The sequence below is a fragment of the Gopherus evgoodei genome, chromosome 11 (assembly GCF_007399415.2).
Source record: "Gopherus evgoodei ecotype Sinaloan lineage chromosome 11, rGopEvg1_v1.p, whole genome shotgun sequence".
NCBI lineage: Eukaryota > Metazoa > Chordata > Testudines > Testudinidae > Gopherus > Gopherus evgoodei.
Genome location: NC_044332.1, coordinates 29,149,115 through 29,221,203, shown reverse-complemented (window position 1 = coordinate 29,221,203; position 72,089 = coordinate 29,149,115). Strand labels below are relative to the sequence as shown.

The window sequence follows — 72,089 nt, the reverse complement described above, 5'->3', positions numbered from 1 at the left end:
AGACGCGGTACTGCAGTGCTACACAGCAGCATTCCCTTGCCTTTGCAAGTTAGCAATGACGGTTACCAGCTCTACTGTACGATCTGCTCCTTTGCAAGTTGACAAAGACAGTTACCAGTCATATTGTACCATCTGCTGCTGTAATGGGTGCTCCTGGCTGGCCTTGGTGAGGTCAGTTGGGGGCGCCTGGACATAAATGGGACTGACTCCCCAGGTCATTCCCTTCTTTAAGATTTGTCTAATGAAGAGTCAGTGCTGCATAGAATATCAGGCAAGCCTACTAAAGAACCAGAGAGGCAAACAGCCGCTCTGGGTCAGAGCCCCAGACATCCCACAGAAATGATGAGCTGCATGCCATTCTAGGGGGTGCCCCTGCAACAACCCCACCCGTTGCTTCCCTCCTCCCCCACCCCTCCTGGGCTACCGTGGCAGTTATCCCCCCATTTGTGTGATGAAGTAATAAAGAATACCTGAATAAGAAACAACACTGACTTTATTGCCTCTGCAAGCAGAGATCAAAGGGGGGAGGGGAGGGCAGCTGGCTTATAGCAAAGTAAAGTGAACCACCATTCTGCACTTACTCAGCCTATAGCTGAAAATGGGAATCTGTGACAAGCACTAGGATAGAAGCAGAGGCAGGACTGAATCTCCATTTGTGTGTGGGCCTTTAGTTGACACTGGTAAAATACAAAATGTCCCAGGATATGTATGTTCTAAATGGCAGCTTAATGTTTTTATTTGCAGCAAAATGTAGAGGTCTAAGTATCTGATTGTGAGCCCTGGTAGCAAGGGGTAGGCACGACCGTGCGGTGCTGCTGACTGGGGAGAGCAGCCTGAGGCAGAAGCCTCCAGCTGGTACGATATTCCAGGCAGGACTGAATCTCCATTAGACAAAACTTAAAGTAGAGAATGACCTGGAGTCATTCCCATTTTTGCCCAGGCGCCCCGGCCAACCTCACCGAGGCCAGCCAGGAGCACCCATGGGACGATGATGATGGATGCCAGTCCTACTGTACCGTCTGCCGTCCACAACGCAAGGCAATGGGATGTTGCTGTGTAGCGCTGCAGCACCGCGTCTGCCAGCAGCATCCATCCATACGGTGATATTGAAAAAAGGTAAGAAACAATTTTTTTCCCTTTGCTTTCACAGAGGAAGGGGCTGACAACATATACCCTGAACCACCCGTGACAATGTTTTTGACCCTTCAAGCTTTGGGAGCTCAGCTATGAATTCAAATAGTGAGCGTCCATTTCATTCTTTGGCTTTCTGGTATGCTTGCCTCAGCTCCTTAAGTTTCACGCAGCACTGTGTTGAGTCCCTGTTGTGGCCTCTGTCCATCATAGCCTTGGAGATTTTTTCAAATGTTTTGGAATTTCATCTATTGGAACAGAGCTCTGATAGAACAGATTCATCTCTCCATACAGAGATCAGATTCAGTATCTCCCGTACGGTCCATGCTGGAGCTCTTTTTTGATTCTGGGACTGCATTGTCACCTGTGCCGATCAGCTCTCCACGCTGGGAAACAGGAAATGAAATTCAAAAGTTTGCGGGGATTTTCCTGTCTACCTGGCCAGTGCATCCGAGTTCAGACTGCTGTCCAGAGCAGTCACAATGGTGCACTGTGGGATATAGCGCGGAGGCCAATACTGTTGAATTGCAGCCACACTAACCTTAATCCGAAATGGCAATACCAATTTCAGCACTACTCCCCTCGTTGGGGAGAAGTACAAATATCGATATTAAGAGCCCTTTATATCAAAGTAAAGGGCTTCGTTGTGTGGACGGGTGCAGGGTTAATTCGGTTTAATGCTGCTAAATTCAAAATAAACTCGTAGTGTAGACCAGGCCCTAGATCATATTATGTATAGTTCTGTTATCCTATAGTCACACAATAAGCATAATGAATTTCATTACCACTTATCCCAAAATAATTGGATTTTATTCAAAATGTTTATACTGGGATGGTGGGTAGCAAACATGCAGATGAAGCTGCTCATTCTGTCTCTTCCTCCTGTTCACCAATAGATGGAAGCAGAGAGCTCCTTCCCACTAGAGCCTCTGACCACACAAATTATGGCATCCCCGTTTCCTCTATCCTCTGCCTCCTTTAGCCTAGGTCCACCCAGGGCCAGCTCTCCCATTTTTGCTGCCTGTAAACAGGTGCGTCTCACCCCCATGGCACCTCCTGCTGGTAGTCCTCGGGAATTAGCTCTTCCAGCTCAGAGCGCCCTCTGCAGGCCAGTGATCCGCCTTGTTTCCTGCTACAGGCCCCATGTCCCTTCCTGGACCACGGTGCCCCTTTTACGTGGGGTTCTGCCCCCTGGCAGCAACCCCTTTTCCTTAGGGGTTTCCTTTCCCTAGGAACCCCCCCCTCTCTAGCCCCACTTTGCCTCAGTGTAGGCTACTGCCAGTCATTGTCTAGCCCCACACCCTGGAGCAGACTGCAGTATCAGCCACTCATCATCAGCAAAGGGGTTTGGACCTGCTGCCTTGACCTACCCCTGGGTTGCACCCTACAACCCCAGTACCTCCTGGGGTAATTCTAGGCCACAGCCTGGGGCTTTCCAGGCGGGAGTTCCCCAGCTCCTCTGCCTTTCCCCAGCACTGCTTTACCCTAGGTACCTGCTCTGGTTCTCAGCAGCCAAGCCCTTCTCCCTCTACAGACAGAGGAAGACTGTCTGCCCTTGGCTTCCCTGGCCTTCTTATTAGGTCCTGTCACTCACTTTGGGTGCTGCAGCCACTTCCCCAATCAGCCGAGCCTAAAAGGGCTGCTTTCTCCAGCCCCAGCCCCTTTCCCAGGCTGTTTTTACCCCCTTCAGGGCAGGAGCAGAGATCCACTCTGCTACACTGCCCCAATCAAAAAAAAAAAAAACACGCTCGGACTGCTGCGCCCAAACTGCCAAAGCAGAAAACAAACAAACAAAAACGCTCGGACTGCCGCCGCCCAAACTGCCGAAGCTGAAAAAAAGAAGAAGAAAAAAAAGCCGCCGGGACTGTGTCGCCCCAAGAATGGACGGAATGCCACCCCTTAGCGTGTGCCGCCCCAGACACATGCCTGCTCCGCTGGTGCCTGGAGCCGGCCCTGGGTCCACCTGTCACCAGGAATTTGTGTGAGACCCATTTGAGGACACCGGTGCGATTAGAGGTCAGTCTGCCCCTACCCTTTGCATAAAGCAGTTTCTAAATCTAATTGGCAAAAGGATTAGGCAAAAGAATAACATCCTCTGAGAAAGACATCACCATAAAGTGAATAGAAAGTGACATGGATGGGCTCAGCTGTCAGTCATCTGGTCACTACATATGTTCCTCTTCAGGCACCTCCTCAGGGAAGGAGGTGGTCTATAGGGCTCTGGTCTATCAATGAAGAGATCTCTTAGGATGCCTAACCTCCTATCACATATATAGCAGCAGAGAACCGAGAAGCCCATCATGAGTTATACACTCCATGCAAAACTGTCCTTACAGGGCACTTTGAGACAACAGAGATGCATAGAGTCTGCTTACTGAGGCGTAGTGGGGAAACAGTTATAGTATTACTGTCTGGGATGTTGCTGATACAGACTTGTCTAAAAGAAATAGATTTCTGTGGTGCAGGAAATTCTGAGCATTCTTTGAAGACATGGTTCACGACTCCTGTTCCACATCCCCTTCCTCCATCTGAAGTAAGTCACAGAGCTGCACACCAAGCCACTGAAGTGGGGAGAAAATGAGCTTCCTCTTGCACTGGCAGCCTCACATGGAGTGGTGGTGACAGTGGTGAAAATGCGCACACATGGAAACAAGATAAGTGTGGTGATGAATGAGAGTACAAAGCCTAAGGACATGACGGAAATGGAGATCTCCAGGTCCTCAAAGGCTGGGATGCAGAAAAAAGACAGGCTTTGGACGGTGGAGATGTCTGATGGTCATGTGGACTCAGCTGTCCCCTCACAGCTGCCAAAACCTGGAGCTTCCCCCAACACTGTCTGTGAACCATTTACATGCTGCCATGACAGATTTCAGTGGGACATCTTGTAGAGTCAGGCACTAGTCAATGTGAATAAGGGCAGCAGAAATTTGACCCAAAATAAACGTATTAGTCAAAGAACATTATAGTGATGGAATGAACTGCAGAGGGTGAGCAGTGAGAGGAGAGTGCTTGGGGAAGGATGGGATCCTACAGTGTTTTTTTCAAGGTCCTTACTACATAAATCAGGTCTAATGGTCAGCATAGGACACAGGCCTTGCCTATTGTGAAGGTCAAGGCTGTGATTCCAACTATGTCTCCCACTTGGGTGCACAGAGCACTAACCATTGGATCTTACTGCCTCACTGACACAGGGATGACCTCTACCGACTGGGCCAGAATCATACCCAGGTTTCCTGCAGGGTAGCACAAAGCCAAAACCACCCCACTATATGAAGAACCCACCTGCACAGCCACAGCAGTATCTGCTATGGGCTAGGAAATGAACCCAAATTTCTTTCATGGCTATTCAGAGAAAAGAGCCTGGAACCTCTCAGGTGGAGACTTTCAGTTACAGCTCTAACTGACTTTTGTTTCTCTCAGGCTCTGAAGGAGCAGTTCCTGGAGGCGAAGTCTACACCACTGTAGCCACAGAGTATCACAGCAGAGGATAAGCCACCACCACTGATGGAGAAGTATAAGCATCAGACCACCATGGCAAGAAGAGGAGCAATCATATAGCAGTCTGCATGGAGGCTAAGGGAGGATGGGCTTAGAACATGAGTTGAACCCAGTCCTCCTGCTTGCTCCCTGAAGAGTGCCCTAATCACCAGGCTATGGGCTATTCTGGGGTGGGTCTCTCTCAGTCTTTCCTGGTGATTTGTACAAAATACTTGAATAGTCAGTCATTGAGCCAGAGAGAGAGTGAGAATGAGAATGACTTTGTACCTTGCTAGTTAGGGCACTCACCTGAAAAAGATGGATCTGGAAAGAAAAATTTCAATTTGAACTTTAATGTTATCTCCAGTAATCTGTACTCTTTGGCATCCACAGCTGTGAAGCCACAATCTATGCCAGGGGTCAGCAACCTTTCAGAAGTGGTGTGCCAAGTCTTCATTTATTCACTCTAATTTAAGGTTTTGTGTGCCAGTAATACATGTTAACGTTTTTAGAAGGTCTCTTTCTATAAGTTTATAATATATAACTAAACTATTGTTGTATGTAAACTAAATAAGGTTTTTAAAATGTTTAAGAAGCTTCATTTAAAATTAAATTAAAATGCAGAGCCCCCCAGACCGGTGGCCAGGACCCAGGCAGTGTGAGTGCTACTGAAAATCAGCTCGCATACCGCCTTTGGCATGTGTGCCATAGGTTGCCTACACCTGATCTATGTGTATGCAACCACAGACCTGCTAGACTGGATAGATAAAAGCATACAGTGTAATATGCAGGAATTTTGTTTGGAGACATGACATACCCTGGAAGAATCTAGGTGTACAAATCAGTAAATAGATTATTACAAAACAACTTACTATTCACCTATGACTAGGCAGTTTTTCTGCAGTACTTGTGTTATGTGAAAATACTGGACCCATTTTCCTTTGAGCAGCACTCTGAGATAAGATGCACCTAGCAATGTGAGTAATGACAATTCAATACAACTTGGTGGTTCTCATTTTAAATGCCAGAAGTCTAAGATGAGCAAAATAATATTATTTTCCTTTAATTGGCTTTATAGCGTTGTTTGTGAGTGAACAGAAATTCCCAAAGTAGGCAAAATTTACAGCATTTTGTGGAAAAAGCCAGTAAAGCGAGAAACATTGAACAACTGCATTTTGGCCATGGCACGACATCAGTTATCAGCTGTGCCATATCCTGAGGCCACATGTCTTCCCACAGTTTAAAATCAAGGATAGGACATGCCTCAAAAGTAACTGAAAATTCTACATCATAATCCCTGATTTTCATTTACAATTTATTATATTATAGGGATAAAGGGCAGTGACACAGAAGAATCCTACCTACTGACATTGAAAAGACAAACACTAAAGGTCCTTCTGTTTACTCTGCATCCGTGAAACTCTTATTAATCTAAGTACACAGCGTTTTGTTCTTTCTACTGTTACATTGCTGCAGCAGGCTTACCCATTGCATTTATCATCAAACCATCTTTGTGATTAATGACATTTTTGGTTAGTATTGCTTGGGGTGGTCCATCGTGAAAAGATTTTCCAGAATTTTGTGGTATCCTGATCATTTTGAACAAATACTGTACAAAGGCTCTTCAGAGTAGGCTATTCACAGTTACGCAAACTATGTATTTTCAAGAAAATAAAACATTAATAGGGTAGCCTTTATATGTTGTAAAGTCAGACCCTGAATTAACAAAAAATGCCTGGAGACGAGGCAAGTTATGTACAGAGCACTGACCATGTGTTTTTGAAGGGTGGATTTCAAAACCACCACCACAGCTGTTCAAAATTCACTGCTCTTATAGCTCAGGGCCATAAAAGTTTTCTACTTAAAAAAGCAGATTGTGACTCGAAGTAATTAAAGACAGATCTGACAAGGATTAAAAAATAAGATGATTACACAACCTATTTCACTGCAGTTAGAGCTTTGAGGATCAAAATATGTAACTTCTAAACACATTTTTAAATGAAACTTTGAGGAAAAAAGCTGTTAGTTGATGCCTTTTAATAATAATTGGAGATATACCAATCTTCTAGAACTGGAAGGAACCTTGAAAGGTCATTGAGTCCAGCCCCCTGCCTTCACTAGCAGGACTAAGCACTGATTTTTGCCCCAGATTCCTAAGTAGGGCCCTCAAGGACTGAACTCATAATCCTGGCTTTAGCAGGCCAAAGCTCAAACCACTGAGCTATCCCTCCCCCATGCACTGGGTCTTGACCCTTCACTCCTTTTTAGGATAAATGAGTCCTAACTGTCATGCTTACTCTCAATAAAAATATGAACAGCAACTAGGGCATGAGAAAAGGGTTTGCAGGATCAGATCTTTGACTTGTATTTTTAATGAGGTTTCTTTTATTCCTAGCATGATGTAAAATGTGTAATTTATTGTCTTAAAAAACATGTATGGGGTGAAAAATGAGTCAGTGCAAGGATTAAGGAAAGAGGAGAACAGAACAGAAAAAGAGGAGAGCAGATAAAATGCGGGGAAAGGGCTGGTTACACTACACAAGCTGACATAAAGCAGCTTACGTTGACCTAATTATGTTGCTGTCTACACTACAGCCTTCCTCCTGCAAATGTAAGTGCCCTACTACACCAACATAACAACTCCACCTCCACGAGAGGCGTAAGGCTTATGTCGGTATAGCACAGACACTGCCTTCCATCGCTGTTGGCTATCTTGTCAATTTCATGGCAGGAGCTGTGAAATTGACAAGAAAGCCTGGCAGCTAGAGCCCAGCTCCCCCTGGCTTCTCAGGGGCGAGAAGTCCTGGGCGGTTCCCCCCCCTCCCCGCCCCCTGGGGAGAGAAGCCCTGGGCAGCTTCCCCCCTGCTCCTGCGTGGGAACGGGAGGTGAGAAGCCCCAGGTAGTTTCCCCCCGCTCCCAGCAAGAAACAGGGAGCAGAGGTGGAGGGCAGCCTGCCGGGAGCCTGGGAGCTTGTGAGGCAGCCGGGCTCCCAGCAGGAAGCTGCCAGCAGAGCTGAGAGCTTCTCAGGCTCTCAGCTCCTGCTGAGAGCTTCTCAGCTCCTCGCACCGCCCCTCTTAGGTCAGTGGAAGCTCTCCTGATGATGATGCTCACCACCGACCCAAGGAGGGTAGTGTGGACATGCACCATCGCAGTAATTACTGCAGTAGCTGCAAGTCAACCTAATATAGGTCAACTTACCTTTCTAGTATAGACATACCGAGTCAATAAAAACAATGAAAATTTAGACCTGTACTTCCTCAATATATAGCAGGGATCCAGCCATACATATACAGGGCAAATTGTCATGCTGTATTTGGATCTCCAGAGCATGCTGAATGTATTAGCATTAAATGTGAACTTCAGGACCATCAACATATCTATAAGAGATGGCTGAAATCACACCTATCAGGGTGAAGGGCCTAATGTCTCTCGCGGGGGGACTATGCTTTGGGTTTAAAGAATGAGCAAGGAGTTTGAGGTTTCTTCTCCAGACTGAGCATTCACTGAGATGGAGCTTAACATCTGCCACCCCAAGACATCTCCCAGGAAAAATAAACAGTAGCTTTTATGAAATATTAGTTGTATAAGGAAGTTGGGTGTTACAAATTTTTATAAATAATTTTTACAAGCATAAACACTTGAAATGTGGATAGTAAGACTTTAAAGTAGCAGCATATTTGAGACAAAACACTGCCAGTGCAATTTCATTCCCTGAATTATATTCCAAACCAATCCCAAATTCAATTTTAATTGTTCAAATGTCTGTTAGTTTTTGTATATTGAGGAACAATATAAGATAACACCTTGCCTGGCTAATTTACAGTGTTCAGTGACAAGACAACATGTGTCCTTTCATTGTCCTACTTTATTCTTTAGAGCTATATATTTGAGCCCATTGCTCCTGGGAGTGGAATGACTTAATATCACCCACCCGGTGACTGCTGTAACCACCCAGTGACTGCTGTTATTCTGGCCATACAGGAAGCCACTTAACAGTACAATTAATATGGAGTGACACTACCACGGAATCTACTTTCACTAAACATTAGGAGACGTGCCAATGCAACTGTGTATCTGAACCTGTGAGCTTGGGACTCTTGGGTGTCATCCAGGTGACCTAACAATGAGATGGTGTGTACACAGTGTGATAGCTCTAGGGCAGAGTGGCCTGTGACGGTCAGTTTCTGGGCCATGGAGCACAGCGATCTAGATTCCAGTGGTTCAGTCACACAGAGATTTTTTTTCTGTCCGAGATCTCTACAGAGAGCTATTTCTCTTCTTTTTTTCTTTTTTCTTTCTTTTTTTTGGGGGACGCAGGGGGGAGGAATGTAGCTGTTTGTCTTAGAGAGAAGTGTAGGGTTCTTTGGTTTCTTGAAAAGCATTCCACTAGGGGACCAGCAATTTTCAGACTCCCCCTATTTCTCTTCATTTTTTCTCCGTAATGAACTTAAGCAGACTGTGAGAGGAAGGACAGTCTCGTAGTTAAGTCCCTGGCCTGGGACTCAGACAATCTGGATTCATTGCTGGCTGTGATACAGGTTCAAGATTACACAGTAAATCTCTTTATGCCACAATTCTCTACCCATAAAATAGCGATAATACCTCCCCTTGCTCAGCGTTTGTCTGTCTTGTCTATTTAAACTGAAAGCTCTTCAGAGAAGAGAATGTTTCTTACTATGTAAACTTCAATGCCTCCAGCATTCTGACTTTAGTCACTACAGCCCAGATCCTCAAAGGCAGCAGAGTTCCCAGCTCAGCATGGGGGTCGTCCCCCTCTCACCCTCTCACTGCAGGGCAGGCACTTGGTCCCACTCCACTCTTTGTCCTTTGCTCCTGGGTGCCCACCTGGGGCTGCATGTGCAGTCACCTAGGCAGCATGCAGTGTGAGGGTGGTGAGTGGGAGCCAGCCCCAGTGGCCTCCCGGGAATCTCTTATCACTGCCTCCTGGAGTGCAGCAGGGCAGGGATAAGGGATCCCCACGGAATCCTGGAGCACACTGCACCCTAAGTTCTGGTGGAACGCTTCACCGTTCTGCAGCCAGCAGCAGCCAAGCAGGGGTGCATGTGTGTTTTTCCTTTGAAAACCACATTTTGGGTCAAACTTCAAAACAGGCAAAAATAAATAAAAAACCAACCAATCCAAAACACCTTCACTGAACATCCTATTTTAAACATTAAGAATTGCAAAGTTTCATTTTAATAGTTTGAGAGTGACGTCCTATTTATCCTCAGAACAGGTGCACATGGGCATTTTACTGCTAATATGACTCAGCCCAGAGATGGAGAGCCCAATTCTCAGATTAGATGGCAGTTCAATATAAAGCCTTCTCAAAATGCAGTCATTCTACTGAGACATCTAGCAAAGGAGCTAATTATGCAGTTTGTGTTCTCCTTATGGGCACTTGAGTTTCATCATCAGAGTTAGGAAACGGGGTGGACAGTAGAGTTTTCCCACAGTGCAACACGTTTGTAGGGCTAGAGTGTTGTCGCTCTGAGATAGGGTTACTTTGACTCAGGTCTGTGCCCTGCTGTGTGGATGCCAAAGCCCTGGATTTGAGCACAGGTCAGAAAATCCTTAACCAAGGGTAAAACACAGTGTAGACACTCACGCCCAGGGTTCCCTGATATGGGTCAGCTGACTCGAGTCCTGCTAACCTTAGGCTTACATTACTGTGTAGACATACTCTCAGAGGTCTGCTGCTCCATCAGCTGCTGCAGACTGCCTTCTGCAGTAGCACTTCCAGCTCTCACCGTAATTATTCATTGTCTGAGAGATCATCCACCTTCTCCAGGCTCTTATCAGTCACTGTGGAGGCTATGGAGGAAGGGGTCTCAAATACTGGAGCTGTTAGGGTAGAGTTGTTGAGAGGGCAAGAGAAAGCACAAGCTTTGTGGCCTACAGGAAGATGAACTGAGGCCATGTCTATACGTACAGCGCTGCAGCGGCGCAGCTGTACTGGTACATGAGTGGTGAAGATGTTCTATGCCCAATGGGAGAGAGCTCTCCTGTTGGCAATAAAAAACCCACTTCTGTGAGCAGTGGCTATGAGCTATGTTGGCAGGAGAAGCTCTCCTACCTACAGCGCTGTGCACATGAACACTTATGCTGGTGTAACTTATGTCGCCAGGGAGGTAGAATATTCACACCACTGAGCGACATAAGTTCTGCCAACATAGGCTGTATGTAGACAGCCTGAGCTGAGAGTCCACAGACCATGAGCTTACATTTAAATGGCCATCACTAGGCCTCAGAGTTGATACTCAATTGTGATGAATGGGACAGTTCACATCTCGCTTAGGGCTCTTTGTTTGCATATTCAGGCAGATATCACTTGGTTCATATTTAGGAGGTTTTCTTCATAATCATAGGGGCTGGAGACTTAATATTTTAATAGACAGCTGAGACTGGAGCACAGCTTTTTTTAGACTGCAGTCTAAAAACACTTCACAATTGTGTGGCTGTGCAACAGCATTATACATTGGTTCCCACTTACAGACCCCTTGCCCCCCAGTATGTCTGACCCAGTGGCTGGAGCACTACTGAACACTGAGGAGACATGGTTTTAATTCCCTGCACTATCTGTGATATATCACTTAGTCTAGAAGGGACTGGCCCTCTACCTAGACTTGTTCTATCCACTTCTCCTCCTCCCCATCTGACTCCAGCTGTGTGCTTGGGAGGATTGTTCTGACAGCTTTCCAAGAGCGAGAGGAAAAAAACCAATTTCCCTGTGCCAAAGGAACCAATATTGCCTAATCTGAATGAAGGGAGAGTTCAGCTCTATCAGATATGGAATGGGACAAATTCCTAGAATACTACAGGAAGGCGGGGAAGATGTGGTTTGGGTTTTATTCCTGCCTCTGGATACAATGTGATTTGGAATTAGAACAGGTGCTGAGAAAGGCAACAAAAATTATATGGGGACGGAAAAACTTCCAAATGAGAAGAGATAAAAAAGACTGGGACTGTTCAGTTTAGAAAAGAGGTGACTGAGAAGGCTGTGACAGAGGCTTACAAAATCACAAATGATGTGAAGAAAGTGAATAGGGATGTGTTATTTGTCCCTTCATGTAACACAAGAGCTAGGGGTGACCCAATAAAATTAATAGGCAGGAGGTTTAAAGCAAACAAAAGAAAGTACTTCTTCACAGAACACACAGTCAACCGTGAAATTCACTGCCATGAGATGTTGTGAAGGCCAAAAGTAGAAATGGGTTAAAAAAAGAATGAGATAAGTTCGTGAAGGATAGGTCCATCAATAGTTATTAGCCAAGATGGTAAAGGACACAACCCCATGCTCCAGGTGTCCCTAAACATCTGACTGCCAGAAGCATCTGGCACCAGCCACTGTCAAAGAGAGGATACTGGCTACACAGACCATTGGCCAGCACTTTCTATCAATAAAGTTCCTATTGGGACAGAAGTCTATAACTCAATAAATGCTACTATTAGTTATGTGTGGACTCCTCATTCTCCCCACGCTCTCTCTCACACAGCCCTCAGTGTAATATAAGCCCCATCTTCTTGCTCTTAAACTTTGCTGATAGCATCAGATCCTCCTGCTTTGTTTCTGATCTTCTCTTTCCTCTTCAGCCACAACTGTATGTCATTTAGTGGCATCCTTCCTGCCAGACCCATATGTCTATTACCCTCAGATCTTTGTCCCAGGCTCAGCATGAAGAAACATTGTCTACTGCATGTCCATTCATCTCCTCAGAGGAACCAGAGTCTAGTAGGTTTTAAGTAGCTCTGTGTGAAGTGAGACTTGGGGCCAGAATACCTGGAACCAGGAGGGAATGATGTTTAAGCAAATCAGGGTGCTTACTGCTGACAAGTGATGTAGAAAGGTTTTAGCAACTGATGGGGGAGTTGGAGTGTTGTCATTATTGGGCATCAGAAGAGTTTCTCCAGGTAGAAGGTAGGAGTAGGGAGGGATATAGCAACTGGCTGAGAACTGGGATTCCATAATTCACTGGGAGTTGGGTGTAGTGGATCACTGGGTGAGCAAACTCTTAGGTACTTTCCAAGAGGGGGTAAAAAGCAGAACCTCTAGAAACACAGGCTTCTGTGTAGCTATCCAATTGGCTCATCCCTAAGGTGGCTTGACAGAGTCCCCAGCCTTCTCCCTGACTATGCATTTGCATACCTCCTGCCATTCCACTTGCTCAAGAGATTTCTCAATTACCAAACATTTGTGTTTGTGAAAGTGAATGCCCTTCAGCTGCTGTGGTCAGTGCCCCCACTCCCTGACTACACTGAAATCATGCAGATTGATTTTTAGGCCAAGACACACACAATGACACAGAAGTGAGAGTACAGAAAGAGCCAAAACTACACTACTCCTAGCATCAGCACTCAGGAACTGATGGAGAACCAAGACACTTGGATGCAGAGAGACCCACAGCTGATCTCTTTCAAAAAGAAAATCAGGCAGGAGGAAGCAGGTCAGGGTCCAGGACAATGGCCCAGACTACAGTAACAACCAGGGGACAACAGAGAAGCTCAGCAAGGCTCTACTCCTAGCAAAAGCAATGGCCAGAGTCCTGCCCTAGACACTAGTGATCCCCAGTATCATGGAAGAACCAAGGTATTGTTCCTCCTTTCAAAACTGTTTTCTCAGGTGTCAGGTCACCAGCCCCACAAAATGTTATTTCCCCCACCCCTCACTAATATAGAAACATTCACCAGCAAGACAGTAGCATGATGTAGCAGTTAGATCAGAGGACTTGGAATCAGCCAGGAGTCCCGGGCCCTGGGCCCAAACATAGAAGGGAAATGTAGTTCCGTTGTCAAGGCAGGTGAGATTGGGCGTCAGGATTTCCAGATTCTATTCCAGGCTCTCATTATACTTCCCCCAGACAGACCAGAATCCCCTCCACACCTGATGCTCCCAACCTATGTGTCACCTCTCTCACTACAGTTCCTGCCTACTCATCCTCTGAACAAGCACACAGAGGCAGTAGTCACGGGGAGGACCTACCAGGGTAGGGAGACTGTTGGGTGACTGCAAGCCCCTCTCCAAACTACTCTGTGCAATTGTGTGGATCTCTTTACACATGATTTGCTGCCACCAAATTAACCCTTATTTTAAATGTTTACAAACAAGTCTGTACGGCAATTATAAGCATGTCACAGGACCACTTTGGTAGCATACACAGAATCCTAGCTACATAGCTGAGCTGTGCTAGAACCCTAGCTTTAACAAACAAAGGGGTAGGAATCTAAAATTCAGTCACTGTAAATGATATCCTAATTCCAAGTCACACACTCAATTGTGTGGAGCCCTATCAAATTCACGGCCAGGAAAAATGTATCATGGACCATAGTTTCCCCCATGATATCTGCCAGGGTGGGGCAGGGCTGGGGACGCCCCAGCCAGGGTTCCTACCATGCTCCAGCTCCCAGTCTTGGCAGGGCTGGGGAGGGATGGGACTTCCTCTTCTCTTGCAGGCACTGTTGCAGGGGCTGCTCCTGGAGTCAGGTCAGATCCACCTCTGGAAATCTCCCCACAGCTGCAGGAAGATCCACAGCCTGCCCCGTTTCCTGCCCCCATCGCTCCCCAGACGTATAGGGAGCAGCCGCTGCCAGTAGGAGCCCCCATCTGGGACGTCCCAGCCAATGGCACCAGAACCAGGGAGACCAGCGGGTCATGCCCCACACTTTTTAACATGGGCATTGTTTGGGAGGCAGAGGGTGACACTGCCACCCCAAACTGCAAGCCACTGTTCCCCTGCCATGAAGCGCAGCCCCTGTCAGCACAGCTCTGTGCCTGTCCGAGGTCTGCAGTTTGGGGGGACAATACTGTCTCTGCTCCCCAAAACTACACCCGTTAAAAAGTGGGGGGCATGGCCCCCCTCCCATCAGTTCCAATGTTGGTGGCTCCCCATTTCTACAAAAGTTCCAGCGCTCTTGTCCCAGACTCTCTCCCTGGCTCTAGCCCCGGAACTCAGGGGTTAAAGGGACCTTGGGCTGGCTGTGTTGGGGGGGACCACAGCGCCCCCCTGACCACAGCATCCTGGGCAGTCCCCCACCTGTAAGACCAGCCCTGCCTCCACCAAAAGTGAACCCCCCCATACCATGCAACCCTCAAATCTGTGCTTCACATTGCTCTCCAGTTGCCCAGCTCTGAAGGCAGCACCTCCATCAGCAGCAGCACAGAAGTAAGGGTGGCAATACTGTGACCCCCCCCACAATACCTTCCCCCCTCACACACATACACACACCCTTTTTTGGGTCAGGACCCCATGGTTATAACACTGTGAAATTTCAGATGTAAATATCTGAAACCGTTAACATCCTATGACCATGAAATGGATGAAAATAGACCGTGAATTTGGTAGAGTCCTAATTATAACCCTATGTACACAGCATTGTTTTGCTTCTACTGTTGCACTGCCAGAGCATCTTTTACATTTATTACCATATTTATGATGAATGACAGTTTGGGATAAATACAACATTGGATGGTTTACCATGAAACAAACTCAAGTCAGCTTTTGTACAGTGGCCTTTCTGCACAAACATAAATGACTTTCATAAATGACAATTAGGAAAGACTACGTACTTTCAAGTAAGGCCATGACTTGCGAAGCTATTGGGTGTTTTAAAGCCAGACCTTGAACTAACAAGAGACAGGGTAAGCTACATATAGAATATTGACCATGTGTTTTTGAAGGATGGATTTCCAAACCACTGCTACAGCTGTACACAGTAGGTTAGCTGCCCATGTAATACATGAAAAGCCATACAAATTTTCCACTTAAATATTTTTATTTCTAAAAGGCAGATTCTGGCTCCAAGTAATTAAAGACAGATTAAAAACCCTGTCTACGCAGCATATTTCACTGCAATTATAATTCTGCAGCCAAGACAATGTGAATTTTAGATTAATGTTTAAAATAAAATCTTGCGCAAAAAGCTGACTGTAGATCCCTGCATTCGGCCATGATTCTGCAAAATCTTGCTGCGGTCTCACTGCTGCCATCCCTCCTCATGGTGTAGCAACTCTTTCCACTCTTGCACCCCCTGCCAATGGTCACTCAGATCCTGCAGTGAACTTTCTTCTCGTAACTTGGCCCTCCCATCAGGTCACATTTTAACTCCACCCCTTACAACAAAAAGTCCAGAAACATCTCAACACAAAAGATTTTTTTGCTCCCTCAGCCTGTTCTTTAAGCTCAATCTTCCACCCCACCCTGGCTGTGTACTGAGGAGTTTACACTTGTTACTTCATTGGTGAAATCTAAGTGGAGAACTCACAACTATTTTGGGGTGTGTGCCCTGCTGTTAACAGTTTGCCTTGAAGGTGGTATCCTCGCTCATGAGCCGCTCAAGACAGTGTGACAATCCCTTCCTCAGGGCTGTTAAGGGAACCCAGGCCCACCCTCTGCTCTGGTCCCCAGCCCAGAGACCCTGTATTAAGAAGCTAGGTTTGCTCCTTCATGAACAGCTTTTCCCTGAGCCTCTTCCTACCTCCTAGGCACTTGTAGTCTCACCTCTGTCTTCTCCCGAGGTCCTCCCAGCTCCTTCTTCCTCTTCTGGAATACTGACCCCTCAAGACTGCCTCTCTGTACCTTGCTGCCACTACAGGTGTTAATTCTATCCCTGTGACCTTCTTTAATCTGCCTTCTCCCAAACCCTTCCAAGAGAGAGGGAACTGTCTACCTTCTCTCTTCTGGATCTCTGTTTTAGGTCTAATAACAAATGAAGTCTGATTAGGTGCAGCAAGATGGGCTAATAATGATCTCAGATGCTTGTTAATCCTTTGTTCGCCTATGTAGGATAGACTCACTTACTCAGATTACTGCATGAGTAGGTTTGCAGAATCAGACCTTTATTTGTATTATTATTGGTTTGGTTTGTTAATAAAAGAAAATAATCTCAGAAAATATGGACATGGTGAAATCTGAGTCACTCCCAGGTTTGAGCATTTGAATTGTCCAAAAATAATTGTTCATTTGACCAGTCAAATGATGTCAAAAATGGTCAAATATTTGATAGCATTAATTTATTAGAAGAGTAACAGAAGTAAGACAGCATGGTTTCCAGTAGGCGTAGCCTTAGATACTTATACCTAATTACAAAAAAAAACAAACCACAAGTTACTTGAGTTATTTTACCTCAGAAAAACACAAAATAACAAAATGAATTTCTGAAAAAAATGAAAGAACTATTATCTTGTTTAGCAATATTAGGTTAGTATTTAAATACGATGATTATTCAAGACTGAACCATTACAACAGAAAAAATTAAATAAAACAAACACATAGCAACTATAAAAGAAAAAGGTCATCTTTAAGAGCACTTATGCTAAGTAGGCAGCAGGCCAACTCTTGAAACCGCTTAATGGCTGTGCATCTCTTCTCTGGGTGCTTGGGGAGAAAGTTTAAATGACTGTGAACCCTCTTCTCCCTCCCTCATTCCAGTTTGAGTTAACTTCTGTAGGTTTGTCTTGTCAGTTTATGATGTAAGCTCTTTGGGGTAGGGACTGTATCTTATTTAATGAGCTCTGAAAACCACCATTTACACTGATGGCCTTATACACAAATAAGGATATACATAATGTGATGTCTATTCTAGAAGATTCTGGCTAATCAAAATACTCAACTTTCAATTGGTTCAACCTTTCTTCCATGAGGTGACATTAGCGTGAGTGATCAAAGCATTTAAGCAGATTACCAGATGGCACCACGATGCTATCAAAAAGGTAGCCCACAGGGCATTCTCATATGGGAATGACTCTGGCAAGGGGGAGGCAGCAAAAGCCTCCCCCCAGTCACTGCCTCCCCCGAGTCAGTCTTTCACTGCAGCAGGGAAAGGCTCTAGCCGCTCCCTGTGGCAGGGAAAAGCTACAGCAGTGGAGAGCTACTGGAGTCTTTCCCCATTGCCTCCCACATGCCAGAGCATTCCCCCACTGCTGGAACCTCTCTCTGCACAGGGGAGGCATTACTGGGATATGTAGAGAGCCGTGTATGGTACATAACCTAAGGTTCTATACAAATTCAGGGTATGCCGCATCTTGAATACTGCATGCAGTATTCAAGATGCGGCATACCCTGAATTTGTATAGAACCTTAGGTTATGTACCATACACGGCTCTCTACATATCCCAGTAATGCCCAATCTCAAAAAAGATATTGGAACTGAAAAAGGTTCAGAAAATAAATGATTGGGGTAGGAGTATGGAACGGCTTCCATAAGAGGAGCGATGAATAAGCCTGGGGCTTTCCTGCTTGGAAAAGAAACGACTAAGGGGGAATATGAGACCGGTCTATAAAATCATGACTGGTGTGGAGAAAGTAAATAAAATGTTATTTACTCTTTCTCATAACACAAGAACTAGGGGTCACCAAATGAAATTGATCGGCAGCACGTTTAAAACAAACAAAAAAGTATTTTTTCACACAACACACAACCTGTGGAACTCCTTGCCAGAGGATGTTGTGAAGGCCAAGACTATAACAGGGTTCAAAAAAGAACTAGATAAATTCATGGAAGATAGGTCATAGATTATTTTTTCATAGATTATTAGGGCTGGAAGGAACCTCAGGAGGTCACCTAGCTCAAAACAGGTCCAATTCCCAAATCCCTAAATGGCCCCCTCAAGGATTGAACTCACAACTCTGGGTTTAGCAGGCCAATGCTCAAAATTAATCTCTTTTGATTATAAAAAAAATTGTTCTGCTCCTTGGTTGCCTCATCAAGAATTTATATAGGTTTTTTAACATTATCAACTTAAATTCTACATTTTTCAGATACTAAACCACACAGTAACACTTTTTTAAGGCTTGAGTAGAAACTGTAAAGGAAACAGATTACTTAGCAACAGCTGAGATTTATTTTAACATTATAATACCAATATAATTTGGAACTGATTACTCAAAGTCATATTGTGATCAGTCATCAAGACCGCTCAAAACATGCACTGGAACCACATCAGGTGTCACCTCTCTTTGAAATTTAACTGCTTGGGAAGTGTTAAGACGTACACTTCATAGTACATTACTCTTCTCTTTAAAGAGGAGATTGCTTAAAACTGAACTGAGAGCTTTTTCCAGTGCTCCTAATTCTGTTTACTAATCAAAACACAGAAGCTTGCTGTGCTGAAGAAGAGCTTCAAAGGAGAAGGGGAGTGGGCATAAAAGGCAATGCTCTTTAAATCAATGCCTTCCTAGTGTAAGCAGAGTCAGGATAAGCTCTACCCTGACATCTGGTGGAAAGAATGTCAGACAGTGTATTTGCATAGGCACGCCTACCCTATCCCAGACTGCTGAGCGGTGGGACTGCTTGGTGACAAATGACTTACCCTCAGTTGGGTGGTACTTGCTAGACAAGGGACATGGGTTCCAAAACCCAGTGAATGGAGAGAGGCTGGGGATAGGTATCTGTGCCTGGTGGTGCAGGCTCCTTGTGGAGCCAGAAGCACCAGTTGCATCCCTTCCTCTCTCCACTGTGGAATGTCAGAGTTGATTTTTTTTTATTCCCTCAAGAATCTAAATGCAGGTTACTGAGCTGAACGCACTCTGGGCTAATGGTGCACTAGCACTGGGGCTCCTCCACTAAGACCTGAGATCACTAAGAGTTGAAATCACGAAAGAGCTGAAATGACTGAGCTGAGAGCACTGAGTACTGTGCTAACTAGTGGGGGAGCCTGAAGATATACTGTGGAACAGAGCAGCTGGTGGAGTGGAGCAGTTGTGGGGACGGCTGGCGCGGATCATGGGACAGCTGGTGGCAGCAGAGCGGCTGGCAGAGCGGAGTAGCTGTGGGACGAGTGGAGCGGCCCACAGAGCGAGCGGAGCTGAGCAGTTTTGCAGAGTGGCTCATGGAGCAGAGCAGCTGGTGGAGTGGAGCAGTTCCTGAGGACGGCTGGAGGAGCAGAGTGGAGCAGCTGGTAAAGCGGAGCAGTTCGTGGAGAAGGCGGAAGCAGAACCCACGGAGAGGCAGGGCAGTTGGCCCCGGACCACGTAAGGTGCCCCTTTCTACCCAGGCTGGGGGGAGGGACCTCTACAGATAACCCTTGAACTCTGGGGTGGCACTGACCAGAGACTTTTGGGTTGTTGGACTTTGGGGTGATTGGACTTAAAACCCTAAGGGGAAAAAGGACAGTGCCAAACGTACTTGGAGGTGGGTTTTTGTTTATGGTTTGTTATAACCCTGTTTGTGGTGTTTCTCCAATGGGATGCCGCATTGATTCCTTTCTTTATTAAAAAGATTTTGCTACACTCAGACTCCGAGCTTGCGAGAGGGGAAGTATTGCCTCCTAGAGGCGCCCAGGGGGGTGTGGTATGTGAGTGTCCCAGGTCACTGGGTGGGGGCTCGAGCCGGTTATGCATTGTGTTACTGAAACGGAACCCCTGGATACTGAACCCGGCCCTTGTTGCTGCCAACTCAGAGGGGCAGAAGGTTTACACTAGCTATGTTTTTTTCAATGACTTTTTTTTGTATTTCATGATAAAAGGTACATTGGAAATTGATTAAGGCCTGCATCCTAACAATCATGTGCTGCAATCATGTTAAGATTCATAAGCACTGTCAAGATAGGTCAATACTGGAAACATAGAAAGATTGTTCAAGTGCCACTAATTCAATAGGTGACACTTCTCTCCAAGCCAATATTTAACAAGTGTCCCAGAAAAACATAGGGGCTGTGCTGCTGGAAGTGCTGTCTTTTGAATGAGAAAGCATAATCCTTGATCTTTTATGTTTATTCATAGAATCATAGGACAGGAAGGGACCTTGAGAGGTCATCTAGTCCAGTCCCCTGCACTCATGGCAGGACTAAATATTATCCACACCATGTTCCTGACAGGTGTTCGTCTAATCTGCTCTTAAAAATCTCCAGTGACGGAGATTCCACAACCACCCTAGGCAATCTATTCCAATGCTTAACCACCCTGACAATTAGGAAGTTTTTCTTAATGTTCAGTTTAAACTGCCCTTGCTGCAATTTAAGCCCATTGCTTCTTGTCCTATTCTAAGAGGTTAAAGAGAACAACATGTTTCCCTCCTCCTTGTAACAACCTTTTATGTAATTGAAACTTTATGTTCCCTCTTGGTCTTCTTTTCTCCAGACTAAACAAACCAAATGTTTTCAACCTTTCCTCATAGGTCATCTTTTCTAGACCTTTAATCATTTTTGTTGCTCTTCTCTTGACTTTCTCCAGTTTATCCACATCTTTCCTGAAAGGTGATGCCCAGAAGTGGACACAAAACTGCAGTTGAGGCCTAATCAGCGCGGAGTAGAGCGTACGAATTACTTCTCATGTCTTGCTTACATCACTCCTGCTATTACATCTCAGAATTATTTCCTGCAAACACTTGTACAGATGCTTAATTTTAGTACTGTAGGTGGTGCCATTGATTTCAGTAGGACAATTTGTGGTAATAAAGTTATGCATATGCTTAAATGTTTGTGGCTTAGGGTCAGTCTGGGTTTGGATGCTGCTTTAGAAGCTTCCCCCTTATACTACTGCCGCCCACGCCCTCCCACTAATTCCCGCACCCCAAAATTTCAAGTGTAAAAAATACTTCATGCTGAAACAGCACCTTTCATCTAAAATTGATCCCAAAGCACTTCACTGGCTAAACACAGCTAGCAGTGACACTTGTCACACTATATAAAAAATAATAGTATTTAATTAATTGTTTTTAGCTGTAATTAAGGAGCATGTTAACAAATTCACAGATGAAACTAAACTGTGTACTGTTGCAAACAGAAACAAATACTTATTTATCTCTAGTCTTTAGTTAACATATTGCCATTCTTCTAAGTCTGAGCTAATGCAATATCTCTGCTAGCTAAAGTCACTCACTGGGACTGAAAATAGCCAACATTTGTGATGACCCGCCAACCAAGAAGGCCATTGTTTGAGGAGCAGCAGAGTCTTTGTGGCACCTTATAGACTAACAGACATTTTGGAGCACATCAGCACTGCATCGCTGGAAGGTAAATCCCTTTTGGTGTGATTCTCTGGTGCCTGCAGTTGGAAGACTGCCTTGCCCTCTGAGCACCGTTATCAGAAACATCTCAGCAAAGGACAGGCAATGCAGACATAGGAGACCTGCATAAGGGTTTGGCTATACTTATAGTGCTGGAGCTGCGCCACTACAGCACCAGTGGAGATGCTACCTACGCTGGGACAGCTTCTCCCGTGGCACAGGGAGGTGCAGCACCTCCCCAAGGGGGGTAGCGATGGCCACCAGGAGCCCTTTGACCTCGTGCTGTCTACACCGGGATTAGGTCAGTATAAGGAGGTGGCTAAGGGGTGCCACACAGTTACCACAGGAACAACAGGGGCGCCAGAGCAGCAGCCAACGTTCTCATTGCCCGCCCTGACAGCGTCGCGACGAGACCTGCGTGCTCACTCCACTTCACCAGGCCCCGCCCCTTGCTCACCTCCCCAGGCGCCGGCCTCTGCAGCCTGACTCTGGCGCGCATTAGTGACGTCACCAGAAACAGCCGACTCCAGCCTAGGACGACACAGGAGGGCGGCAAGAAAGGCTCTGCGCATGCGCTTACTACAGTTTCCAGTTTCTCCTGCATTCTTCCTCCAGTAAGGGGCGGAGCGAAGCGTGGTGCTCTCCAGCTGACGGCGCTCCCCTGTGACCTCACGGAGGTCACGTAGAGTTTTCTGTCCCCATGTAAACTAAGGGCGGAAGTGCCCTAACCGCTACGCGATGAGGGTGAGAGGTCGAAGGTCTCGCAGCGGGAAGATGGTGGCGCCGCAGCCGCTCCGCGTGGTGCGCTGCGGCGGTAGCAAGTTGAGCGGCGCCAGAGCGGCGTTCTCCGCCGATGCCAAGTGAGGGGGGCGAATCGGAGGGGGGGCGGGCGTGGCGGGAACTGCTGAGCTCCTCGGTCACTGAGCCCGCTCGGCGGGGCGCGACGCGGCCCAGGACCCGCCGGTGAGCCCCGCTGGCCCTGCGAGCCGGCGCGTGTAACGCCCGCGGGCGGGGCGGGGGGCTCACCAGGGGCTACCAGCGCTGTGCACTGCTGCTGTGTCAGCCCAGCGCTGCCCAGGCCTTACACCGACCGGCCCCTAGCGCAACCCGGACAGCCCACGAGTCGGGTTCGAGGAGCCGCCACCAAACCCTAGAGGGGACCTCCCCTGCCGGTGCCTCGGGCGTGGGAGTCCTTAGTTTCGGGCAGCCCCGCCGTGCTAGGGCTTTTCGGGCCAAGTTCTTAGTCATGAGAAATTTCCAATGCGTGTGATTCAGGGCTAGTTGGGAATAAAGCCACATTTTGAAATGCTGAAATTTCTCAGATGGCAACTCAACCTCCGGCTGGTCACTTTCTCCATCCTCAGCGCATGTGGTGGGAAGGGAAAGATGAGCCCGAACTAGGAAGGGTGCAGCTGGCTTGGTTACCTAAGAGATGTGGGAGTGATACAGGGGGACCTGGGAAGGGATAGTAGTACCTTGGACTTGCGGTCAGAGACTTTTAAAGCACTTGTAAAAGTTAGTGGGGAAAGATACTCCAAAATAGCACGTCAAGGTAAAGCATTAGACTGAAGGGGGTAGAAAGTAATTAAATTCTCTCATTACTGGTGGAAAACTGGAGGTGGCCTGTTGGGGCATGGCTTGACCTAACTCAGGATGAGTGGTGCATAAAGAGTGTGTGGGTAACTTTGAAAATACAGTTTTCAAAGTGGTAGGCATGTTAGTCTGTATCAGCAAAAACAACAAGGAGTCCTTGTGACACCTTAAGACTAACATGTATTTGGGCATAAGCTTTCATGGGCTAAAACCCTCTTCATCAGATGCATCGAGTGAAAAATACAGAAAGCAGGTATATATATTACAACACATTAAAAGATGGGAGTTGCCTTACCAAGTGGTGGGGTCACTGCTAATGAGGCAAATTCAATTAAAGTGGAAGTGGCCTATTCTCAAAAGTTAAGAAAGGGTGACTATCAAAGGAGGAAATTACTTTTGTAGTGCTAACAAGGCCAGCGGACACTACAATGCAAATAAGCAATGGTCACATAAACACCCCCTTGCCCTGCACAGCAAGCAGGAGGCTTCCAGGTGCAGCTCCAAGGCAGAGGACAGAAGCAGCACACAGCAGTAGGGGGAGGAACAGCTGAACTGCCCAGCAGGGCTGAGCTGCCACACAGCAAACTTAGGGGGGCTGCCGGTCTACCCTGGTTCCAAGCCCCCACCAGCTAGCTCCAACGGGCTGCTCTTCCTGCAATCAGTGGACAAAGCAGGAGGCTGTATAACATAGCTTATTGTTGCCTGGGCATTTAAGAAAATTATTGCCATATTGAGATCAATTGCACAATTAAAAGTGAGTATTTTCTAACATAACTTTTGTTTATGGTGTGGCCAGGACAATGTTTTTGACTCACAATAGAGAATTGTGTTGCAACCTTAATTCTATATCAATGTTGGCCCATCCACACTACAAAAAAGTTATACATTGAACACTTCCCTAGCCAGTAGTGTTGCTGGCCTAGTTAGTTGTAGGTCTTATCTGCACGGAAGAATTTTGGTATGCTAAATAATGCAGTTAGCCCCTACCATGCCACACATCATTGCAGGTATGCTTTATGCCGTTTCTTAGCCATGCTGTGAACAGCTTTAAATAATAAATATTGGTTCTTAGCCCGTGCTAGATTGCCCTATCATGGAACCCCTCTTGAGGGTTAGAAGGGGTGTACATCTTTTTTTTAAAGTTTTTTGGCCTGCATTTTGCTAGTATTTTTCAGTCATTTTAAGCAAACTCAGCTGAGCTAACAAAAGGATGTGTTTTTCCATTTTTGCCTTTTGAGACTTGGCTGCAGTGCTGTATAGGTAAGAGGCAGTACAAATCTGGATGTGGGGATAACTGCAAGTGAAATAGGAGTGACTGTGGGGACACTGACATTCATTGCTTGCATTCAATATTGATGTTTGAATTACCTAAAGGTTAATTCTCCAAAGTAGAGGAACCCTGGTATAGATGAGGCTTTAACTTAGGTGTTGAAATTATTATTATTTATGCAGGATGTTGTCATGACACTAATTTAACTATTAATTTCTTTATTAAATCCAAAGGCTGAGTTATATTTATACAGTAGCTCTAAACGTGCCTCAGAAGCCTTAATAAGAAGCAATTTACTACATCCAATCAGTAATAAAACCTTTTACTACATCCAATCAGTAACAAAACCTTTAGAAGCATTTGATCAAGATACTGACAAACAGATTAAACCCAGGGTTGCTTAGACCCATATTAGCTCCAACGTGGTCAAGCAGGTATGAGCAATGAACCCTTTAAAAGTTTACTTTTTACACCCTTTAACAAACAAGTGATGTCATTGCCAATTACTGACTTCAGCTGAATACCAGTTTGAGACACTTCACCCTTATTTCAAGTCTTAATCCAGATAAGATTTACAACTTCCTTTTATCCCCAAGGCCTATCCTTCCTATCTCTCCCCTCCTTCTTGCTGACCAACCAGTTTTTCATTGCACCTCGGTTCACTTAGGCTTTACATTTAAGATAACATTAGTATGTGGGATGGGGAGGTCCATATTGCCTCTTCAGATAAATTCAAAACCATTTGCTGTCACCGCTGTTGATCAGGAGCCTTTTTTTAGAAACTTTCTCTTATCTCATTAATTTAGTCTTTGAACCAGACATCCTCCCTACTCCGTTCCTTCTGCCCTACTTGCTAGTCAGGGTCTTGCTTTACAACATGCACATTTCTTTAATCAGATTAAAAGATAACTTTATTTTCATATTTATTCTACAGTAGGGGATATACTGGGGGGGGTAGTATTAAAGCAGGGTTCTCTAGCCTGTCTTTTGTGTGTGTCCACAGACATGAATAAATCATGTTAAATATGGTTATATACAAAACCTTTTATAAGTAGAGTTATTTTGCTGTGTAGTTGTGGGACTGTCCATTCCAGAACCATTCTTCTCTCCACCCTCCTTAGCTGAGTATGCTGCCTTTGGCAGCCCATAATCAAGGGCTGGAGATCAAAACATTATGTTAAACATGTAGACACGTTGTTTTAAACTTGTCTGGCTAATTTTCCTATTTTTAGTGTGACGTGACACTTAATTGTTAGTATTCTAAGCTGCAAAAAATACAAAAAGGGTGATGGGGGCTAAGGAGAGATTTAAAATAGACTTGTTTCAGAAGCCAGGGATGGAATAGCATAAGTGAAATAGTGTCTTCTGCAGCTATGAAGAGTGGCATGAAGGTGTGCAGACAGTAGATAAACAGAAGAGTGGCATGCATGGCTTTGAACATCAGTAGGCCAATTTTGAATTGGAGTTAGAGATAACTAAGGAACCAGTGAAGCTGTCAAAGGAAAATTCAGAACCATTAGAGAGTAGGTTAGCTCCAGCATGCAGAAGTTTCATAGGGAACCTAAGAATGCCCTCCCTCTGATACTTATCTGAAATTCTGTATAGAAATCCCTCATTTTTGTTTTGGTATGTTGTTTTTTTAAAACCTGTAAAATAGGAGTGCTGAAAAGGTGCTTGAGTCTTAGGGCAGGTCTACATTACAGCCCGAATTGACGCTCTGAGATCGAGCCGCTGGTGGTCGGTTTAGCGGGTCTAGTGAAGACCCGCCAAATCGACAGCAGGTTGCTCTCCAGTCGATCCTTGTACTCTACCCCCATTGAGAAGAGTAAGGTAAGTTGACAGGAGAGTTTTTCTCTCTCTCTTTCTGTCTCACACGACTTGCTGCAATAGTGTAGACATAACCTTAGGAACTTGAGGTTTGGGGAAAAAATTAGCTGATCTTTATTGTGGCCAAAAGTGAGAGCAAGCATTTCCAGGCAGAGTCCTATAAATGTAGCAGATACTGATGTTATCAAAGGGGGATATAGATATTTTATATGTAATATGGAGAGGTGTAAGTAGCATCATGAATGTTTTATTTGTTATGCTGATCAATATAGGCCTTTATTTTTCAAGGTGATCAAGCCAGCAGCACCTTAGCAAGAACTAAAATACATAAGAGTAACTTTCCTGCCTTTACAACTGAATGTTCAAATCTGATATACTTGTTTGTTCTTCCATTACGTTTGAGGGTGAAGTAAGTAAATGTGTACAGACAGTGGAAAACAAAAGTTCTAAATATGGAGTCATCTCTTTGATGCTGGCCTAAATTTTTCATGTTTAGTACTTTATGTTTGTCAAGAGTAACTACTTTGAATCTATAAAGTGTAATATCTTTATCTAGAATTCTTAGTTGCCCTGTGATATTAACCTTTTGTTTCATCATCTTTTCAGATACCTTTTATGTGCCTCAGGAGACTATGTGAAAGTGTATAGCACGGCTACAGAAAAATGTGTACACATTCTGCAGGGTCACACAAACCTGGTGACAGGAATTCAACTTAACCCCCAAAACCACATGCAGGTTGTTAAATCTTTGTAATTGTGAGTCCAGTCCAGCTAGGCATTTGATTCTTTCCTGATTTAGTTAAGGAAACTGTACTTGACTTTGGCAGTACAGGACACACAGTCATGTGTGTTTTGGGGTGGCTGGAAAGTGAGAGATGGCTGGAAATAATTATTTCTTATGATAATTGCTGAAATAGCTTCTGTTTACTTAGACTGAAATTGCAATTACCCATATTAGTGTATGCTTTTTTTGCTGTAAATCATCAGATTACTCTACTCTACTGAGTGGGAAGCTTTTTCTAGAAGCAGAGGTGGACAGATTTTGTCTCAGGTCACTTCAAAAAATGCTATATTGGAACAACCTAACAATGGTTCCTTTAATCTAGTATTTGTCTGTCTTTGACTATTGCCAATACTAGGCTCTTCAGCAGTAGGACATGTAGGACCTGATTCATCAGTGCCTTGTGGCCCACTCTGTGCCAGCTATATGGGGAAAAGACTCATAAAACAGCTATAAGGCATACCCAGGTGCAGGAGACATGCCAGGTTTATGGCTGGAATAGGAGCAGGCATGGCTAAATCCCGGTTATTTCCCAGGGGGTGTGGTAATCAGTACATGGCTTTAAGGATTTCCTAAAGAGCCTTCTAAGTGTCAGACTCTGTATTTGCATAGGAATGAGTGGCCCATGGCACTTACAGTGAACGCAAATGTGCAACTATACTGTGGAGAAACGTATTTCTGATCTCAGCTGGTGTTTGTGTTATGCCCTTATTCATAAATATTGGCAACTCTTATAATTTTTGTCCTCATTACACATGCCTCTCCCCAATATGTACACATCTACCTACTGTAACTGTAGAGTGTGTGTGATCTCTTTCAAAACATGGCAGATGGGGAATATATTAGCATTATCAACAGCACCTTAAATATTTGAGTTAATTCTGACCTTCCCTTCCTACTACGCTATCTGCAGCAATCAAATGAGAAATTTGAGGGTACACAGTAATTCAGCTGATGACATCAACTTAAGTTTTGCCTGTGCATCCTCTAAATATGAGATTTTTATCTTGTGGGGGTTGGGAGAAACGAGTGGGAAATACTTAAATTTTCAGCTTTAACTTTGAGTTAGAATATGTATCTGAAGAAGAAAAATTGAGTTGGTTCTGTTTGGCTTTTTCTGTTGCTGTGCATAAAGACTGGGCTCACTTGTAGAACTGAATCTATTTCCCGAAGTTCTGTGCATCTGTCATCCTTGCATATGCATTGTAAATGTATATAAACATTCTCGGTAACTTTAATATGATGTTCAGATACAAAATAGGAACACATATGGTCTCAAACTGCGTACCTCAAAAGTGTGTACATCAAAGTAGAATAGCAGCATGTGTGTTTTATTAGACGTGAACCAGAACTTGGTGATTAGCACTTTTTAAAAATCCAGTCACTTAGGTGACGAGATATGGATTTAAGAGCCTAACTTGAGGATCTAATTTTGTGTAAAATCTTGGCCCTAGTGTTTTGCTTTGCTATTTGTGTTCTTTTCATAACTTGTTTTATTTTTCCTTTCCAGCTGTATTCTTGCTCTCTAGATGGCACCATTAAACTCTGGGACTTCACAGATGGAATTCTCATTAAAGTGTGTAAATATTTTGTTCTGTCACAGCTTTTCATGGATTCCAGAGTTGTTCACTGTTGACCATCAATTAAATGAATACTAGGACTGAACAAAACACATAGGGCCAAATGCAGGCTCTCTGAAGCTTTTTAGTGGAGATGAGCATAAACCCTGGCTTCAAAAGCAGTGTTTGTTAATGTGGTTTGTATTTTGTCCCTGAGCGGGCCTCTAACTTAGGGCAAGAGAAATTTGCTGACCCCTAGCTGGGGCCTGCAGTGACATGTTTGATGACCCTTTGCTAATTAAGTATGTAGTCCCTTCTTAAATATTTTGTACATATAAAACCATGGTTATCAGAAGGTCCCCAAGAAGTTGCTTGAGACTTACTGCACAATTGTGTGAAGATGAAGCGTAGGAGAGAGGTTATCCAGACTTTTTCCCAAGATTGGTAGGCTTTAAGAAAGGAGGGAGGCAGAGTTATATGCACAAAGTTATCTATGATTTTTGTGCTCAGGGTAGCTCTTCTGTTCTCCCTTCCTTATTTTAGCTAGTTGATTGGCTCAGGCAGCTCCTCTCTCTGTCTTTGACTATCTGACTTCTCAGAGAGATTGCATATCTTTTTCCTGTCTCACTGGCGGTGAGGATAACTTTCAGATAATTGATTTTTTCATTTTACAGACCACTTCGTATGGGATGGCTTCTCGTATGAGCCGCCTCTCCTCACAATATTCCAGTTCCCCCACTGCTTGCTTCTCAATGTTTATTTCTGAGGTTAGCCAAGAAGGGCTTTACAAGCTACCTCTGGTCCAAGGACGACAGTTTGAGGGCTGCTGTTCCACTGCATATAAACTGCCTTGGGACCAAAGCTTGACTAAGGGCAGCTGTAAAAAGATGCAGACAGATGTGTATGGTGGGATGGGTGCTGAGATGTACTTGGCCACTCATCTGAGCAGGAACAATGAGTGTTTAAGGTAGCATTTAGCACCCATGTTGTAGTTATTGATGTCAGACTAGGTGCTGAATATGTCCCCTTGGAGATGTAGTCTGCGGGCTGCTTTGATGGCCAACTCTATCCTACTGCTCCTGAACTGAGGATATCTCCTGCCTTGGAGGGTGGAAGAAGAATAGACATCTTACACATTTCTTCCATCCCACCACATAGCAGAGGGTAGGATGTTACCTTAGCCTTCTCAGTAAATTTGGCATTTCACACTATACAAATAATGCTGAACAAGACTGACATAAGTCTTTTGTTCTGTAATAGGGTTACCAACCAAAATAATGCTTTTTTTTCTTTTGATTTCAAATGGAGAATGATCAACTATAAGCTTTTAGCAAACATTTTTTAAAAAACAACAAGGCCCGTGATAAAAAGAATCTCTGACTAGATTGTAAACTGTTCTCTATCTGACTGTACGAGAATTTCAGAATAATTGACAACTGTCCAGCAAATTTGAAGTTCTTATTTCATAACTACTTTGTTGATTTTTTCTTCAGACTTTTGTTGTTGGATACAAACTTTTTGCATTCTATATGCTTGCTGGTTCTGAGGATTCAGTGTTCATTATAATTCCGAAGAATGATGAAGATTTCTTAGGTACGATATAATTAACTTCAATTTGTACTTTGTTGCAGTGTGATATTAAGTATTCTGGAATGTTTAATGGGACTCTGATAACTTAGTTTAGGCCCCAAAATTGTGGTGGTGTTTTTGTTCCGGGGAGAGGGGGACAAAAGAGAGATTTACGAAGTCTGATTAATCCTGTGGAAATGCAAAGTTTTATTTAATCCTTCCATTGGTATAATGTAGACCCCAAACACAACAATACTGTGTTAGGTTCTGGTCAGTGCACCATCTGGTTTGGTTTCACTGTCCATGCTGAATGAAATGTAAAAAGTGTACCAACAGCACAGGAGGTGGAGAGTGAATTAATCTGGATACATTTTCACTCTTAATAATCTACAGCCTTATTAGCAAACTACATGTTGTAGGAAAAGTGTTTTTTAAACGTTATCTTGAAAGTGTCCTTTAAATAGGCAAAATAAGTAACTATTGCTGTACACCTAGTGTTTTGTTGTTGAAACTATGGTCATTTTTAATGTGCAATTTGGTATTTTCATTTTTGGACTTTTGGTTGTATCAAAGCTTAATCTTAAACTTCCAGACTCTTGTGCTATACATACCTAATATTATGGCAGATGTAATTATTTGAGTGTCTTGACCTAATTATTTGAGTCTCTTGACCTGTATTTAAACTTCTAAGTGTATCCTGAGGTCATGTTACCATATTAAAAGCTACATCTCTACAATAACCAGTATCAATTAAGGCTGGCAAGAAAACAAGAACTTTGTTTTGTGGAAAACTTAGAGGTTTCCATTTTCATTTTGCATCAGAACAAAATTTAAACTCTTCAAAAAATTTTCATGCCCGCATAGCCAGTAGCAACTCACCTGGGATATGGAAGATCCTTGCTCTGCTCTGTTTCTGCAGAAAGTTTTAGTTTCAGTAGATGGGCATTTTCAAATTGAAAAAACACGATGATGGGGAAAAAATTTGACTAGTTCTAGTATCTGCATAAATTCAGCTATTCAGAGCCTGAAAAAACAGATATGATATATATGACTTCACTTGTATGATACTCCTATGAATGCCACTTCAGAGGAAGAACAAATCTGTGTGATTTGGTTTGGTTTCTGCTTTGTTACACAGGAAACCACTATGGAAAAATCTAGAGCTCCTCTGTCTGTTTTAAAGTTTGGCACAGAAACATCTGAGACAAAAATATAAAGGTGTCAGGACTTCATCCTTAAGTATGCATCTTTAAGTATGCATTCAGAAATACAGTGAAAGGAGCTAGTGTGGATTTTATATTGAGGATAACAGGTGCACCCACATTCTCGCCTTTTGCACACATCATCCACAAAATTATTTTATTAACTAAAGTCTTTATTTGACTAGATTGGTTCCAGCTTGTTTCTGTGAAACTGCCAAAAACACCAGACCAGGAAGTGGAAGCCAAGGAGCTCTCTTTGATTTTGGATGATATAGGCCAGTGGCCCAAATGTACTGCGTTTGGAAGAGAAGTATATTTACCTTTTTAGATGTTTTTCTTTTATATAAAATGTATTAACCACATTCTGTTTAGTCTGGTATATAAAAAAAATATGATTAACCAAGTAATCTTATCGCTCAAAGAAGTAATGATTGTATGGATGTGTCCACGCTATGCAAACCTAGTGTGAATCCTGACCTTTCCCCTTAACATCAAACCACTGATCTTAGAAAGCTCACCTCAACAAATTTGACATCCAGCACCATCTATTCTTTATAATTTCATAAAAATATAATAAGACTAGGACTGCTGATGAGTTGCAAAAATATGTCCTACAACACAACTTCATTGCATTCGGGAAAAAATAAAGGAAAATTGCAGAATTTCAAGCTCTTAATCCAGTAAAATGACCTTTTCTTTAGAAAGAAGAGAATTGCCATTCTTATACTAGATATACAATACACTTTGGCCTTGAAGGCTTTTTTGTGTGGTAAATGTTAATTGAAAATTGTGTTCAACATGTTGGACCTAGAATATTATCGCTTTATTTTTCTTGTCTGTTTGCAAAATTTTGGCTCTTTCACACTTGGTGTTAAAGAAAAAGTAAGATGTTAAAGATCAAAAGACTCTGATTAGATAACCAACTTTATTTGTCTCAGAGCACTAGCAAAAGTGAGGTAACAAAATAACTCTGAATTCATTAAGCTACATCCCTTCCCTCTTAAAATTTAAAATATATACCAAAAAGAGCACTTGTCCTCTGGGGAAAATGGGAACACACAAATCAAAAGAATTAATGTTGGTTTCTGCCCTAGTATTTTTAGCTCTGATGCACAAAAAGATGAGCTAACAGTGCATTTGTACTCTTTTAAAGACTAAAAATAACATTGTGGAGTTCCATGTTTGTTACTCTCAGCTCAGATATAAATTTACATTTTAAAAAACTGTTTTGTTTAGGTTTTTTGTGGGGTGTGGGAGGAAGGTTCCCAAACAGCTAGCTTACAAGGTGAGCTTGAAATATAAAAGAGAAGCTATTTGAGGACACGGATATTCCCTTAGGTTATGCATTGCCACCGGTAGTATATATTAAGCAGTTAGAACTTAGCTGATTTTTTTGTATGTGAAATAAAAAAAAGAATTCTCTCTTCAGTGCCAACATGAGTATTTAACTAGTGACAGAAATAAGTTTTTACTGTACTCCCTAGTCACCCAGACCAGATGTATCGTGTAAGAAGATGCTGTTCTTAGTCATGTTTCAAAATCTGTGTACCCTAATGGATCCTTTGCTTTTCTAGAGCAGGACAGGCACTACAGAAGCTTAGGAGTATTTTTTATATTATACCTAAAGATAGAAGGGAGTGAGACTGGAAATTCAATATTTGTGTTTTCATCTGTTTGTTCTGGGACAAAATTAAGTAAGAGCTTCTCGTTCTGATATAAAATTCATGGAATTTTTGGATTTTTAACAAATCACTAAACTATTTTTCTATATTAAAAAAGAAATTGTGCCAGTATCCCCAACAGCTATTTATATGCAACCCTGCAATGTGCACGTGACAAGAGATTCCACATGTTACTTTACCTGTGCATACTTCTCTGGGATTGCATGGCTATAACTTAGTGCAAAGCTTGTCCCAGTGGGTGTGGGAAATATTTAGTAGTTTTTTGGAGGCTGTTATAGAGAAAGCAAGTTTTAAAAAATCTGAAAAAATCTTTTAGGTTGTATGAGTTTATATTAGCTTTATTAAAATATGCAACAGTAATATCTCATTGCAAGCAAGCAACTGTCATTGATTAGGGTAATGGCATCTTGTGTCTTTGTCTTGGTACCATGTATTCATGGTACAGACCTGTTTAAGAAACATGATCAAAGGCCCATTTGTTGTGCTCAAATTTCAATGTGAATCTATATCAAATACAAAGTCCTAACTTGTTGTATTGCTGTAACAGGGTGAATATGTGGCATCAGTGCGTGGCCTTCATCTCCTTGTTTATTTTTTCAAAAAGAAAAAGATTAACAGGTAAGACTAATGGCAGTAGATGTTGTCAGCTATGAAACCTCATAAATATGTATTGTAACAGGTCAGCTGTATGTAGATTATTTTAGCTCCATCAGCATCCTTTGATACCACTGATTCACCTGCATATCATTGCATGGGTAGATGGGATTCCTCATGAATGACTTGTTTTTATTTCTGAAATCCTAGCAAGTGATGTTGAGTAACTGCTTATCCATCTGTCAGATTCTTCCTTTAGAGATTCTCCAAAATTCTGTTCTGGCAGCCCCTCTTGTTCAATGTGTCTCAGGCTACTGGTGGGAAACAGAGGCAGTTTGGGCTGCAGTGCCATCACTGATTTGTGGGACGCCAAGCAACTCTTAGTCTAGGCCCAGACTATAGTGTCATCACTTTTCTATTGCTGGATTGAAACAGGGACTTAAATTAGGATGTTTTTTGTAAGGTCCTGATGAGATGTAGATGCTGCTGTTTCTGTTGGGGGTGGGGAGAAGAATCTAGGAAGCTAAGTGGGAATGGTGTCCGTCCTTTTCTTGGGAGGGGTGTGCCTAACTTTTCTCAACTTTCTTGTAGTTCAGGAGTACTCGCAACCAGTTGCTCACTCCTTGGAATCCCATATGCATTCAGAAGTATCTTTTAATTTTCATTTGTGCAGTGATTGTGCTGATCTTTTTTGACGTAGCCCCAGCTGCAGCTAGACTACATACGAAGACCATTGAGAAGCTTCATCTAACATTGAACTCTAATTAAAATGACTCTTTAATTTTTGAAGGTTTTCTTTAAGTGCAACAAGTAAAAAAGGTGCAAACAACTATTTTACTTGTGTAGCCTGTCACCCTAAGGAAGACTGTATAGCAAGTGGACATAAAGATGGCAAGATTCGTCTCTGGTATGTTAAACTTGACAGCTAGCCAGCTAGCATTGATTTGACATTCTCATAATAGAACTTGAACATAGTGAGTCATGAGTAGGCACAGGACTTCCTGCTTGACAGTGGTGATGAGGCATTGACATAATTCTCTAACTGGATCTATCATCCTCCCTTGCCATAGTCAGAAGTGGCTCCTGTAGAAATGCGGAGGAACTATTGAGGATAGCCATCCTGTGTCTCGAAGCTCTAAATTATGACAGATCTCAAGGTTGTCTAATTTGCATATGATCACAGATTGAAAATATCTCCGTGGCTGCACCCTGCAACTTTAAAACTGAAGTGTTTGAATTGGGCCTGCTGCTGTGGGTGGAGATAAGAGACTTTTTACCAGGTTTTGGGAACCCCAGTGAAAGCACGATGGGAGTTCTTATTCAGACAGAGTCAGTCAGTGACTAGTGGAGAAGCTAGCTCTTCTCCCTTACACAGCTGCCTGGGAGAGAGGGAAAAGAGAATTTGAGAACTAGCAGCCAGTAACAGCTCTGCTTCAGTGCTCCAGATCAGGGATTGGTCTTACTTGCCCCAGCTGGCAGTAATTCCCTAGGGATCTTATGCCAGCTGCGGACACCTAGTGTGCAGTCTGTGCCGCTCCCTTTCCGTCACCTGAACATACAAGAAACCCACATTGGAAGGGTTACAGTAGATGTTAGTATTCTTATTTTACATTTTATTCCATTTGACATGCCCGTTTTTGTTTGCTTACAGATTATTCTCTCCAGCACGTATTCTGCTACTAAATTAAATATTTTCTTCTTAACAGGAGAAATTTTAACCACAAAAGAGAATACACTTTCTCCACACTGCACTGGCACCATGATGTAGTAATGGATCTAGCTTTCTCTGTAGAGGGTGAGTGCCAAAGTCTTAAAGTGCAGGAAGAAAAAAGAAACTGCTGAAGTTTGGGGTCATCCACCTACAAACAAATACATAAATTCTAGGAATGGATTTATGTCTTCAGGAAAGGTTTTTTGAGGACTTTTTGGGTGGAGTAATGGAAAGATGGAAGCAGTTGAGGCTTTTTTGTGTGCACAGCTGTATACTTGTTACAAAAAAGCAAGGAAATCAGATGTGTAAGCGTGTTTCATGCCACTATTTTGGCTGGCAGACACGACTTCAAAGATTTTCCTTCTCTGGCAATGTAAATCCTGAACCAGCTGTCACCTTCATTGTGCGACAGTCATCTTCTGAGGAGATGGGGAAACCTAAGTTCTTGTTGGAGCCAAATCCAAATTAAAAAAAACAAGCCAAAGAAATTTTCTCTGGGCCCACGCTTTACTTCCTTTGAATTTAGTGGAAAAACTCTTGTTAACTTTAGTGGGAAAATGACCCACAGTATTGATCTTGATTCGAGCCTTTTCTCCCATGCTGGAAGCATTTTGCAGTATTTAATATTAGAGAGTTTCTGCTGTGTTGTAACACACAATATAGTTGACTTCCCCAAGAAATGAATGAAATTAGCTGTTCCTGAGATAATATTTATTAAGTGACATTTTGATGCTTGCAGTAGCAGTGTTTCTTACTGAGTCTGTGAGATCGGACGGGCATTTTAAGAGATTTGACCAGTCTGTGTAGCGGTGATGTATAATTTTTTTGCTTGGGACATAATTTAAAGAATTTTTAAATATAAAATTGGTGTCTAGGTACCATAGTGACTAGCACACTAGAAATATATAGATACGTCAGTTTGGAATAGTTCCTCTACCTACTTTGGGTTTTTTATTACATGTGAAGGCACCAGCCTGCTGAGTGGTGGGGTTGAGTCTGTACTGGTTCAGTGGCGTGATGGATCAGATTATAAGAAGGAATTCCTGCCCCGTTTGGGATCTACTATTGAACACATCTCAGCCTCACCGGATGGAACTTTCTATTGTACCTCTCACACAGAAAACAGTAAGCCTAAACCTATTGTAATAGTATTCATTCCATAAGGAATTCATGATCCATAGATTTATTAGAATATATGAATTTAAGATTCACTGTTTTGGTATTGTACACAAGTTCAAATCTCATCTGAAAGTGTAGATGTTTGATCTTTTATTTCCGATGCTAGCAACAGTTGGCTTTTGTTTACAGATTGTGGAAGCTTGTAACTTAGTCCCAAAGATTCTGATAAGCTGATACTTTTTCTCTCTTGTTTCAAATGTTCTTGTGCTGCTGACTTTCCATGTGATTTTCAATCTAATGTTTAGTGCACATATATATGTTGCATTTGTAGTTCATCAAGTAGTAGAATGACTTCTGAAAATTGAATTTTGGGTGGGTGCATATCCTGATTTTTCCAGTTGTAGAATATTGCTAACTGTTGCTTTTTACTTTACATAAGCCTTTGCCTTGCCTTGCTAATTTGTATGTATTTGTACATTTAGAAATAATAATCATACATAGCAGCCTGAGTGTTTCTGCCGTAATTCAAGGATTAGTCAAAGGTATGTGCAGTTAAACAACTTTTCTTCTGCTTAGATAGCTAAAGACATCACTTTCTAACTTAGATCGTTGCTGTTGCTCTTCACTGCAGGCAGTGATGTCAAGACTGGTTTGGTGGTTGATCCTAGAACTAAAGCTTTGGTTCTGAATGGAAAACCTGGTCATCTGCAGTTCTATTGTCTCCAAACTGACAAACAGTTGTACAATGTAAGTTGGATAGACTGGTGCTGTAAGTTATACACGTGTGTGACAGAATTACACTTGCAGTATGATGTAGGTAAGGGAGAGTAGTTCAATAGTTATAGCATAAGATTGGAATCCGTAGAGCTGTGTCAGACTTCCTCTGTGACCATAGTAAAATTGCTTATCTATGCCTTGACTTGCAGAGCTGTAATGTGGCAAGGATATTACAGAAGTGCAAATTGTTGTAATATATAAACATTGTATGATTTGAAGATTTTGAATTGATTCCTTAGTTATGCCTTGGAATACTAATCACAATTCTTATGGTGATGGACATCTTGGAAGTGAATGTAAGAAGAATAAGATTCAGAATCTACAGAAAATGCCCTATACAATGGTCATTGGTGCCTTTTTATAAGCTAAATACTGAAATCAAAGTATATTTTGGTATGTTACCACATCTTCTGTATTGTGGAATCTACATGGCTTTGCAGGCATTTCTCATGTATTAAGGCCCATGTATTGGCAATCTGTTCCACTGTTCAGTATTTCATCTAGTTTTCAATGGTCCTGATAATTTCCAGAACGTATTCCCTTCCGTGGTGTCCTTTTTCCATGACTGACTTTTCCAAACTCTCTCACTTGACCTTTAAAATTAGTTTTTGCTCTTGTGACTCTCCAGCTCGATATTGTGCAGCAGGAATACATCCATCAAATAGGTTTAAACCAGGTTGACTTGGTGAAGGCTGCATTTAGTGCTCAAGGCAACTGGTTAGCAACAGTGGAACAGCGAGAAGAAAAAGAAGTCGAACTTGAATTACAGATGAAACTGTGGAACTATGATGAGCAAACACAAAGGTACTGATACTTTTATAGTCAGCCCCTGGGTACAAAATATTTGACTTCTTGCTAAATATTGTGCAAATGACTATAGTGTCTACATTTAAATAGCACTCTCACGTATGAATTGTCAGTCACACTTACTCGAATTGTAGTTCTTGAAATTAACAGTTTAAATAAGATTTTATATTCCAGTAGCAGTTGGGTTTGTTTCCATGTTAATACCACCTTCTTGAATCTGTTTTGTCATTCTAATCTACTATACTATCTAACCAGATACACTGTACTGATGAATATGTAAAACCTTGAAACAATACCCCAGTGCTAATACTCACCTGGTTTTCCAGGGCCTGGATTTGTTAATCTTTTGGACACCCATAAAGTTCACTTTTTTTCTTACTTATTTAGGAGAAGACTGGATAGATGTTACACAAAGTTGTTTGGCACGATAGTTATGGGATTGGAGTTTAAAAGTGAAATTTAAATGTCTCTATGTAACAATCATTTTCCATGTTGATCAAGTGCTAGCTATTAGAAGGGGTACTCAGAGCTTAGGAAGGAGCACTACTAGTAGGTGTGTCTTAAAAATCTAAATCAGAATTCTGTTCTCCAAATTACATAATTTTGTGAGGGACAACAGACCTGGTAAACTAAATGTGAGATTGCTGGTAACAAAATTCTCTTCAAACCACTTCTCCCTTTTCCAAACCGCCATCCTCTTCTGTCCCTTCCTCCACCCCCCTCCTACCCCCCACAAAAGAAACAGAACACAAACCTGTTGCAAATTCAAAATGACATAAAACAGTGAATTTAGGTTTTCTTCCCTATAGCTTTACTTTGAACACCAGAATAAACATGCCACATGAGGATCATGTAACAGCTCTGTGTTTCCGTGACACAGATGAATTGGAAGATGGAACTCCTACCTTGGTAACAGCTGGCAATGATGGTCGATTTAAAGTCTGGGTGTTGGTGAATGACTCTGACTCAGAGAGTGAGTATGGCCAAAACATAATTTTCTCTTATTCACCACCTGTTGAACATGTGGAAATTGTAACTCTGCTCTTCTCCATCCATACGCAAGTGCACAGGATCAGAAGCAACAGAAGTAATGCATTCTCTTCTGTGCACCCTAGTACAGAGTTCCATCATCCTTTTGCATCATTTCCCATAGTTAGGAATGTAGGCAAGTTGGGGGTGTGATAGGGACATGAATGCATAGATCCCTCTAGCCTAAACCCTACATTAGTTGTTCAATGCATAGGTCTTCCAGGGGGTACATCAACTCATCTAGATATTTGCCTGATTTTACAACAAGCTAAATAAAAAGCACTATCCAAGTCAGTAAAAACTAAAATTTCATACAGACAAAATGAGTGTGTAATTTTTCAGTAATAGTGTGCTGTAACACTTTTTGTATTTTTGTCTGATTTTGTAAGCAAGTAGTTCTTAAGTGAAATGAAACTTGGGGGTACACAAGACAGATCAGACTCCTGAAAGGGGTACAGTAATCTGGAAAGGGAACAGTGACCTCCATCCACTGCTCATGAGCGACTACAGCCCAACCTTTACTTTGCTGTTGAAAAGGAGGGTTTTTTTAGTGTTTTCTTTGGGCAAAGTCCTCTCATTCAGAGCTTTGCTCGTGAAAGCAAAACTTGGAAAGGTGGTATCCTTTGTTTAATTGACTTGATCTGTTGCCACATAATGGAAAATACTGTCTTAGAGCACATTACCTTGTAGTTAAATTCTCGTCCACTCTTGCATGCAGATATTAAACTGCATTCTAAAATGCAGACAAAACATAATTCTGTGGATTGCATAGATGAAAAATGAAAATTGAAGACCCTTCACCCACCAAAAATCATGTTGCGACTCATTGTGAAGTCCTTAGTTTTTATTATTTTGTGTTACAAGGGTATGTAACATGCCATAGCCCTTCTAACCCACGGTTATGAGGGGCTCCTCATTAATGCACTTCCTGGCACGTTTCATTTTGACGAACTTTCCTAACGTTGGTGAGTCAGTCTTCACAGGTTCTCAAATATGGTTTTTTGACAGCAGCCTTTCAGTGATCTGCTTGCAGTTTGGTTGTGTTCATTTTGTTTTAATTGTCATAGATAAAGATATTTCCTCTGATACCGTTAGACTACATAGGTTACTTTTTTTCTTTTGCTAGTTTTCTGTTTGCCATAGTGAATTTCTCTGAGTCATTGGATTTAGCTCTTGTACAATGCCTACAAATGCTGAGGTGGAGATAAACAAAGTGTTTTCTAGAGTTAAATAACCTTAATACTAAACTAAATCCCAGTTCCATGAGTAAACACTCTTTGCTCGTAGAAACTGTGTTGGAGGGAATAGGTTCCTACTGCCCTGACTTGTCTCCATTCCTGACTAACTGCACAGCCAGGCTGCAGCCAGTGCTAATGGTATGAAGTGGAGAGGTGTGGATGGGGTTTAATGGTTCTTCCTGCTCTCACCATGGAAGTGTTTTGAATCCACTGAATAAGTCCCTCTTGCTTTTTGCATCCTACTTACATACAAGGGCTGTATAGAGTTCAGTGTCATGGAATGCATGGACATATACAGCTGATCTATCTTTATGTATCTGCATTGTGTAGTTGGTCTTGTATACCTGGGGACTGAAGAGGAAAGAGCTGCCGCGCAACAGTATATCAAAAAACAGTGCAGTGATTTATTTATTGCATATGTAGAACATCCCACTGGCTTATTTTTGTTTTTAGTAAAACCGATTTTTGTATCTTGCCCCTTTATATCTTTGCACTTTGCCTTCTAAAGAAACAGTGTAAAAGCAAAAGAGAAATAAGAACATGTAATGAATATCTTTCTGCATCTTGTTAGCATAGTATAAAGTATCATTCAAAATAATGTTGGGTAGATTCTGTTTTATTATCTTCTTCCTGTCTTTTCCCACACTGGCCATTTATTTCAAAATCAGTTGAGAGAATATATTGTTACTATGGAACCAACTGGGGAAATTCCAAACTAGTTACTTGTTTGTTGTTGAATAAATCAGCTTGAAAGGAGAAAGATCCTGTTTGTTTTTATGGTAATTGATAATGATGGGAAAGAGATCCAGAAGAAGTTAACAGGAAAGTTTGCTGACAGGTTACTGTATTGTGCATGAAGCTTAACATTTACCTGTGTGTTAATCTGGTTCAGTGAAAATCAAATATAGAAAAGGACATTTACATTTTTAAAAATAACCTCAAGTGCTTTGAAATGTCCAATACTTTTTAAGGCTGTAAATTTTCACTGATAATATTGACCTTCTTTCAATATAGTGACAGGAATTAAAATTAAATCTCTCTAGCAAATCTTTTTTTTAAAGTTGCATTTAATGTAGTTTGCATATTGAACAAAAATATTACAGTGTGCGAATTCCATGATATGTCAAATTAGTGTTTCAAGTGGTGAACCTAAAGAATGCAATACTTGCTGGGCATTTTCTGTACTGGCATTGAATAGTATCTTAACAGAAGCGCTGCTCAGTTTCATTTAGAAGTCTTAATATGGAAAGAATTAATAAACAAATATATTAATTAATCGTTCAATCTAACAGAACCAAGTATGGGATGGAGCTGTGATTTTGTGGGCAGCTATCACAACTATCCAGCTACTAACTGCTGTTTCTCAGAAGATGGCTCTTTGCTTGCTGTTAGCTTTGAAGAAACAGTGACTGTGTGGAACTCGGATACCTGGGATCTTATATGCACTTTTTGTCATCCTCCTGGAAGAATACAGTATGTAACGTTGTTTATTATTTGGCTTTTCACTTTCAAGTTAAGACTACTTAAAAAGGTAATTTCATCTATAGCATTCAAAGAGCACTGGTATGTATTCATACAGAGATGAAATATTTAACATTTGTATAGATCTACTCTGCTTATGAGCTCTTAGAGATTCACTTGAAGCATTCACTCCATTGAATAAACTTTTAAGATACACACTTTATTCTCCCTTCTCCTTATAATACTGTCTTTGAGAGTTGAGTATTTGCAAAAGTGGTTGGTTGTGGTGGTTTGGTTTGGTTTTGTTTGTTTTACCAAGCAGATCAGGTTTGGAAAAGCGCTTGTAGCTTTTGCTTTCATGGCACAGTAATGGGTATGACCCATTACTATTCTCCGAGCTTTGACCCTTTTATCCGTTATCCTCCTGTCATGTGGGAACTTATATTTCTGTGAAGATTAGCTAATGCTGTGAAATTTTTTTCTTGGAAGTACTGCCTGTCAAAGATGGTGCTCCTGAGAATGGTGACACCGTACTGCTATCAAGTACGTAGCCTGCTGAGGTGTAACTATTTGCAGCAAATGACTGAAAACAAATACTGAGTTATGGCTATCTTAAAGGGACACTGTCAACTTAAAAATGCAAAACTCAATATTTTTGACCTGTTGGTGTTCATGGAACACTTCAGGACTATAACATTGGTTCTGTGAATTTGTCAGCCTTTTTTAGTTGCTCGGTTTCACTTTTTCCTCTGAATAGTCAATTTCTTATGGGTCTCTCACAATAGGGGAAAGAAACTGAGCAATATGTGACTGTAAAAGGATAGAATCTGGCAGGAAAATTCAGGGACAGGTGTATTAACCACAGCTATGTTAAACTTGCTTTTTAAAAAATTGACCAGATTTTAGATTAATGATAAATCTGTAATCTATTGACCCAGAGAATTTTTTTTCTTGTTAGCTATGGTCTACGTGTGATACAATGATAAATTTTCTGAAGGCTGGTCAATCATTTGGATGGCCTTATTGGACAGCTATGCTGTAATTAAAGGGCCTTATTGGACAGCTATGCTGTAATTAAAGGACAACTGTCATTTACGTTAGACCTAGAGTAACTAACCCTTTTGAAATGCATAAACTTACTTTCTGAAATTAATATTAGAAATGTCATCACACACAGGCTTTTTAAAGACAAAAATATTTTCTCTTGAAGTACTGGAAATCAAGATGCTACTTAATTGTACTAGCACAGGAGAGCCAGAAGTTAAAATTGATTAGAAACAGACCAGCCTAATTTTACTCTCCAGTCTGAGGAGATGTAATAAGAAAATCATATTAATGGTGAAAAGTAAATTAGACTAGTAAAACTGAAAAGGAGAGAGAAAATCTGTTGTACTGTTTAGTAACACAGGTGGGAATGCTTTAAATATAGGATTTTTTACTACACTGTGACTTCTTTAGCACCGATGATTGTTTAACAGTTTATTGTGACCAGTGTGGAATCAGGCTTATAATGGCGTTGTAAGTGTCCGTAGACACAGTTGCTTTTTGCTGAGATTTTTTAAGATTATAGTGCTTTCTAAAGGTTTGCTTATATTTTTTACTGAGCCACTAAAGATGGATCTAGAGGACTAAATTCTGCTGTTACAGTAGATAACTGAGTAGAATTTGGCTTAATTTAAAAGGATTTAAGATTTAACTGAAAGCGTGCTTGTGATTGTAATTGTAATTTACAAAGATAAACAGAAGGCTCATTAACTTTTGTTCTGGCTTTTATTCACCTAGGAACTTGTGTTTTGGGAGACTAAGTTGTTCCAAATACCTTCTTGGCACCACCGATTGTGGATTTCTGTGTTGCTGGAACCTGCTCAGTTGTGCATGTAAGATTGATTTTGTTAAATCAGTGAATGTTATCTGCCAGGGCAGTACTCCTAATAGTTAGCAATTACATTTTCAGTGTGACCCCGAATACTTTGAGCTTTGATTCTAAACTAACCTGCCACTTTACCGCCTGTGGACGCATAATAGAGGTACTTTACATACTTCAGTTCTATATAATATTGTAGTCCAGGGGTCCCCAACACAGTGCCTGTGGGCGCATCTAAATGCACCCATGTCCTGGCCAGTTGTCAAGCATCCACCGAATGCCTCTGGATGATGCCGCTTGCCGCCGACAAGCGATGTCATCCAGAGACGTCGCTGCTGAAATGCTGCCGAATTTCGGCAGCATTTCGGCGGATGCTCGACCGCTGCCACGCCCGCCAGACGAAAAGGTTGGGGACCACTGCTGTAGTCCCTCTTTGCTCCACTAACTGACACTACCACATTGTAAGCCTGCAGCAATCTTGGCTGAAATGTTTATACTTACATTTTGACTATTGAGGATTTTTTTGAGCTGGAATGTGATTAAGCTTGGAAACTTTAATTTTTATTGGTAAATGTCAGTAAACACTGATTTCATCGTACATGCAAACCAACAAAGTTCTCATCAGTAATAGAAATTCAGATAGGCAAAATGAGAAATACTCTTGAACTTCTTAGTTTGTTTTAAGGAGAGTTACTTTGTATATTTTGCAATGTGATGTTGACAACGGTTAAAAAGCTAACTTTTTGAATCTTGATGTCTGCTATCACCAGATAATTGTCTTACTCTCCCATAATTCCCCACAGCTGTGAACATATAAATCAATAATTTTTTAAAAAGCTTAAAACCTGCAATTTTGTGCATGTTCACAGGCTGAGTACAACATAGGAGAATGAGGTTAACAGCGTTCTACTATTTAGAGAACTATCCTGTCAATATGCAAGGGTTATTTTCCATCTCCTTTTCAGAGCCTACAAACTAAATCAGGTTGTACTAAGTAAAAAACATTCAGGTCTAGAGTGTGTGCACAGCAAACTCAACTGACTAGATAATCAAACCCTTTTTCTATACTGGTACAGCAGGACTCGTATTTATATCTGTTTTGACTCATCTGTGAATATTAAAGTTTGAGTCTTCCAGGCAGAGGTATAGCTATATGTGTCTTTCCACATTTGACCTTCTTATTTAGTAAAACATCTGACTTCCTTTCATGTCTTCTGGTTTATTTTTTAGTGGAGTGGAGTGCCCAGCTCAACGTCATGGTGCTGCAACCTGACCCCCTTTCAGAAAACATTGCTGCAGTCTCACGGCTCTTGGAAGGTTCAGACTGTAAGTACAAGGGTTTCCTTCGCTGGCAAAAGATGGTGAAAGTGCAACACTGAAAACATAGCTTCTAGAAGATGGTATTTTTATTGTTGAAGACCTTTTTTTTTTTTTTTTTTAAATGCACAAAATAGACTGTAGTTCCTTAAATTTTGTCTGTGTAAGAAACTGGGCCATGTCTTGACACCAGCAGTTAAGTAGGGCTCCCCTGCCACCCACCCTTCCCAGAACACAGTTGGCTGCTGTTTTGGCAATGAAAATATTGGTCAGTCACTTTTTCTGCATGGAGTGTTCTTAGTAGAGATGTAAAATGTTAACCAGATAACCAGTAAGACTAATGCTTACCAGTTAACCCGCCTCAACCGTTAACTTCTGCTGGCCCTTTAATTGGCTAATATTTTAAAATTATTTTAAGTTAATTTTTTAAACTGTATTTACATCCCTAGTTCTTAATCCTTTCCACACTACCTAAATTTAGGGGGAGTGGAGCATTTGTTTCACTGTGTATAATGTCTCATGTAGATCTTTTGCAGAGGGGTTTAGTTTCTGTTTTTGCTCTCTGGCTGGGAATACCATGAAGGTAGCATGTACATTCTTGGGCATGGGAGTGCTTCCTATCATTCAGTAACATCTTATCCATCCAGTTTAGGATAACTGCACACTGAAGTTAAGGGGAGTCACATCTTTGACTTTGACATGTGGGGCCTTGTCTAGCCCAGGAAAAGTGGGAAGAAAGTGCTTTTGTTTGTTAAAAATAAAAAATATTTGTTTTGCCAGTGTTTGTATTTAAGCCAAATGAGCCAAGGCCATTCTGTATCCAGAGAAATGTCTGTAGAGAGAGAGTCCAGTGCGCTGTCTTCATTCCAAGAGATGTGCCTGATTCAATTGGCTCAGAAAAACATCAGTGGTTAAGCAGATCTCAACTTTACTTCCTGACTGAAACACAGGTAAGAACTGACAGGCGGGGAAGGGGAAATAAGAGAACTGTCACTTTAACATATTCACACTAGCTGCTGATCAAGCAATAAAAATCCAAGCCTTTGGTAGTCAGTGTAATGGGCTGCTCTGATGATGATGATTTATAATGATGATGATTCTTTTAACCTGCATAAGGTATGATGTGATCATTAGTTTTCAGTTTCCAAAACAGTCCAGCTTCTTAATTGATTACTGTTGATTCCACTTCAGTTATTCTTAGTTGTTACTGCATCAACCAGATGAAAGAGCAACACTACATAATCTGGGGATCTATAAAGATAATTGCCATTATTGCCTAACACTTATCAGATTACCTTATGAGCTATTTATTGCTCTTTATGCAAATATTTTTAAAAAATCATTAAATTATTAAATCCAAAACCTACTAGCTTCCCCCAGAGCTTTGCCTTTCTTTCCCCCTCTTTCTCTCCCTCCTCCCCCCACCCATCTACATTAACTTTAATTTACCTCTTGGTCTCTGATTTTTTTTCCCCTTCATTGCTTTGTTGTGGTTTCTGTTTGAAATATGCAGTGGGGAATGTGTCTGCTTTTATTTCACTCAAATAACTTTTCAGATTGTGAAACTATTTTGTAAATAATACACTGAAGTGTATAGAACACCTTGTTCCACTCCATAATCTGACTGCATCATTCTGCGTGTTCTAGGATCTACTGACATTTAGCACAAAGTCCGCAGAAGAAAGGCTTACACCATCAAGCAGACAGGTACTTTTTATAGATGTTCTGATAGTTGGGCTGTGCAGAGGAGTTCAAAATCATTCAGTTGGACACTTATTTGTCAGATCTAAATTCTCTTTTATCATAAGTGTTCAGACCTTGACATGGAGCAAGAGGGGCTAATTTAAAGGTGCAGTCATGTTTAGTTTAATTTTTGCTTATTTTTCAGCAGTATTGCTCCTTTTATAGACTTATTAAAAGCTGAAGTAACAAATCGCTGTCCTTTCTCTTGGCAAAAAAGTGTTACATCTGTACTAAAAGCACATATCTTAAAAGCGATATCTTAGTATTTTAAAGTGCTATTACTTCTCAATTGGTATTTCACTGCAGCTGTTTAAAATCTTTAGTTTTCAGTGTTAACTATTTTCTTGTGTACTTAATCATGGAGATGCTGGATTTTGTAACTTCTGAAAATGCTTTTTAATGTAGAGCTGGAAAAATGCAAAAAATTGACTTTGTGTAGAAGTCAATTCATATTTTATAAATTATACATACAGACCCTTAAAGGTATGAACACCAGAGTTATGAACTAACTGATCAGTCACACACCTCATTTGCATACTTCTGGTTCCAGCCAGGCAGCAGCAGAGACAAAAACAAAACAAACCCCAAAACAAGTACAGTACAGTATTGTGTTAAATGTAAACAACTAAAAAAGAAAGGAAAGTTTAAAAAAAATTGACATGGTAAGGAAACTGTTTATTTTTGTGCTTATTTCATTTAAATTATGATGGTTAAAAACAGCATTTTTCTTCAAAGCTGTATTTAATGTATCAATGTTCAGTTGTAAATTTTTGAAAGAACAACCATAACATTTTGCTCAGTTACGAACAGCCTCCATTCCTGAGGTGTTCGTAACTGTGAGGTTCTACTGTAGTCATATTGTTAATGGCCTTTTGTTTGAGTTTCATAGAAAGTGGAAATTTGATTTATCTTCATGATCACTAGTGTTAATAAGTGAATTTCAAAATTCTAAGAGCAAGTATTGAGTGAATTTAAAATTCATATACCGAAAACATTCATACTAGGGCAGATCTATACTAGAAGCGCTACACTGGCGCAGCTGCATCGGAGAGCATCTCCCACCGACATAGCGCCAGCATGGACAACGCTTAGGTCACTGTAACTTTCACATCCCTGAGCAACATAAGTTAGATTGACTTAAGCAGCAATGTGGAGTACTTCCATATTCATTGAATCAGAACAAAAACAGTACCACTTAATTAATTTGATTACTCCCAATTAAGTAATGAAGATCAAAGTTCAAATAGCTAGTATTCACAGTCACAATCTAAAATCAGTAAGACTTAAAATAGACTTTTTAAAACCATATTCATCTGTTGTTTGAGGAAAATAGTAACTATTCATCATTTATTCCTTACTCAGCTGTACTCTGTAGTTCAGTGGTAGTGATACTAGTCTGAGAAGTGACTGTGTAAAACCACTGCCCTGGGTGTCTGACTCCAGATCCAGGCTGCTCATTTGACAGTGTTGAGGAGGTAATTCTAATTTCTAGGCTTATGTATACACCCAGAATCTGAAAGTCAAGATGGGTTCTTTCTAGTTCATGCATCAGCATGTGTATTAAAGGATACGTTGTTCGAAGTTAATTGATGCATGTACCAGTATGGAGTCTAACTGACTTTGCCTTGGAGCTGTACCTCTGCTCCCATGTAGGGACAGGGAAGATGTGATTTGGATTTTGGGGGGTTCCACTGGATTTGTGTGGCCTTTCTTCCTCAACTACCCCTCTCACGTTCCTTGTTAACATGGCTTTTACAGGAGCCATGCAACTGGCTCCACTCAGCCCATGCCCCCAGACCTACTCCTCCCTAGACGATGGGATCCAAATTGCAGACGAAATATTGGTGAGTTATAATGTTAGCTGCATTAGCTGTAACCCCCTTTCTCCCTGGGATCCTCGATTCATGAGCTTGGGTTAAGGGAGAAGGAAGTCACAGAAGTGACACTTCTGAGCCATTAGCAATTATCTTTGAAAAGTCATGGAAGATCGGAGACATTCTAGAAGACTGGAAAAGAGCAAATATAGTGCCCATCTATAATAAGGGAAACCAGGGGAATTACAGACCAGTCAGCTTAACTTCTGTACCCGGAAAGATAATGGAGCAAATAATTAAGCAATCAGTTTGCAAACACCTAGAAGATAATAAGTTGACAAATAACAGTCAGTCAGCATGGATTTGTCAAGACCAAATTGTGTCAACCAAACCTGAAAACTTTCTTGGACAGGGTAACAAGCCTTGTGGATAGGGAGAAAGTGCCAGATGTGGTATATCTTGACTTTAGTACGGCTTTTGATACTGTCTTGCATGACCTCATAAACAAACTAGGGAAATAAAACCTAGATGGAGCTACTATAAGGTGAGTGCATAACTGATTGGAAAATCATTCCCAGAGAGTAGTGATCTGTGGTTCACAGTCATGTTGAAATGGCATAACGAGTGGGGTCCTGCAGGGATCGATTCTGGATCCAGTTCTGTTCAGTATCTTCATCAATGATTTAGATAATGGCATAGAGAGTACACTGATAAAGTTTGCGGATGATACTAAGCTGGGATGGGTTGCAAGTGCTTTGGAGGATAGGATTAAAATTGAAAATTATCTTGATGAACTGGAAAAATGATCTGAAGTAAATAGGATGTAATTCAATAAGGAGAAATGCAAAGTACCCCACTTAGGAAGGAACAATCAGTTGCACACATACAAAATGGGAAATGACTGCCTAGGAAGGAGTACTGCAGAAAGGGATCTGGGAGTCACAGTGGATCACAAGCTAAATATGAGTCAATAGTGTAATGCTGTTGCAAAAAAAGCAAACCATTCTGGGATGTATTAGCAGGAGTATTGTAAGCAAGACACGAGAAGTAATTCTTCTGCTCTACTCCATGCTGATTAGGCCTCAGCTGGCGTATTGTGTCCAGTTCTGGGCACCACATTTCAGGAAAGATGTGGACAAATTGGAGACAGTCCAGAGAAGAGCAACAAAAATGATTAAAGGTCTAGAAAACATGACCTCTGAGGGAAGAATGAAAAAATTGGATTTGTTTAGCCTGGAGAAGAGAAGACTGAGAGGCGACATAACAGTTTTCAAGTACAAATAAGGTTGTTACAAGGAGAAGGGAGAAAAATTGTTGTTCTTAACCTCTGAGGATAGGACGAGAGCAATGGGCTTAAATTGCAGCAAGGGTGGTTTAGGCTGGACATTAGGTAAAACTTCCTAAGTGTCAGTGGTTAAGCACTGGAATAAATTGCCTAAGGAGGTTGTGGAATCTCCATCCCTGGGGATTTTTAAGAGCAGTGTTAGGATATAGATATTCAGGCCTGTCTGCAAAGGCCTACACTTTAAGAATTTAGGTGTATTCTTATCACTTAGCTAATTATAGAGGTATAAAAGAATGAATCAGAAATCACTGTCTGTCTCTGTAATGGCCTTCTCTTACTGTGACAGGCTAAAGCCGTCAGCTAAGAAGTAGTTAGGCAGCCATAAGCTGGGAAGTGTATGGTCACATCCTCACATTCCAAACTAGTCACATTGAAATAAAGTGCTATTGGGCTATTAGAAATACAATCCTGTCCTGATATTCCTATCACCTCCAGAGAAAGAGTAGAGCCTAGAAGATGTAAAAGAAAACTTAGTTTAATAGCATCCTGTCTGGCAAGAACTCGCTTATCAATAGACACAGCTGGAAAACCCTTATGTCTGTATAGATGTAGTTGTGAAATCCTCACTTCTGTATTGTTTTGTGTGTTTATTTGTATGGTCTCTGTCTGGTTCTGTGATTGTTTGTTTCTGTCTGCTGTATAATTAATTCTGTTGGGTGTAAACCAATTAAGGTGGTGGGGTATAATTGGTTAAATAACCATGTTACAGTATGTTAGGATTGGTTAGTTAAATTTCAGTAAAGTGATTGGTTAAGGTATAGCTAAGCAGAATTCAAGTTTTACTATATAGTCTGCAGTCAATCAGGAAGTAAGGGGATGGGAGGGAAATGGGAACTGGGAATGGGGGAATTGGGATCATGTTTTGCTAAAGGGGGAAATGGGAACAGGGGATGGGAACAGAAACAGGGACACAGGCAAGGCTCTGTGGTGTCAGAGCTGGGAAGGGGGGACACTAAGGCCTTGGCTACACTGGCGCTTTACAGCACTGCAACTTTCTCGCTCAGGGGTGTGAAAAAAACAACCCCCTGAGCGCTGCAAGATACAGCACTGTAAAGCGGCAGTGTAAACAGTGTGCTCCCAGCGCTGCAAGTTAATCCCCATGAGGAGGTGGAGTACGTGCAGCGCAGGGAGAGCTCTCTCCCAGCGCGGGCGCTGCGACCACACTCGAAACTTCAAAGCGCTGCTGTGGCAGCGCTCCCACGGCAGCGCTTTGAAGTTTCGAGTGTAGTCAAGCCCTCAGGAAGGAAACTGGAATCATGCTTGCTGGAAGTTCACCCCAATAAACATCGAATTGTTTGTGCCTTTGGACTTCGGGTATTGTTGCTCTCTGTTCATGCGAGAAGGACCAGGGAAGTAAGAGGGTGAAGGAAATAAGCCCCCTAACAAGCAGGTTGGACAAATACCTGTCAGGGATGATCTAGATAATACTTAGTCCTGCCTTGAGTGCAGGAGACTGGACTAAATGACCTCTCGGGGTTCCTTCCACTTCTATGATTCTGTCTGCTGGGCCCAAGAGCCATTGGATGCCAGTCCCCTGGCCAGTCTATCACGCAGATAGAGTGAATTGAGATAAATCACTGGTTTTAATCATTATTTAAATCAGCAAGCAGCAAACCTTGATTTAAATCATTGATTTTAGTTATGGTTTGCATTTGTACTTTTTAGTTATTTTCCAAAAGAAAAGTTTTCTCATGGGTTGGTAACCATTAAAGCAGGTTGAATTGAAACTAAATGTAGCCTTTATACTATATGTGGTGCTTCTTTTTGCTAACCAGGAAAATACATTAAATCTATACACGCTGATTTAAGCAATTATATAGCTTAATTTACATTTATTTAGATTATTAATAAAAAATATAGGAGTTATGTTAGAAAATGGTGAATGATTCATTTCTTCTTTACTAGATTAATTTTTTTACTTGATTTGTGCCAAGCGCTATTTGGGTGGAAATTCAAACTCCAATTAAAAATGTACAAAAACAGAAGTTTAATTTTTTTTTAAATAAAAGTACCTTAAATGTGCTGGATACTAAACTTTTTTTCTTATAAAGTTGAGCAAAATATTTTTCATATTTAAAACTTGATTTATTAAATAAAGGTAATATCTGCAGTTAGTGAATTAAACTGATTTTCTGGTCATCGTGTCCTTCAAGATTTTAAAACTAATAGATCTCACCCTCTCACACCTAGATTTTATTCATAGATTGGAAGAGGAAAACAAAGTATTCCTGCCATTTCAACTCCCAGTTAGTTTCTTAACTTTGAATGAGCAATTTAACTGAACTAGGGGAATAAACTGAAATAAAGAAAATATTCTTCCTGTACCTGCAGAAGAGGCTATTGTTGTCAAAAACTGGTTTAGCACTACAAAACATTCTGGTTCCAGGTGCATAACCAGTGAGTGACTTCCACCAGTCCAGTGTAATATATATTTGGCAGCAAACGTATTGCTTAATATTTTTCTATTTAATTTAAAAGACCTTAATAGATTATAATCTAAATTTGGACCTTATCAGTTTTTATCCACCCTGCATGCAGAGGCAGCGGGGATAATATTCCACTGAGTAATTGAAGTAATCTGATCTTACTTAGAATGTGCACAGAAATCAGATCATCTGAGTAGAAAGGTGCTTTTTTTTTGTTGTTACAAAGTCACTTTTCTGATTATAACTGAATTAAAGTTTAATGTGGAGTATTAAATGTAAAATTTAAAGCAGAATATTCACAATATCCAAGTGAATTAGATTGTATCTGAACTTCCTTGCATATTTTTATCTGACTATAATTAGACTATATCTGAAATGTGCCTTAGTAAATTTGAAACACATTGCTGAACATTAGCATTTTGTTAGCTGTTGGCATTAGTATGAGAGGAGGAATTCAGATTCTTGGCACTTAAAAATTGTCCTTTTCTTCTTAGAAAGGAAGGCCTCCTTCCCCTTTTAAACTACCTATTCTGTTTTTTACTTTGCTCTTTTTAGCTGGCAGTAGAGGAGAGTCTCCCTATGACCCCCTTTTCTTTGCTATTGGGAAAGCACAGGCATCAACAACAATCCAAAGAGAATGCAGATCTTGACACAGCAGTTGTCCAGAGTCACTTAGCCCAAGGTTCACCTGCAGTCAAAGAGGTGAGAGAGAGAGAATGAATGTGCGTGATAAACATGCATATATAAAAGTATGAAAAATGGAACTTTAATAAAACCTGTTTTCTTGTCTCCTCAGCTCCTACACACTTCTGCACATGTGTTGCCATCTGCTTCTTTCCTGTGTTCCATTTTTATTAATTCAGTGCTGATATCCAAGGAGAATAAAAGGTAAAAACAGTTAAGGCTGGTGGCTTCCAACTAACACATGAAACTTATTTAAAATATCAGCTAGATCTTCCTAAGTGTTGTGGCAATTTTCCTGTTTTTATTAAGAATGATTATAATTAAGGTGCCATTTCTGCAACCACTTAAATATCTTCTGAAGCTACTTTTTAAATTTATAACCTTTCCCCCTAAGCTGTAAGATCTTGTTAGATTGTTATTAGAATCAATATATGCCAATTTATTGATTTTTGGGGCAGGAGGGTAAACTTTCTGGCCTCCATGTAAACATAAGCAAAATTGCCTTTTAAGTTTATAAATTTCTCATTTCCTATTAAACTGTTTTCAACCTTCATTCAAGGACCAAATCTTTTTTTAAATATTTTTTACATAAATGTCTGTTAGACATTCACAGACCTTTCCTTTTGTTTGTATTAGTGAATTGGACTTTGAATCCATGTTCATTTCTACATACTCCCCATTTTAGAAGTCTCAAGAATTGAATACTCTATCTCTAAAGGAGATCATGAAGTCAAAATTTAAATAGTTAAAATTGGGGGAGAGAAGCCCCCACAGGAGTTCCTAGGTTTTTTTTTTAATTGGGACTTAATTTATTGATAGCATGCATAGCAAGCTTACGGGATTAACTGGTTTAGCAGCAATATGCACACTTTGGTATGTCTGAGATGTCTTCATTTATGAAGCTTACTCTTTTGTGAAATGTATGTTCTTGTTTAAAAAAATAAATCCATATAGGTTGGTGGCCTGTGATAGTAATTTTGAGGTAGATTTATTAGCATGCTAAGTACACTGAAGCCAATAAAATACTTAGCATGCTAAGATTAACCTTTAGACCGCCTATTCTTGAAAACCTTTCATACATAAGTGTGTACCAAACAATGAATTAGATCTCCAGAGAAACACAGGTTATGGTTGGGTTGGGTTTTTTGTTTGGTTTTTAAAAATTATTATTCATATTTGGTAGTGCCCACCAGCTCAAACCAGGATTGGGTACCCTATGCATTAGGCATTTCATAAACACTTGCAAAGACATACACCAGCACTAGAAACCTTTGCTGGTACAGGGAGGGGGTGTTTTCGATCTTGTTTTTGCAACATTTCTATACCAGCAAAAGCTGTCATGTAGATGAAGTTATATCAGTATAAAAGTGCTTTTGCCAGTAGAACTTGCTTCGCTCCCTAAACGAGCTTAAGCTGTATGGGCAATAGCACTTTTTAGCTGGTATAAGCTGTATCGACATTAAGAGGGTTTGTCAGTAGTCCTGGCTAGAATTTCTGCACATACAGTCTAACAGCTTATCCTATAAATACTTACACACGTGTAACATTACTTATTTGGATAGACTCAGTAATTACAATAGGATTTCAGATGAGTAAAGTTACACATGAGCATAAGAATTTGTAGGATGGGGCTCTAAAAAGACAGTGATATTCAAATATGTAAAAATTGTATAAACACATGTACATGCAAACATTTATGCACTTTATCTTGATATAGTATCCATATCTGCCTGTCAATGGTATATAACTTGCATATGCATGAAGTGTATGTACAATTTATACACACACACACACACTAAATAAATTGCGAAGTGTATGTACAATTTTTATTTATTTTGTGTGTGTATGTATAAATTGTACATACACTTCATGCATATGCAAGTTATATACCATTGACAGGCAGATATGGATACTATATCAAGATAAAGGCAGGCAGAGATATATAGGATGTGTGGTACAGTATTTCTTAATTCAGTGATGAGTATAAGGCACCCATGTTACTCGCAGGCAGAGAGTTATACAGATCATCTCAGACAAGACCAATTAAACTTTCAGACAACATGCAGCTGCATGTATTCTGTAGGTAACTATTTTAAACATTTGTATTGGGACTCTTTTGAAACCCATTCTACCTTAAAATCATTTGGTCGTCTGCACAAGATTGAGGGAGTGTGAGTGGGGGAGAGGACACTATAAGCAATAACTTTTTAACTTTTCAAAGAAACTTTAACTGTAATGCTTTTTCTGTACTTATAAATGTCAACACTTTAAGGTCTGATATCTCTCTGCATTCTCCAGGCCTTAAAGATGATATTGTGGCCTATAGGGAGGGTGGAAAACTCACTCTTCCAATGGTATAAAACACCTATTTCTAATCATGTTAAAATCATGAGATTATAGCTATTACTGATGCAGGACTGAATATAGTCTATACAGTACCTTATGCAAATACAATATGGAGAAAAAAATTATCAGATGTTTCATTTCAAATAAAATGTCAGGTATTTGGAAGTGTTCAAGGGTTTGGATTGTTATAATAAATCCAGGAGAAATGGATTAGTGGGTAGAAAGTGGGTGAGGTCAGGTAAGGGCAGGCTCAGATGGGCAAAGGTGTGTGATATATGCAGTTGAACATATAGCTGTTCAGTTTAAGGGATTGTTCTAATGCCCATTTAAGCCAATGGGAATTTTTCCATAGACTTCAGAGGACATTGGATCAGACCCAACTATTAGGTCTTATTATAGATATTTGTAGTGTGTTTGTGTATATATGTGCTACATATGATGAGAGTAATCTGTTTAAATTGCAAATTCTTTGGGGAATATCTTTTCCTTGTAAGTAAAGTACCTAGTGCTCTTGCAGTACTACATAAATAAGTCATATAACATGTATAAAATTCACCTGCACAGACAATTTAACTTGGTATCATGATTTAGTATCAAAACTATATTCTCATTCCTTTCTGTGGTAGAATATGCTGATAGTCTCTCTCTTTTTGTCTGTCCCCCTACTTTAAAGTGCCGGAGAAGTGGTTGATGTTGTTGAAATGGACAGTGAAAAAGCAGAGGATGAATCAGATGAGGATTTAGAGCTTACTGAGATGGAACAAGATATAAATCCTACAGAGTTTTTGGGTGAAATTACCGAAATTAAACTGTCCAAATCTCAGGAAAAACAACTGCGAAAGATAAGAAGAATGGACTACAGTTGGGTAGCTGCTCTCTAGAAACATAAATACATGTTGCATTTTATATTTTCTTATGAACTTAAATATTTTAATGGATTAAATACTGTGTTCTACCAAAAAGCTCTCTTTCAGTCCTTTGTCATAAGTTTCTTATTGGATTCTAATATTTGATATAAAAGCTCTTATTTCAAAGCAAGTATTTTTGAAGTTTTAATATATTTTAGTTAAGAAAGGAAGCCTGGTCTTGGGACTAAAGCACAGGATCTGGGTTTTGTCCCTGCTCTATCTCAGACACACTGTTACATCAAACAACTGCTAACCTCTGTCGTTTATTTTCCACCGGTAAAATGTAGATGATGGGCTTGATTCAGTTCTCTATTATATTGGCTGGTGCCCTCAAATATCTAAGGCACAAGAAAGTCTCTGAAAGGGTCCCAGAACCACTGCTCTGTCAGAGATGGCCTACAGAGGGCCCAAAAGTGGGCGGTATTGATCACGAAGGGACAGGCAGTTTTCCAACCAGGATTTCTATAGACTTTGAACCTCACTGCATAGCAGCTATTGTTATTTATCTTGTAGCTCCTGAAAACCCCAACTGAGGATCAGGGTCCCATTGTGATAGGCGCTATACAGGCAAGTAACATAGAAGACAATCCCAGCTGCAGAGAACATACAATCTGGGTGGTGGACAGGATGTGGCAGATGGACAAAACACAAAGGGTGGGAGAAGGAGGTAAATAACAGTTTAGCAGAAAAGCAGAAGTCTCAGCCAGCCACTACACAGGCAGAATCCCTGGGAGTTCAGCAGGGCAAACCCTGACTGTCCTAATCCCCCGGAAATAGCAGCTTACCTACCCCATCGCCACCACTTTTCTTTGACAGCATGGATGAATGCAGCCTAATACTTCACAGGTTTGACATACAATTGTTGAGCACTCAGAGATCTTTGGATGTAAGGTGCTTCAGATGTTGAAAGTATTTGTGATCACTACTTTCTAATGAAACATTTCAAAAATTCCAGTTGACTGAACTTCACCACTTAAAAAGAAACAGCATCTGTTCTGCAAGGACAATGAACCCTTTAATGGGCTTCTGGTACATAAATGGAGCAAAAAATAATAGTCAAAGAATAATATAACCGTTAACTGTACAGGCAGATCTTTTTAAACACTTAATAATGGGCATTTTGTTGCTCAGCCCCCAACTATCACTGTTTTATCACCAGTGTTTAAATCAGTGTTAGCTTCCTCATCCCCCATCCCCCGCCAATATAAACATGCCCCTTATTTATTTCAATGTAGAGTGTAGAAAGGTTTTTTGGAAAGCTTCCTTTCTTGAGCTCTAAACAAAGGTATCCAGAACCATTTGGCTGGGCGTGTCACTTCCACCATTTCACTAAAACACTGCTGTTCTTGTTTTACAGTCAATTTATAGTGTTGACTTTTGAATTTTATTAGCAATTTATCCATCACTCACATCAGTTAATTAGACTTGAGCAGTTCAAAGCAGGAACCACAAATGCTCAAAGATTATCTAGAGTATGGTGCTTAAGTAGCTTTATCAGCGTAAATCTAGCAATGACATGACTTTGTATTCTGAAATCATCAGTGGAAAAAATTGCTCAGCACTTTTTGCTGATCTGCCCAATGTATAAAAATGTCAAGGACAAATTTTCTACGTGGAGCTCTAATGGAATTCCAGACGGTTCCAGAAGTATCCAGAGAATCACACAAAGTGACAGTGACCAAGGCAGCATTCAACCCTCTTCCACACAGATGGGCAGACAGAGCCAGCATGTTGGAGACTTCCTCTTTTCTGCCATCTGTGTATAAGAAAATAAAGGAAGAGAACGCACAATACTTCAGTATGGCTTTTTTAGGGTATCATTTATTCTGCTCTGTTGTTACAAATAGTGTGGATGTTCTTGTGTATTGAAGTTTTGCACACATCATAATAGAAAATGTATGTACTGTAATGCTACAGAAGGAATACAGGTAAACAGTAACAGGAAACTTCATTATTACTGTGTTTGAGAAACTGATAGGTTGCCCAAGAGTTGAAGGAAGGAACAATTGTTGGGAAATGTAATACAGTCTGTCTGCTTTAACTGCCCATCAAGCTTATTTACAAAAAATAGTTTGATACCAGCAGAATCGCAGTGTCATCATTGTTTAACAGCTCTGTAACTAAAACAGCATATGATGGTATATATTGCAAGTATTCGCTGAATGGCTATTATGGGGGAGAGGAGTGTCCACCATATGCTATTCAGTAGCCCAAAGAACTCTGGCTTCTTTCTGTTCAAAGGACAACATTTTATCAGAGGAATACAGGCTGAGTAGCTGTTCAAGGGTAGGGTTGCCAGACATCGAGTCTAAAAGGAATACTGGACACCAGAAGTCTGATTGCCACCTATAGGAGCTAGCAGGGCATGTGGGGTCATGTGCTCCACCCCACCCCCGGATTGACCTGCCAGGGCAGGGAGAGGGGCTCTGTCCTCCCACAGCCAGGCTCACGCTGTCTCTCGCAGGCAGCCACCACAGTGGTTGGGAGGCTGGTGTGAGAAGGGGTGATCCCATCCCTTCTACTCCCCAGCTGCCAGGGTCAGTCTCACCCAGAAATGGGTCAGGGAGTTGCTAGGCTGCTTGAGAGAGAGTCTGGTGGTCAGAAGCGGTGGCAGTAGGCTATCTCCTACCCAGGCCCAGCTGCTGGGGAGAGGCTGAACATGTCGCCGGGGAGGGGGGAGCAGGTGCAGTGGAAGGAGACTTCCACCTGCAGGTAACTGGCGGGGTGGGGAGAGTGCAGTGGTCCCTGGCCTGGACGTGGAGGGAAGGGGAGGAGTGAATGGAGGGTTGGGTACTTGTGGGAGGGCATGGAGCAGGGGTGTCCAGAAATTGGAAAGTTGACAACCCTATTCAAGGGCTAACATCACACTATTCATGGTAAAGCATTACCCGGTTTCCTGCATTCCTGTTGTGTCTCTCTAAACATGACCGAGTTTCAGGAAGAGATCAGTGTTTATTCCCTCACCTAGGGTCTAACTCCACACTGCTGCATTTAAGCTATGAGCCTGCCCTTACCTGATCCATGAAGGCCGTAGTGAGCCTGATACATTATCATTAGGTTCCTCCTCTTACATTCTTCCCAACTTTATAATTCTCATGTAGCACAAGTTTCAAAACCGAACTGTTATGTGCACTTGTAGGATGTCTGGACAAAATAGCACCAAATATAAGCAACTATTTAACCCCCTCAAATCTAATACATGAAGTGACTGCAGTGAAGTTGGCACACAGTGTCACATAATATGCTAAATGTGTGGGCAAACTATATACCACCAATGCAAAAATAAAGTATGTTGCTAGAAGGTAAAATATGTCCATTCTTGCTTTAATGTATTTTTGCCAATATTGGCAGGCATTCATTGCAATGGAAAAACTAACTCTAGTATCTTAGATCAATCCCAACACTGCTACATGGATAATATGACCTCCTACCAGCAGATGGAGACAGAAAATAAGCTACTTTCTTTTCATTCACCTGTGTACCCAAGAAGCAAAAAAAAATATAGTGAATTTTACATAGTCACCCTTTTTGAAGTAACGACTTTGAGTCCATAGGTTTTTAGTAAATTCATCTGGTGTTAGTATGAAATGTCCACAGACGCTGACTGAGATCCAAGTTCTCTGTCAGTCACCTGGTAGAGCTCTTAAGTACTAATCTGCTCTCTATAGGACAATAAGTGATTCTAGATACTATTATTAAAGAAAGACAGCAGCACTATTTCTAAAATATTTTCTATTCTGTAAACTTAGGGCAGTGGGTATTCACATGTTTAGAGAGGGTACATCAGCCTTGAAAACATGGTCTGTGAGGAGAATTTAACCTTGGTTTATGTAATTTATTCAAACTGACAGTGAATGCCTGAATCGAAATACATGATGGACAAGATGATTCCAATTTCAAAGGAATTCATATTTCTTTAAGCATACTTTGAAATGAAAGGTGCTATTTACAATAGTTTATTTTTAACTATTCAGAAAACTTGGGATGGGTTGACCATAGTCGGCAGCAAGGAAATTATGCAGCTCCTCTTAAATAGGTGGCAATAAGAGCCATACGTTATGCTATCTTGGATTTTATGTATCCCATATATTTTTTATTATTTTGTTTGGTTATTTAGGAAGCTTGTTTGGCTCTGCAGTGCTGTTTTGTTTGGGTTTTTTCTTCCCCCACTTGAGGTAATCTTCTTACTATGGAAATAATATATAGCTACAGATGAAGTTTAGTGATAGCTGCAAAGACAGAAGAATGGGCTTTGATTATACCACATTTTAAAAAGTTATTTTAGGCACTTTTTAGAGTTTTTATGTTTGTTTATTTATACATGTTTTATGTGCTGTATTCCTATAGCCTTGGCTGTACACAGGGTGACAGGGGAAAAAAGAACACTTTTAAAACCTCCAGAAGTTATATAAACTAGATTGTCTATATAATACGGTATGGTAATTTTAAGTCCTGCTAGTTACAAACTCCCAGGGACAGAATAACAAACTTTATAACATTAGAAGAGGGGAAATCTCAACTCTCCAAAGACTATGTGACTTGTTCTTCTAACCCTAGTGGCTCATAAGATAGCTGATCTTAAAATAATCCTTGATCTAGGACTGAATATTGCGTGTCCTGAACCTTAAACCAGTTTAGGTTTGGGGGGGGAAGTCTACATTTCAAGTAAAAAGAAAAAAAAATGGTAGATTTTAAGTAGAAAAAAATGGCTGTTTGAAAGCTGCTCAGGGGCTTGGAATGTGAACAATTCCACTAAAAAAGGATTAGTGGACAGAGTGTAGGTGATAAGAGGGTGCCTGTTTTGGAAAGTCCTTGTTTTTACAATAAAATAATTACAATTGTTTTACTCTGTTACACAGAACTTGGGAGAGATTTTTAGAGCATTTCAATGGACATTAAAAAGTATGGCAAGTATGTGACACACCAGGTTAAGTTAAAGACATAATGTCTGCCTTAATTTTGTTTCCTGAATTCTGGTTCTTTTTTCTAAAGAATGTGGAACTGTTATATTTTTCTTTTTGTATTTGTAATACGAGTGCCACAGAAGAACACAGATGGGAGACTGATTTTTATCTCCTGGCCCCAGGCACGTGGTATGGTACAAGGTAATACTCCTATCACTTGATAGGAATCAATGTTCATCTGTTACAGGAGTTACTGTTACAGTATTGTAGGATAAAGGCAAGACTGAATTATAAACAAACTGGATTAGCTAGATATAAGCAACACTACTCTTGAGATGCAGATGGAAATGAAAGTACATAAATCAAGTCTTGAAACTACTAGGTATGGGACAAAGAAATAATTGAAAGCAAGGAGGAAGGCATTTGTGACAGGTCTAGTTAAATACTCCCTCTTGGCCATTCACCAGACTTGCTGTGAGGGAATCAATTGTTGGATCCCATGTTCTTTAACCCTCCTGTGTCTGAACCAACTCTGAACTGAGTCCAGGCACTGCCCCTGTCTTGGGGTCTAGGCACATTTTTTGGGTGCAGTTCCTCTACTTGGTACCCCCTTCTGAGCGTTGTGACCCCACAGTCCAGCTGGCTGGCCCCTGTTATCAGTGCTTACCCCTGAAACTCCCCAAAAGCTTAAACACACCTTCTCCCAGAAATCCAGTCATATAGGCATTCTGGATCCACTGGTTTACTCTTCAAGGGCACATGATAGGTGCAACATATAACACACAGAGAGACATTGCACAGGATTCTAAAACACCGTTGCTGTTTATGTAATTGCATGAGAAATACACAGATCTATCCAAAAATAATAAAACCTACATGCATTTCCTTGCCTCAATTTCCTCACCAGTCCCAAGCATTCTCTGAGCTGGGATCAAAGTCCTCTGGGGGAGTCTAGGGTCCTTCTCCTGCTGCTCACAGCTTGATTTCCCAATCATGGAGCCTTTCTAGTTCTTTCTGTCTTCTCCCAGGTAAGCTTGTTTTGCCTTTGGTTGGTCCTCAGCTAAACCAGGTACCATTGCTTTGAAAGCATGCAATCTGTTTCCCTCTCCTGCCCCAAACTTCCTGTGTGCCTCTCAGTCTTCCCACTAACCCATCCAGCTGCTGACTTTTAAAGGCTAGCATCTACACCTTGATTTCTTTGACCTGCATTTGGGGATTTTCCATCCCCCAAACATGAGCTTCTCCCCTCCTCTTGAGGAGCTGGAGAAAAGTGATTATCCTAGTTTTAGCCAACCTCTTTACCATATCAGTTGGGTGGTCAGAATACAAATGTTAAGGTTAACTACTCTCCATTTTCCCTAGTCTGGTGGTTACTTCTACAAGCCCTGTCAGCCCTTGGCGGATTTCACATTTACATAAAGGCATTTGGTGATCTAAAAGAAATTAAGATAATCACACACCACAAGGTTTAAATAGATGAACCATGTTTGCTTCTAAATGTAAACCAGGGATAGTTTCTCTCCAGGGACAACACATCAAGTTTTATGGAACATGGATTTCTGAGAGAGACTTTCTCAATCTTGAGGCCTCACTGAATCAGTGTTCACTCCAGAGAACCAGAACTATCCAGCACTAACTGCATAATAAATGACTGACAAATATCAAACACATTCCATGTCTGACAAGCATTCCATGCCTGCCATAGACTGAAGTTCTGATTCTACAGCCAGCTCTGTGCAGGTGGACCCTGTGCCTCTGCAGACCCCCACTGAGAATTTCCCTACATTCAGCTTAACTGCAACATCAGGGTCTAATGTACATTTTTTTTCCAATAGAATCTTGTACTTCATGATTACTAACCCTTACGACCAAAGACTTAGCTATTTCTGTTTACCTTTCAAAGAGGGTAAATTATAGCTATTATTAAGTAGCAGTGATTATATTGTAATAGCTTTTTTTCTTTCATTTTTTCCCCCAATGTGTTTTAGTTATTTTTGAATGGGAAAAAAAATAAAAATATTATATAAGAACGAGAGAAAGAAAGAGACATCTTGGGACATAAATTCTGTTTTCTGTGTCTTCTAGATCTTCATATTTGATGCACTATGCATTGTATATATCTGACTGCCAATCTTTTGGCTATTTTGCACTGGAGTCCTTCTCTTCATATATCTCAATCTGCCAACACACAAATCTGTGATTTGCCTTTTAAAACCTGGGTAATAGTCAAAATGATTGTCAACAATAAAACAGGAAGCAACTTGAAATGATGTGGGATATCCTTTCAAAATGTGTGTTTTCTATAACTTTAGGCCAAGGTTTTGAAAACTGGATGCCTAAAGTTACACTACTAAATCTGGAGTTAGATGGTTAAATAAGTGACGTGATCTTCAAAACTACCGAGTACCTAGCTGCTCTGTGAGAAGAATTTCACTTATAGGAGTTAGTTTGTCTATGAGATTGGAGTTTTAGCCCAATGATGGCAATATGATTTATGATTTTTTTCAAACTTCTGTACAATATATGTAGACCTGCATTACTATTTGCACACACAAAAATTGCTTCACCTACTGAAATGTAGCCATTTCTGGGATGGAACACAGTGGTTGTTTAGCTGCCTTCAGCAACACTGCATATCAGAAGCAAAAAAGATGATGTAGAGTATTGTAGCCAGTTTAAATTGTAGAATAGATTTAGGTAGGCAGATTGTAATTATGTAATGTGGAATTTAGCCAGGATACTAGAGGTACTCACCTCTAGTTCTTGCAAAAGGCATTTAAGTCACATTTCTGCATAGCTCAGGGCTTTAACCTGGGTATTAACAGAGAAAAAAAGAAAGTAGCTTCCCACAAAAGCTGGGTATCTTTGAACCATCTGATTAAGATTTCTCAATATACAGCACTGATTAATTTTGCATTACTGTTAAGAGACTCAATGTGAAATCCTGGCCCTCTTAAAATCAATGACAAAACTCCCATTAACTTCAATAGTGTTAACATCTCACATTCATACTCTAATTACAAAGAGGTTAATTTTCTATTTCTTGTCTGGATGTGTACCAAAGTCTAAAAACAAACCTGAAAACAGTTCCCTGTCTGGTATAACTGGTTTGGCAAAATTTGTTACTGTATATATTGGTTGCCCTGAGATTGTTTTTCTTAATATTTTGGATCCATTCACTAAACAATCTTTTTGTTACATGAGGATACATACTGCACAGCATGTAGTCCAAGGAGAGGCCCTCACAGCTCTGGGAAGGTGCGTGTTAGCAGTCTCTCTCTTCCACTACAACAATAATGGAAATGTTTTTAAAGCCCTTTGTATGCTCAGGAGAAGATCATCTTTTTAATGTAATAAATCAGAATTCCCCTTACTATGTAGCAATGTAAAACATATTGGATCTAATACAGCAATTTCTAATTGCCCTGATATCAAAGGGCTAAATAGTTAAAAATAAGTTTCAGATAATACAATTTACAATATTAATAGAAAATACTTCCTGTTTGAATGATACATAACTTCTCTTCTTGTGTCACAGTGGGGTAACCTTTTGACCTTTTCTCAAATTCTTAAATGAAACCCATCCAAGAATTAAGTATTGTTTTATAAAAATTATTGACAATGGAGCTGTGACCTTCATTTTCTGTTGACCTTTATACATATTGTGTGTTGCCAGGAATTAGACTTATCTAGCAAGAGCAGACATTATAGTAATAAAACTTGTCTAATTTCTAGGGGAGGCAGAGAATAGTTCCTGGGGAGAAGAGAAGAGGTGATCCAGGAAAAAAAAAGTAAATAAAGAAGTTATTGTTATCACTTTCTCATATTTCCCATAGCTTTTCCTTTGTTTCGAAAGAGCAGTAAATCTTTAACTAATTACTTTGTCAAATATATATCATAAAATGGACTGTCAATTTCTAACATGCTCTCTCAAAATTAAAGCTGTGTTCTGTCTGCTTGCTACATCACTACCAGCAATAAAGCTTTTGGAATTGAAACTCAGCTGCCAGTTTGGTTAACAGTGCACGAATCAGTCAAAATACAGCCTTCTCCTCCCTGTTTGTGTTGGCTATGTGAAGGAGTTGACCACAACAAGCAATTAATATAGTAAGAAAACTAGGTTTTGGTAATCAGCTTTTCAGATGTGAGCAAGAGGACACGCACAATAAGAAACAGCTGAACGAAGCAACAAGGATCCATTTTTAAAATAATCATTTTTCTGACTATGGTTGTAATATTAATGCTTTGTTATATAGAACAATTCTGGGTTAGCAGAGGGATGGACTAATATCCTAACTGATTTTTTCCATACTAACTTGGAAATATCTCCCATTACTTTGGTGCAGGCTGGGCTGCCCAGGTCCCAGACTCAGGTTACGTAAGGGCAGCAGTGGGACTAGAAGGGTATTTCTTAATCCCCAAGCTGCTTAATGGCTGCAGACCTCCAGCTCCATTGAGGTAATTTCCTATGGAGGGTTGAGCAGCCAGATTACTAGTTGTTTCTTCCTCAGCTCCACCCCAAGAGGATTGAGGGAGGAGCCATCAGGCGAGGAAGGAGTTGTAGGCAACCTGCTCCAACAGAAAAATAAAGGTAAGTGGGACTTGTGGAAGAGGGGGAAACAATCCTGATTCAGCCTGAATCTTCTCCCAGATCTGTGTGCGTGTCACTCAGCCTGGCAAGAACCTCTTACAGGATGCAGCAGATGACAAACCTCAAGAATGAGGGTCAAAAATAATTATTCCTGCAGGATATTTAAAATGCTGAAGAAGTAAATCTTTAATATGAAGAACATTTTCTACAACCTCAGTTTCATATTTCTTTATTTGTCATGTAAATCATTTTGCCACTAAAAATGAGTGTGTAATTTTTGTGTAAGCTAGTAGCTTTGGGAGTAGGATGAGGAATGTTTGAGTGAAAAGGTTACATCAGAGGTATGTTTGTGTGAATCTCAGAGGTGCTTCCTTTCCCATTGAAATCAAAGGCAGGAAAGTTTCTCCTGGTTTTGGATTTTTTTTTATTTGAATTTTTCACAGTCCTAGTTTAAAATTAAATGTCAGCAGTAGCTTAATTTTATTTGGGAATTAAAGAACCTGGGTAAGGAATGGGTTTGTCTTCTCCTGCAGTATATGTTGTGCCAGGCTTGGAGCCAAAATAATTTCTATGATCAAAATTGCCAAGATAAAGAAATGTTCCAATTTTTGCTGGTTTCCTTTCTGTCCTTTTCCATTTAAAATAATAGAGATTGAAAGCTGCTCCCTTTCCCACAAGTCACTCCAAAATCATAGAGTGCAGAGGGGTATAGTCTTGTAAAATCTGCAGGCAAACGCAAAAAAAGCACACAACATTGGTACCAAAAAGCTTCTTAAGAAATGGAATTGCCCATATTAAAAGAGCCCTTTCCCACTCAGCATTGTGGAAAAGGAAAGATGGGGTTGGGGTAACTATCCAGTATGCTGTGAATGGAGATTTTGTCCAGTACTCCCTCCCTGAGCTGCCACAGTATGTTATTTCTGGACTGTAGAGCCTGCTAGCAGTCCTGGATTTTATGCTTGCTGGGCTACATATCTATGTCAGTGGCCATTAATCTTTCTTTTCCTGTGTGGAATCTATTAGATAGCTTGAAAAGTGAAGGGGAAAGAAGTCCACGTGGCTTGCAGAATATAATCAACTGGTTCAGGTGCAGCCAGTAGGCCACACTGATTAAATCACAGGTCTTCAAAATGACATAAAACAGACTCCCAGTGAATCACTTTGGTGTAAATTCCAAGACCATTTGGGCTCTGAATAATGCATTGTTACTAAAATGATTTGTTACTGAGGGTATGGCTACACTTACAGTTGTACAGCGCTGGGAGTTACAGCTGTCTTCGTACAGCTGTGTAGGGAAAGTGCTGCAGTGTGGCCACACTGAAAGCTACCAGCGCTGCAGTGTGGCTATATTTGCAGCGCTGTTGGGAGTGGTGCATTGTGGGCAGCTATCCCAGCGTTCAAGTGGCTGCAACGTGCTTTTCAAAAGAGGGGAGTGAGGGGAAACGTGGGGGAGAGAGAGAGAGAGTGGATTTTTGGATCTTTCAGCTCCCTGCTGCAAGTTCTAAGGACTAGAACATAAACATTGCCAACCTGCAATCAATTTAAAAGTTTCGAGCCCTTCCCCCACCCCTCTCTTATTCACTAAATGCAAATTATGCACTCCTAAATAGCCTTCAGACCACATAAGCAGCTGCTCAACACGGACTCCCCCCACCCCCTCTGCCGTGTGACTTCTCTCTTCAAGCAAACAGCTGTGAACCTTCCAAAGCAATTCCTCTGCCTGCCTCCGCTCGCTCGCTCGAGCAAACAGCAGCTGTGTTTGCTTGTTAGATAAGCAGCTCGGGGAAGCTCGGAGTTCAGCCATTCTTCCAGTTTGTTGTGAGCAGGCATTCTGGGATGCCTCCTAATACCCTGGAGGCCAATAACAGTGCTTTTGGTGGCCACACTTGATGAGCAGCTCTGCATCACCAGCGCTGCAATCGTTAAATCCCAACCAGACCAGGTGTACAGCCAGTGCTGCAGCCAGGAAGTTGCAGCGCTGGATGTGCCTTGCAGGTGTGGACAGTTACTAAGTTGCAGCGCTGTAAACCCACCACCAGCGCTGCAACTCTCCAGTGTAGCCAAGCCCTGAGTGGGGAAGGGCTGGAGGAAGTCTTTTCTGCTATTTGTATATCTCAGGCCCGTTTATAATTATGTTGTAAAGTATCAAGTCCACTAACAAAACTTTGCTACAGCAACAGCAAAATATATATGAATCCAAAGTAAAATAAATCCATCGGAATTAGTTTATTGTGCAATGACAGAGCTCATTCACAAGCACCACTGCTTTTAAGACCAGATCAGAAAACGGAGGCAAGGTCCTTAGAGGAACAGTTTTAAAATGTGTGGCCCTTTTGTATGTAGCAAGTTTGATGCCCTAAAGCAAAAGGTGCTTTTGAGATCAACTACAGCAATTTTTGCAAACTGTAGGAATGTCACAGTAGGGAAAGATATTTTGAACATAGTATACAGCTGAACTGTTTATTAATCAAGAATTACTCTGCATATGCTCACTAATAGCCTACTCCCCCAGGCTGCAAGCAAAATGCCTCAGTGAGTGGCTGTTTTAAAGACAGAGGAAACGGTTAAGGGGCATTTGCAAAAAAAAAAAAAAGAGAAAACTGCAGAATCAGAAAACTTTAAAATGAAAAGCAAGAAAAAACAATTTTCTGATCACTTGAGCATAGCAGAGAATGAACCTGATTCTCCGTCACCCTGCACTTTTTGCACTCATTTACACCAATGCACAGTGAGTGTAAAACAGTGCCAAATCAGAATGGTAATGATATGAACCTACTTTGCATTCACTGTGCACTGGTATAAATGGTTAAAGAAGCTGCAGAGCAATGGAAAAATGTTATTATAATTATATTATATTATATTATATTATATTATATTATCATAATACCTAGCAGCTGTAGTCATGGACCAAGACACCAGTGAGCGAGGTGCTATCTAAACAAGACTAAAAGATGATCCCTGCCCAAAAGAGTTCACAATCTAAGTCTAGCCCACAGTTCCTATTTTTACATATATTTAGAAAAATAACGTCTTCTGCCTTATCAAATGAAACTGAAATGTGTTATTAGGAATTTGTTGTCTTTTGTATTATAGTTGTAAGCAGAGTCTGAATGAGCTTTTCCCTGACATCTAGGTAAGCTGTGGAAAAGAACTTCAGGAGCTGATCTCATTTGCATGGGCATGCCAACACTGCCTACATGCTCAACATGATGGGATTACTTGCCCAAATGGTCACTTTTGGGTGGTGTGTGATTCCCAGTCTCCGATTGGGGCAGGAGTAATAAATGGCTGTTCTCCTTGTTGTGAATCAAGGGCAGCAGAACTGTACTTGGCATTCCCCAATTGAGGGACTCACGTTCAACTAAATGGCACTTGCTAGGCCAGTGAGTGGAGAGCGGGTGGGGTGAGGTACCTGTACCTGGTGGCGTGGGCCTTGTCTAAGGCCACTAGACACCATCACTCTTCCTCTCTCCACTGTGTAATAACAGAGCTAATTTAGACTCAATTGAGAGTCTTGTTACAGGCTGGAGAGCTGAAATCACTGATTCCTATGTCTAAGTATTAGACCTGCTTTGGGAAGGTGTCTCTGATGCAAGAGATTGCCTAGTAGCTCCCCCACTAACATCTAAAATCACTGCAAGCTGTGTTGGGCGGGTACTGAAGACATCTTGGTGCAGCAGGCGGTAAGGCATGATGAGCAGCCAGCATGATAGGTGACTGACAGAGGTGCCAGAGCAGAGCCCTGCATAAAGGGGCAGTGAATCAGTGCCTGAGCAGTGGAGCGAGTAAGGTGCCTCCTTACCCCCACTCGACCCAGGGTGGGAGGTGAATTCTGCAGATGCCCAGGAGGCAGTGTGTAATTGTCCCAGGTCACTGGGTGGAGGCTCAAGGTGGTTTTGTGTTGTATTGTTGAAAAGGAACCCATAGATACTGAACCCAGCCATTGTGGCTGCCAGCTCTGACTGGCAGAAGGGTTACATAGTAATTCGCATTATTGTAATGACCTTTAACTAGAAATATCCCAAAACTTCACAAATGTAGTATTGGATATACTATATACAGGCAGGGATCATTTCACCCATAATGTTGCTGTGCACCATCCATTATACAATAATTTATGACAGAAAGTGTACAATACATTATCCAGTTTAAGAGAATTTAGATAGGCAGAATATAAAGGGATAGGTGAATTAGGAGCAAATTCTGAAGAAGGCAATTTAGAAAACAATGAATAAGATGTCAATGGGCTGGAAATATAATCAGATAGGAGTGTAGGCAGATATGATGAGAGAAATGACCGCACCTTAAATGATGGTGGGTTGGCTTGCCAGGGGAAGGGGTAAAGTGTTTTACGAGTGAGGAGTGAGAGAGGAACAGAAGCTGCTGTAAATGTCGAGTTCGTCAGTATGGCGATGCTGACTTATCTCCCAGGGACCAGAAGAGATAGGGAGTTGATAAGGGGCAAGCCCAGCAGGAGAAACCATTTTTCACCAGACCAGGCGGATCAGCACCCGCACCCTCTCTTCCCTTGGAAGTGGCACAATACCAGGCTTGCTCGGGACCTGCAGTGGTCATCACGCTAGCCACTACTTTCTAGGGGGCTGGGAAGGAATTTTTTCCTCACCACCAGATTGGCTAAAGTGGAGTATGAGTAGGGGGAAGGGGAGGTTGCCTTCCCCACAGCAGGTTCAGGGGGGCCTTTATTATGGTGAGTAGGGAAGGAGTTAGGCAATAATGTCACAATTCATTAGGGAAGTGTGGTGCAGATGTCCAGTGCAAGTACTCCATAGGGAAGGGACACAGTGACCAGATAAATGGCTTGGTAAAAGACTTCAAGGAGGTGTTTCTTAAAAGAAGCGGAATGTGGTGGGTGGAGCAGTTTGGACTTCTATGACTGGCACAATAGGGAGCCAACCCCCCACTTTCTTATCTCCCTCGTTTGAGGGAGAAATGGTGCGGTCACAGCAATAGGTTGGCTGGACACCAGGATGGAAAAGCGGGGGGTGGGGAGCTGGCAGAAGCCCCTGGGTAGATATTGAAATTATCATGAAGTTACCTGCACTGTACATTTTTATCTGCTGAGTAGTCCCAGACATGTAATAATAAAATTGCGGCCTCATTAAACCATATCCAGTGTTTCCTTTCCTTTCAGTATAGCCAGAAAACAGCAATTAACAGGAAGAGATCTGTAATTCTTAAGTACATTTTCTGGAAACAAATATTAGGCCTAAAATTGATAATCCTAAAAATGACATATGTGATAATCTAAGGAAATGAAAAGTTTCTGAGAGAAGTAAAATGACTCTGGATTCAAATATAGGCAATATCTGAGAAATATTATTTAAATTTTCCTTACATAATTGTTCTGTGGCCAGAACTTAGAAGGGATATGATATGTCTGTGTTGGTAAATACTCATGGTAAACAACCCCCCTAAGCCCAAATCCTGATAGGAATGGTAAGATTTTGTTGTTGTTTTTTAAGCGTGTTTGTTTGTGCTTTTCCTATTTACATAGGCTTGTTGTTGAGGAAATAAAATGGCACCAGCTACCCTCTGCCTTGAGGAATTTTGGCGGGAAGGGAACAACAGGGTAAATGGTGTACACAGATGAATTTTCTTAACATTTCATTAAAATAATCATTTTAACTGACATTTTCTTTTAACTTGGTAAAATCTGTAAACTGAAAAGCCATCTAGAAGATCTACAGAATTTAGCTGGGATGAAACCAACAGAGTTCTATAAAAGTTATTGTAAAAACCTTTAGAAATTAATCTTTTCATAAATTTGGGAAGGGATGTTTGCTTTTGAAAAATAAAATAGAATTTTATAGCACTGACAATTTTCATTAATTTCCATAGGATGTCATAAAGCTGTGTAAAAAGGTAGCATTTTTGTTAAATTCAGTAGGATTTAAATAATTATTTTAAAAAATAGAATCCCTGAAATAGAAAGATGTATTTAATTTTTCCTCAATCTATTTCAAAACTTAATTTGACTACAAAAATGTTAAATAGTAATATCACACTGAACAGGAAGTAGTTACTCTGCAAACCAACCCAGACTGCCAGATAGCTTGGTTAAACCTGAATTGCCTAGCTATTCATATAAACTATCAAAGGAATTGGAAACCCAATGTATGTTATAAATATGCACCAGAAAATTTAACACAGCATTAAAGAAGCAAATATCTAAAAAAGAAAAATTAAGATATTGCAAAACAGTGAGGAAACTCAAAAATAAGCAAGGAGTTTTAAAAAGGCATGGACATGTTATCGGGAGAACATTGCATGAAAAGAAACATGTATTCCCATTGATATATTACATAGAAACATAAGACTTAGGACCATATTATTCCCTCTATTTTTTGGCTCAGATGAA

General features: G+C 41.1%; 1 protein-coding gene across 2 annotated transcripts; it reads left to right on the top strand.

Moving 5' to 3' along the window:
- Positions 1 to 22,280: 22,280 nt before the first annotated feature.
- On the top strand, positions 22,281 to 56,298 carry WDR75 (WD repeat domain 75). 2 transcript variants are annotated; one of them, XM_030579831.1, is made up of 22 exons: positions 22,281 to 22,409; positions 26,846 to 26,975; positions 28,531 to 28,596; positions 30,073 to 30,172; positions 31,536 to 31,660; positions 33,580 to 33,650; positions 34,417 to 34,533; positions 35,333 to 35,421; positions 36,304 to 36,462; positions 36,939 to 36,998; positions 37,088 to 37,203; positions 37,862 to 38,037; positions 38,850 to 39,013; positions 41,600 to 41,780; positions 43,551 to 43,645; positions 44,863 to 44,958; positions 45,730 to 45,899; positions 46,597 to 46,656; positions 52,833 to 52,979; positions 53,074 to 53,165; positions 55,981 to 56,216; positions 56,247 to 56,298. In XM_030579831.1, the coding sequence occupies exons 1-21, from the start codon at positions 22,288 to 22,290 to the stop codon at positions 56,186 to 56,188; spliced, it is 2,544 nt and encodes an 847-aa protein (XP_030435691.1). In that variant the 5' UTR covers positions 22,281 to 22,287; the 3' UTR covers positions 56,189 to 56,216; positions 56,247 to 56,298. The 2 variants fall into 2 exon arrangements, with proteins under 2 accessions (XP_030435691.1, XP_030435690.1); XM_030579830.1 differs by having other exon boundaries at positions 55,981 to 56,269.
- The last annotated feature ends 15,791 nt before the right edge of the window (positions 56,299 to 72,089 follow it).

Excerpts from the sequence above, each read along its gene's own strand:
- WDR75 (XM_030579831.1), top strand. The coding sequence starts at position 22,288 with ATGAGGGTGAGAGGTCGAAGGTCTCGCAGCGGGAAGATGGTGGCGCCG. Across the intron at positions 43,646-44,862 it reads GAACCTGCTCAGTTGTGCAT|TGGAGTGGAGTGCCCAGCTC; the intron begins GTAAGATTGATT and ends TTTATTTTTTAG. Across the intron at positions 53,166-55,980 it reads ATATCCAAGGAGAATAAAAG|TGCCGGAGAAGTGGTTGATG; the intron begins GTAAAAACAGTT and ends CCTACTTTAAAG.